Raw genomic sequence first — 72,089 nt, forward strand, 5'->3', positions numbered from 1 at the left:
ATAAAATATATAATTTTTATAAGATGAGTCGGAAGACCCTTATAAATAATTTAGGACTCTAAGTTAGCAATTTAACCCATTGAAATAAGTTAAGAAAGAGAGGTAAGATTTAGATAAAGTGTGAGGGATATTGTAATCCTACGCTTGTTTGATTTGATATTTTCTTTAGTTATTATTATTTTTTATTTTTCTTGTTGGTTTAAATTTTAGTTAATTAGTTTAGTTGATCAATTAATTTTGAGTGTTTAGATAAGATTAAATTGTTCTAATTTTAGTCCTTAGTAAAATTTTAAATCAATTATCTGTGGAATCGATACTCTGTTTGCTAATATACTATCTATTCGATACGTATACTTGCGTAGTAGATTTTTAACTGACAGTTGCTTCAGGAGAAAGAAGTTTTTCAAAACTAAAATTAATAAAGTCTTATTTATAATCAACAATGTCTCAAGAAAGATTAAATAGATTGGCTATATCATCAATTGAAAAAGAAATATTAGAAGAACTTAATTATAAAAGTTTAATTAAAAATTTTGCATCTCAAAAAGTTAGAAGATTAAAATTTAAATAATTTTTTTTAATTTTAATTAAAAAAAAGCTTCATTTGAATATTTCGTTTTATGTCTTTGAACGTATTGGGCCACCTCTGACAAAGACCATGTGTATTGGTATGAATTAAGGACATGCTCAAGAGCAATAAAAACCACATCCAAAAATATCATCACAGCTCAAGAGTAATAGCAACTAGATATCTAATTAAAGTTATCATCACACTTGTGAAAAGGGAAAGAAAAATAGCATTTGCATAGCAGACCTAGCAAATCGTTTGCCCCAAATATAATGGATAAGACATTAAGCAAAACGAAAAGGAAACTAAAAGAAGTAATCACATCGGATTCAAAATCATGGTAATAGGAACAGTTATACAGGCTTCAAGAGCTTATATACCGGGTAGCATGAAGCTAGGCTCTATTAATTATTAGTTTGTGACAAGTGCTCCATCACGTTAGAACTTTAATTAGGTCAATAATACAGAAAAGATGCTTCACAATGATTTAAAAGCAAAGTGAAACAGAAATAAAAGAACTAAAACAAAAATTCTACTGAAAACTAACTTAATGACTATAAATATGGCGTCACTGATCTGGCAATCGCTGCATCAATTAGTCGCAGAGCATATTTGTTGACCTTGAACTCATAAATTAATTAGGCTTGGATTAATTGAGCTAACAAGTAGGTCAATTAAATGGCCAAAACTTAAAAGTTAACTAGTATATATTATTAGAGTTGACTACCACACAGGAGAGGTTGGTGGAGACGGCAGAAGTAATCATGAATTTTTAGATTCCTGACCCTTTCTCTGCTAAAAACCGCGTTTGTTTGTTTCATGTTTGATACTGATGACGCCAGTGAGAGAAACTGGCTACAGAAAGCCTAGTAGTTGCTGCCACATCCCCCTCTTACCACTCATATTCGTGTAGATAAACAATGAACCTTACATCCGCGCCTGCCTGGCATCTCTGACTGTCTTATGTATAAATGCTACCTCAATCAATTCAACCCCCGATGGTAACAGCCAAAATCATTTTCTGCAGCCAAGCACATACCACGAGAACATACATCAAGAAAATGGCTGCATTTCATTCTCCTTCAAGTGCATCCGCTAGGGTGGTTTTATTGTTGCTGATCAATTTCTTGGTGGCTGCCTTTGCTGATAACTTCTACCAAAATTGTGACACCGTATGGGGAGATGGCCGAGCTCAGATTCACGATGGTGGCAATCTGCTCACCCTATCTCTGGACAAAACCTCTGGCTCTGGGTTCCAGTCCAAGAATGAATATCTATTCGGAAAGATCGATATGCAGCTCAAGCTTGTCCCTGGCAATTCTGCTGGCACAGTAACTGCCTATTACGTAAGTCTTTTATTTTATGTATATAGAAGCTGTCACAATTTCATTTTTATTGGCATAACCTCTCAATTAATTTCTCCGTATGTGCTGCAGTTATCCTCAAAAGGTGAAACTTGGGATGAGATAGATTTTGAATTCTTGGGGAATGTAAGTGGACAGCCTTACATTCTCCATACTAATGTATTCTGCCAAGGCAAGGGCAACAGAGAGCAGCAATTCTACCTATGGTTTGACCCCACTGCAGATTTTCACAACTACTCCATCCTTTGGAATCCCCAGCGCATTTTGTAAGCATGCATGCATAGGAATTCTACTGTAAACCTGGAATCTGCAACATTTTTCCTACAAATATTCATTCTATTACATGTTTAATGTATCTCAGATTCTACGTTGATGGCATCCCCATTAGAGAGTTCAAGAACCTGGAGTTTCTTGGGGTTCCATTTCCGAACAAACAGAAAATGAGGTTATACTCTACACTTTGGAATGCTGATGACTGGGCAACTAGAGGTGGACTCGTCAAGGCAGATTGGAGTCAAGCCCCTTTCAAAGCTTCCTATAGGAACTTCAATGCCGATGCTTGCGTCTGGTCATCCGGATCATCTTATTGCAGGCCAAACAAAAATGCATGGTTTTGGGAAGAGCTTGATTTTGCAAAGAAAGGGCAGATGAGATGGGTGCAGGATAATTACATGGTGTACAATTACTGCACAGATACAAAGCGATTCCCCGAAGGCCTTCCAACAGAATGTGCCTTTGCCAACATACTCTAAAAACACAGCCTACCATCCTTTTCTTCACTTCCTCCACCAATATGGCTTCTATTATTCCCTTTTTCAACCCACTTTCACTGAAAACATGAGGATTGCTTTCCCCCGATTGTAAAAGAGTTGGCTCTTTGATGTATTTGTTTTTTATTTTTTCTGTCTAGTGTACAATTTTGAAATAAGGACTTTGTAACTGCCTATTTTGTACTCAGAAATTAAATCTCATTGTTCTTGAAAATTTGGAAGTGATGAATACAATGCAAAATGAGCAATGGATTGAATCATCAACATGGTGTGATAAGATTGAGGAATGGTCCCCAAAAGTGGAGGTTGGCAAACATAGGAGTTTAATTTCACCAAGTGGCATACCGATTCATGGGTGGAATTTTTCCACATTCCAAAATATTGCTAAGATGTTTGTGGAATTTGATAGTTTGGCAGAAGATACAATGAATCTGTTGTCTGTCGAGACAGCTGCTATGCTCATACACACAGACCGGACACAAAAGAATTGAAGAGGAAATAGTGTTGGGAATCAAGGAGGACAAATATCATGTGTTTGTGTGTGAAGTTTACCTAGATTGTGTTGTTCATTCTAATGGCATCATCTGGTACCGACGAATGGGTAAGCATTTCCAAATCGTCTGATGAATCAATCTGAAATGCCGGGACAGAAGAGTTGGAGGCCATCGGAGATAAAAGGAATTACCAGATAGATAGAGGAGACACATTACGGCGAGGAAAAATGGTGAATAGTCTAAAGAGGCTGAACACCCAAGCCTCCTTGAACATAGGACATCGAGGGTGGGTGTCACTCAAGAGGATGAAGGTAGAGCGCGACGCCTAGATGCTTTGGTGGACAGGGCTGATGTATGGGGCGATTTTTTACTAGCCTCAACTATGTAGCCCACAACTATGGTGGGCTCTCTTCAAGGATGCAACAGAAAGCCCAACTGATGTCAATGTCAGGGATTAGGGATGTCAACGGGTTGGATATTTTATAATTTCGAGATATCTGAATCCTAATCTTATTAAAAATTAACTATTCTAATACTATTAACTACCCAAATAATTTAAAAATTATTACCTTAACCCTAACCCTAACCCTAATACATTCTTACTACCCTATAATTATCCTAACCCGTTTAAATACCCAATTAAATTAAAAAATTATTAAAATCTTCTTCATGGTACCCAATTACCCAATTAACTTTTCTAATCTCATAACTTTTCTTTAGATTTATATGTTATAAGTTTATATAAATAAAAGTATATATACTGTAATTAATAATTTTATGAGTTATAATTTTTGCAATGTTAATACAAAATAAAAAGTAAATATATTTATATTTAAAGTACATATATATATATATACACACAAGCATACATAAAAAATATTTTAATATATAAAATAGTAATTATATTTCTTATAAATTAACACAATATATAAACTATATATATTAAAAGACATTATAAGTTAATTAATAATAATATTTCATGAATGAATTTAATTAATTATAAGGATTTGTTCTTAATTTCATGAAACTAAAAAAAAACATTTAGGTTCTAAAACTATTCTAATCTCAAAAGCTTTCTTTAAGTATATATATTATAAGATTATATAAATAATGGTATATATATTATAATTAATAATTTTATAAGTCATAATTTTTGTAATGTTAACACAAAATAAAAAGTAAATATATGTATATTAAAAGTATATATATAATAGTAATTATATTCTTTTATAATATGATATAATATTCAAATTATTTAAACATAATTAACAATCTAATAATTTTTTAATTTAAATATATTAATGTCATCATATTAATAATTAGAGTAACCATACTTTTCATATTTTTGTTAGTTTTTAACAAAAAATAATTGCTTGTAAAGTTGATAGAAATTGTAAATTTTTAATTTAATTATTAAAATAATAATAAAATATTTATAAATATTAATCGGGTTCGGGTAACGGGTACCTAACGGGTGGTACGCGAACCCTATTTGGGTAGTGAAATCACTACCCGAACCCTACCCGAACCCTTTTATGGAGTACCCTATAATAGGGTACCCGTTGACATCCCTATCAAGGACCTCGAGAAGGCATACCTGACTCAAACCAGCATGCTAAAAAATGTTCTCGGGTCGAGGGGGATAACCTAGGGATCATCGTAATCTTTGGAAGAAGGTCAGCAATAGGGGCGGAGGGTAAGCCAACAATGTGGGGAGGGTGTGCCCTTCCACCCCAAAATTTATAAAAATATTTTTTATATATATATTTTGTCAATGGCTTCTCCAAAATTTTTTAAAATATTTATTTATTATATATTTTTAATGACTCACATAAAATAATTTTTTATTTAATAATTAATATAAATAAAAAATAATAAAACAATTTCACAAACTTACTTAACATTACTCTAATTAAGTTTCTCCTCACCTCTTTCTCTTTTTCTTTTTCTCTTTTCTTTTGTGTCTTTTTATTTTTATTACTCTTTTCTGGTAACTCACCATTGATGCATACTTCATTCTTCAAGAAAGATTTATAAACCTGTGAATTTGGATAAAGAAAGACAAAAACCACTCACCACTATTGTGTAAAATTAAGAGGAGGTAAAGTTTTCTTTTACCTTCTACTTTTTATTTATATTATTTAACTATTGTGTAAAATCTTGTATTTCGTATTTAAGTATTTATATTTTATACATTGTAGTTTTATATTTGATATTTTAAGTTTAAATATAAATAAATAAAAATATTAGATGTTGGCTGCATTTTTTTTTTTCAGATTTAATTAAACTATGGGTAAGTTAAAAACAATTGACAAATTTTTTAAAAGAAGAGAGATAAATCGTTCAAATGATTCTCCTGTTGTAACGTGCGAGTCCGAGAATCTGATCACTAGACATGAAAAAATGTGTTAGGAGTCACCACAAATTTTTTTTGTCTAGATGCGATTGGTCACTTGTTAAATTGGTTTTATTCGACAAAATCCTAAATTGATTTTAGGTCCGTCTAAAGAACAATAAACTAGTCTGTGAATTTTTAGAGTTGGGTTCAGGAGTACGATTTCGCATAAGGAAGGATTAGCACTCTCGTGACGCCCGTTCCACGAATGATACTATTTAATCATATGTTATCCTATTATAACATAAACCATTGATTTTATTGTTATGTTTCCCTAATCCCTGTTTATTTATTTTATTCTTTATTAAATTAGCAAATTAAAGCATTTTATTCAGTTTTACTGATGCACATGATGTAGTTATGAAATGATGTCATGATTTACCAATCTTAAATAATGAGTAGCAAAAACCTCGTATTGAAAAATCATTCATAGACCATTCTAACGCTTAGGTTGTCAAGCCCTACTCCATTATATACCATCATAACATCCATATACTTGATGACACATCTGCATGTTAGAATGCCTTAGAAATAGTTAAATAATCGGTATCGTAACTAATTATGCAACTAAGTTAATTTAAAGCCTCAAACTAGTTCAAATAAGAATTTTAAGATGAAATTGAGAATTTTAAAACCCCAAAATGACTTAATATGGTGATTTGGAGTTCGAGGATTAAATTGGAGTCAATTAGAAATTTTCATACCATAGGGGCAAAATGGTAATTTTGCCATCCAAGGGCAAATTTGGAAAGTTGGATAAAAATTTTGATCAAGTTTGACCAATTGGAGTATAAGTTGAGATTGAGAAGTGAAAATTTTCAATTTCGAGCATAAGGGCAAAAATGTCATTTTTCGGGTCCATAAGGGTAAAATTGGAATTTTACGATTTTACACCACCATGACATTTGTCAAGCTCCAGAATTTTACCTATTAATATTTTATGCTATGGATAAGTATTAGAGCATTTGTGGTGGTGAGAAAAGGCTTAAAAATTAAGTTAAAACAAGTGGACCAATAAAAAAGTGACATGTGTCAAAAATTAAATATTTTTATATTACCATTTAAAAACCAGCCCATACTCTTCCACTCAAAATTTGAAGGCCGACCAGCACCTGCAGAAAAGAGAAGAAAAGAAAAGAAAAACCCTAGGGAGGAAAAACTAAGGAAACTTTGTTGAATTTTCAAGAAATTGGTGATTAAAGGTAAGATTTTTAATCTTAAGCTTGAAATTCATCTTGCCCATGTATTCTTTTCCATTTTCCATGAATTAAATTCAAATTTTCATGAGGGGCAATATGCTGGCCAAATTTAGAGAGAGAAAGTTGGTAATGAATTTAGTTGAATTTCAAGGTAACTTAGTGTTTTTAGGTGTTTAGTAACATTTAGTATGAAAATTAAGCAAGAAATCCACATGCCCATTATAAAACCTATCTTGGCCAAATTTTATGGGTGAGGTTTGATGATGAATTTGGTAGTTTTTCATGCCCTTTAGATTGTATTTGGTGCTTAGGAATACCGAAAATCGAAAACGAGTACCGAAAAATTTTACTCCCGTTAGTTAGCAATTTGCACAATAATGAGGGATATTTTGGTAATTGCACTTAGAATAGATTTTTATTGAAGTGTGTGGAATTTTGGGGAGTACTAGAAGTGCAATAAATTAATTGGAACCGAATTGGATGTTTAGACCGATTAAATAGTGTATAATGCGCGATAGGCCGAACACCTCCCATTTCATTGCATGCATTCATATAGAACATAGAATAGTTTTGTGACAATTTAGCATAAGTATATTAAATTTCCTATTGCACATTATGTATAGGTGGTGAGCCCTCGGATAAGGGCAAATGTATTGCACCCGAGGATCAAGACTAGGAATGTTGTAAATTCTCGTCAAAGAGAGTAACTACTGTTCATCTTATCTATCTAGAGTATTTTTACAATTGTTTTTATGATTTTAAGAATATTGAACATAATGAATTTTATGTTTTATGACTAATAATCGATTTAAGGAATAAGGTTTATGACTTATTTTACAAATCAATAATGTTTTTTTTGAAAATGTGAGTATGTGGAGACCAACCTTTGATGTTGCCTATATATTTAAGTTTACGTACCTATGTTTGGAATTGATGATTTATGAACTGATACGTGATGACATATGTGGCTGAGTTTTGGGTTGTGAAATATATAAATTGTTTGTTTTCCTTTGACAGGCTGGGTAGTATTATGTTAGCCACGTTATGTTGTCAAAATTTTATTAATTGGTGGGTTATTTAATTAGCTACTACAGTACGTGGGTTTCCGTGGACTAGCCCATTAGAGGGGCATGGTAAACCCTGTTATATTTACCTTAGTATGAGAGGCGCGAAGGATATCTCCTAAGTTACGATAAAGTTCACTTCACGCCGAACCACCACTTGAGGATGAACTCTGCCAACGCCAAGGGATGGCTAAACTATGTTTTTATGAGTATTTGTTAACTTAATAACTTTGGCGGACTCAATTGAATGCCTCGGCCAAGGTATCACCGAGTATGATTTTTGGTACGAGCCAAATTTTTAAGAAAATCATAAGTCGTGATGCGTATTATAATGAAATGTGTTGTTTTATATGATTTGAAACAAGTACAAAATGTTGTGGATTATGGTATGATGAAAAGTTAACTGTCTCCATTTACTCGGCTTTAGAAGTTAATGACGGACTTTGTTTACTCACTGAGTTTATGAAAACTCACCCTTTCTTTTTAATCATTTCAGGTTCAGGATAGTCTGTAGGCAGTCGATTTCATCAAGGATCTCTTTGGGACTTACTTCCTTGGAAATCGTAAGTCTACATTCTTGCACACTTTTGGTTATCTCGGGGTCCATATGCCACTGTAGGATAATTTTGAATACCTGGTTTACTGTATCACTATGTGTATGAATTTATTTTGTTATTACGCTACAAAAATTATTTATGCATAGTTCTATAAAAATTGTTTTATAAGAAAATAGAATATATTATCGAATATTTTTATTTAGTCTAATTAGCCAACTTTTCACTCCAAATGGATGATTTAGATTACAAAAATTTATTTTTGATTAGAAATGGATATCTTTCTACTATATGTTGTCCAAGTTTCGAAATTTTTGGGTAAAAATGATCAAATTATCCCTATGTGGCAAAAATTTTATTTTGATTGTTTTTTTATCTAAAATAGTTTATATTCTCTTAAAACTCGATATTTAGTAACTATTGCTCACAGGGGAAGTGAAAAACTGATGCAAGAGCCTTGCAAGGTTTCGGTTGACATTCCGGATAATGAATGTCTATCGAGACTTTGCAGTGGTTGTCACGGGCTCGAAGGGAGTGCCGGGTCGTGACATAGGTGAAGTCTCGAAGTCTTCCACATCTAGGGATATCCCTAGAAGGACTTGTCTCTACAAGTCTTTCGAGAAATTCTCATCATCAGGGTTCTCGTCCTATTGACAAATAAACAACGTCATATGCTATGCCAAAATAAAATTATGAAAGATGTCACATGAGCGCGTTTATAATTTTGTTCAACAATATATTAAATACTTTAATGTAATTTAACACCTCATTTATTATTATATCTTTTATATCCTTTTTTAGAAACATTCTATGTAAATCGATAACTTTTAATTAATATTATGAGTTAATATATTTTATTGCACTATACATTTTTTATTGAATAAACAATTAATTTTTTTATTTGTAACAAATGTTCAAATTAATAAATAACTATATCAATCTTCATTTAGATAGAACATTATATGTATTTTTTTCTTTTATGAATTTTAAGGTGGTTTCTTGAGTTAATTAGAATATCATAATACAAACTTAGGATTTATCCTGACACTTCAAAAAAAACCCTAATTGAATCCCATTCCTAGAAAAGTCATCTCGAAAATAGCAACTTTTTGCCTTTTCGGATGAAATTCCATCATTGGATTTAATCTAATCAACCACTCTATTTTTAATATTTACAATTTTATACTATGTTATATTATTTTATATTCTACATACACCTATATATAAAAATTTGTATAGTTAAACATTTTATTTCTATTACATACCTAACTTATTTTTATTAGATATATTTCCATCTATTTACTTAATTCATTTTTATGTGATTATCTATTTTATTATTATAGTTTTTTAGTTTATTTCCTAGTCTATTTTTCCTATGACTAACTATCTTATATGTTTTTACATACTCATATATTTTCCTTTAGGTAAATTAGTTTTTCCTAACTAGATATTATATTACTTACTTAGTTCTATATTTTTACCTTGGCTAAATCTATCACCATGAACATATTTTATATTTTGACATTTACTTTCTATTTATATATGTATACATTCTAGTTTCCTAAACCTAGTTTTAATACTAACTTTTAATCCAAGTCTATGTTCTTTTTATAGCTAAACATACTTAAAACATTTTTTTTTATATTTTTCGTTTGTTTTAATCTCCTAACATTAAACTATCATCTAAAATTTTTTTATGACATTTCCCAAAAATGATTTTAATTAAACCTACATCACCAAAATACATTTATTACTAAGTAAAATGGGCTAGATCTAAAATAAAACAAACCAACTGATCCAAAAAGAAATGGGAAAAAGGGTTTTTACCTTACTAGGCTAGGAGTGGCCCAAGTTATCAGCTTGTGGAAGGGTCCGATTTTGCTGCAACCCATCAAGTCTTCTCCCTAAAACACATTATCTGGTGCCTACAATAGTAGCTCCCTTTCCTCTCTCAAAACTACGCCATTTTGGGTTAAGATTACTTCCCCTCCACTCTTCCAAAACGACATTGTTTCAACCCATAACATTAGGTATAAATCCATTCTTTTCCTCATCTCTCTTCATTTCCTCCTTTTATTTTCTCTTTTTACCCGACAACACTTTCACCCCTTTCTCTAAATAAAATCCTAAGCCTCCATTCACCCAAATCCTACTCTGGTTTATGCTGTTTCTCTCTTCATTAGATGAAAAAATGAAAGCCCTTGATACCTCGCTCCCCTAACTCCAAAAATGCAAAAAAAAAAAACCCCATTCCCTTATTTTAGTGTTTAGCTTGTCCTAAGGCTTTTTGTGTTTTTCTTTTTTGTTTGTTTTTCTTTGCTATTTTATGTGATTTTGATTGTGGTTGTATACGGCTGGTAGTGAAAGCTAGGGTTTTTCTTAGTTTTGGGTTTTAGCTCTAGAGATTTTTCTTGCAAAGGTTTCTAGGGATTTTTGTTCAAAGAGCTGCTAGGGTAAAAGTTAGGATTTTTAGGTTTCTTTTCAAGGGATTTTTAGGGTTTTTGCTTTCTAAAATTGGTTGTTGCTAAGGTTCTTTTTTTGAAATTAAGCTCCTAAGGTTTCTTAAAAAATTGACCTCTTTTTTTTTTTTTTAAAGAAAAGGGCAATTCTATAGCTACCCTTCGATGCAACCACCTGTGGCATCCCAACATCATGAGGCCATTGCCAGATGTGAAAAATTCACATCTAGCATGGTAAGGCTGTCCTTGGCAAGGTGCAAACACACCTTGCTGAGCTGTTTCTTTTTTCTTTTTGGTTCTTTTGTTTCTTTTATTTTATTTATTTTTATTCTTTTTGCGTCCAGAATGCTCTTCATTTTAGTTCATTCCTAATTTTGATTTGTTAATATTAATCTTGTTTGATCTATTTTATGAAATACCCCATACTTTGATATGGTGATAAATAAAGTTGATCGAATGCAAATTGAGGTCAATTAAAATATTTAGAAGTGATAAAAGACGAAAGGAGTAGTTTAAGATAAAATATTCCGCAAGTGAGAAAATAACAATAAAATAATAATAATTTTATCGGAGGAGAATTTGTGAGATAAAAGGCGATTTGGAAGTCAAGTGAGGCATAATAAGGTATTTTGGGTACCAAGGAGACAAGATAAAATTTTTAGAATAAAATAATATTTTATTAATGAAATAATTTTAAAATATTAATATTTAGCCGGATGTCGAAATCAGTCATCAAGAAGGATCATATGGTTGATCCAAGTGGGGGAGAAGATGACAAGCCCGACTTTATAAAAAAATATTTATCATGACATACATGTGATGGAAAGCATGTTTGCATGCTAGGAGAGTCCCGAAAACTTTACAAAAGTCGGTATTGTACCCAGAGGTACAATAAAGTTGATTTAAGCCTCGAACTAGATTAAATAGAGAATTTACGATGAAATTAAGAATTTTAAAGTCCCAGAATGGTTTAATCTGGTGATTCGGAGTTCGAGGATCAATTTGGAGTCAAATCGGAATTTTTGCTATCTAGGGGCAAAATGGTCATTTGCCACTTGGGGACAAAATGAGAATTTTAGAAAAGATTTTTTTGGCCCCATTTGACTTATTGGAGTATAATTTGACTTATTGGAGTAGGATTTGAGGTTTAGAAGTGAAAAATTTTAATTTCAGTATAATTTGGAGTAAAAGGGTAAAATGGTAATTTTGTCACCCCAGGGGCAAAATTGTAATTTTCCACCACCAGGACATTTTTCCAGCACATGATCTTCCTTTATCCTCATTTTGACCATTGACTAATTGTGTGGTGGAGATAAAAAGGATTAAAATTTTTAAAATTTTAAAAACGGGCCAATGACATGATGCCATGTGTCATACCTTTATTATTTTATTATTTCTTTATAAAAAGGCATAAAATCAGCCCATCTTCCACCCCATGGCCGGCCAAACCAGCAAGAAGAGAGAGAAAACAAAAACAAAACCCTAGAGAGAGAAAATCAAAGAAAAAGTGTGAATTTTCAAGGAAATTAAGTGAAAAAGGTGAGATTGTTCTATTAAGCTTGAGTTTTCTTATTCCTAAGCATTTCTCTTTATTTTCCATGATTAAATTACATGTTTTCATGATGAATTTAATTCTGAAAAAATGGGTTAGGAGAGAGAAAGTTGTTAGATTAATTTGATTTTAAGTTATGTTAGTGTTTTAAGTTAGTTTAGCATATTTAGGAACAAAACAACAAGAAAAGAATTTATTTTCCTCCATTACCATTATTGGCCAAATTTTCTAGGAAAATATTGGCTGATGATCTTGATGTTTATTTGAGGAATTATGATGAATAATGATGAATTATGAGCCTAGAAAAATAATGGAAATTTTTGGAGCAAAAATACAATTTTTACCCACTAGGGGTATTTTCATAATTTGCTATCGAGACTGATAAATTGAATCTCATTCACAGTCATGGAGGTAATTTAGTTATAATTGGAGTGTAGAAAGTGAGAAGAATTGATTTAGAGTTAAATTGGAGATAATAGGCCGAATTAGGTCAACACTGCATTTAAGCGGTTGTCGGATAAGTTGTATATCATATCATGCGTATATACCGAGCCTGAATTGATTTTATAATGGTCAAGTATTGATGTGGTAAATTATGTATTATACATTGTGGATAGGTGGTGAACAAAGTACACTGGTAAAAGTACAGAGATTGTGCTTGGAGACTGAGATTAGGAGTACATCGACTCCTAGAACTGTGAGTGAACTTATTATCGTCTTAATTATCTAGAGTAGTTTTATACAACTGTGTGATTTTATGAAAAATGAGTTTAAATGGTAAATTGCTATGTTTTAAGAGAAATTGTGATTTTATAAAATGATTTTATAAATTTTCTGGAAAATCGAATATTGGTTTTGAAAATAGAGTAATTGGAGACTGCTAGTTTGTGTTGCAAATTTATGGTTTTGAATTGAATGGCTTATGATAATAAATGAGCATGAATGGCTAAACTGATTTCGATGTTAGAATTATTTATACTGTGTATTCAGCCTTGAGAGGCTAGGTTGCAATAAATTGTCATGTCATGCTAGAATGAATTTTATTGATTGGTGGATTATATATTAATTATTTACTGCAGAGGGGGTTCCGTGGACCAGCCTATTAGAGGAGCACGGTAAACTCCATTATATTATTACCTCGAACGGAGAGGCGTGTAGGGTATCTCCTAGGGTATAGCTTAGGGTTCACTTCACGCCAAACCACCACGTGAAGGGGAACTCAGCCAACGCTAAGGAACGGCTGTATTTTTCTCAAACTAAAATATATTTTAAGTGTATACAAGATTTTAACAGCCTTGGCGGACTCGGTTAGATGCCCTGCGTAAGGTATCACCGAGTATGAGTTTTGGCACGAGCCAAAGTTTTAAGAAATTCATAAGCCAAGTTGATTTCTCGATTTTTATGGATTGATTTTATTTGGTTGAAATGAGTTGAAAGGTAATGAAATTACAGTATGATGATTTATTTTAATTGTCTCCATTTACTCGACTTTAGATAGTTTAGATGGTATATGTTTACTCACTGGGATTTTATAATCTCACCACCCTCATTTCCTCACATTTCAGGCTCAGGGAATTCCATAGTTAGCTGACTTTGACAAGGACTTTCATTTGGACTCGAATCGGTAAAAGCTGTAGGTTTCCAACTTCCGATGCATTTTGGTTAGATGTGGGCCCACGTGTCACTGTAAAAGAAATTTTATGCTTTGGTTATTTGCTTTATAGTATATATAAATATAATTAACTTTTACGTTATAAGAATTATGTACCGATAGTTTTATGAAAATTATTTTATAAGAAAATAGTTTATTTTATTGAATATTTTTATTATATTCAAATGGTCAAATTTTCACTTCAAATGAATGTTTTAGATATTTAATTTGTTTTTAAATCATTAAATATATATTTTCGGCTTACTTACTACATTTTTAGCAAGTTTCGAGGTTTTCGACAAAAATGACGAAAATGCCCCTATGAGCCAGAAAACAAAATGTTATGTTATGATTTGAAAATGATTTATAATCCTTCGTATTTTGATATTTGATAACTATTGCTCACCAGAGAAGTGCAAAAGCTGATACGAGAGCCTTGCGAGGTTTCGATCGACATTCGGGGTGAAGAATATTTGTCGAGGCTTCGCGATGGTTGTCACGGGCTCGATGGGGAGTTCCGGGTCGTGACATTTTACCTCCACGTTAATTGTTAGAACCTATTTCCATTAAAGAGCCTAAACATTGGGCATGTCCATTAAATCCCATTCCCCTTTTAATAATGACCCAGACAAAGTTTGGACTTCATAAGTCATACTGGATTCTTGTCACGACCCAAATTCTAGGCCATGACCGACACATGGACTCAATGAACATAGCCCACTAAGCCCAAGCAAGCCTATCTATATGACTCCATTCATCGATTTCATCATTCGTTCTTACAGCCGTATTTCGTAATTCTTATTAACGAGAATTTTAATACTTTTCTATCGAAACCATATATTCACATTTATATGATTCAAAATAATGTCATCCGTGCCATCTCGTAGTGGCAACATTAATCAACATAAACATCTATTACTTAAGATATATATGTCTTAACAATTTACATCAGGGTACTATGTTCAACAAAAAGGACTCGAGACTTCCAGCGGAGTGACCATAGTGAAGGGGCAACTACTTAATGCCATTGATACCTGCCAAAAGATGGACGTACGTGGACACCTCAATCTACGTCTCAATTACCTCCTAATTTGAAAACATTAATTTGAAAAAGGTGAGTATAAACTCAGTGTGTGAACATAAGAAGGGAACAAACAATCGATAAGGAGAACTTGGAAATCATGATGCATTTGTTTAAAAAACAATGCAATTGATTTAATTTCTTACTAAAAATGTCACGATCCGGAACTCCCCATCGAGCCCGTGACAACCGCCGCGAAGCCTCGACAAACATTCTTCACCCCAAATGTCGATCGAAACCTCGCAAGGCTCTCGTATCAGCTTTCGCACTTCCCCGGTGAGCAATAGTTATCAAATAATCAAAATACGAAGGATTACAAATCATTTCCAAATCATAACATAACATATTTTTTTTTTTGCTCACAGGGGCATTTTCGTCATTTTTATCGAAAACCTCGAAACTTGCTAAAAATGTAGTAGGTAAGCCAAAAATATATATTTAATGATTAAAAAAAATTAAGTATCTAAAACGTTCATTTGAAGTGAAAATTTGACAATTTGAATATGATAAAAATATTCAATAAAATAAACTATTTTCTTGTAAAATAATTTTCATAAAACTATCGGTACATAATTCTTATAGCGTAAAAGATAATTATATTCATATATACTATAAAGCAAATAACCAAAGTATAAAATTTCTTTTACAGTGACACGTGAGCCCATATCTATCCAAAATGCATCGGAAGCTGGAAACCTACAGCTTTTACCGATTCGAGTCCAAATGAAGGTCCTTGTTCAAGTCAGCTAACTACGAAATTCCCTGAGCCTGAAATGTGAGGAAATGAGGGTGGTGAGATTATAAAATCCCAGTGAGTAAACAGATACTATCTAAACTATCTAAAGTCGAGTAAATGGAGACAATTAAAAAAAATCATCATACTGTAATTTCATTACCATTCAACTCATTTCAGCCAAATAAAATCAATCCATAAAAATCGAGTAATCAACTTGGCTTATGAATTTCTTAAAACTTTGGCTCGTGCCAAAACTCATACTCGGTGATACCTTGAGCAGGGCATCTAACCGAGTCCGCCAAGGCTGTTAAAATTTTGTGTACACTTAAAATATATTTTTGTTTGAAAAAAATACAGCCGTTCCTTGGCGTTGGCTGAGTTCCCCTTCACGTGGTGGTTTGGCGTGAAGTGAACCCTAAGCTATACCCCAGGAGATACCCTACGCGCCTCTCCGTTCGAGGTAATAATATAATGGAGTTTACCGTGCCCCTCTAATAGGCTGGTCCACGGAACCCCCTCTGCAGTAAATAATTAATATATAATCCACCAATCAATAAAATTCATTCTAGCATGTCATGGCAATTTATCGCAACCTAGCTTCTAAAGGCTGAATACACAGTATAAATAATTATAACACCAAAATCAGTTTAGCCATTCATGCTCATTTATTGTCATAAGCCATTCAATTCATAACCATAAATTTGCAACACAAACTAGCAGTCTCCAATTACTCTATTTTCAAAACCAATATTCGATTTTTCAGAAAATTTATAAAATCATTTTATAAAATCACAATTTCCCTTAAAACATAACAATTTACCATTTAAACCCATTTTTCATAAAATCACATAGTTGTATAAAACTACTCTAGATAATTAAGACGATAATAAGTTTACTCACAATGTCTAGAATGCAGACTTTCGAAGCACTCTGTCTACTGGTCCTCGGATGCAATTTCCTTGCCTTTATTAGAGGACTCACCACCTTGACACAATGCAAAATTGAGAATTTCACTAAGTTGGTACTAAATCAAAATTAAACTAATTTGGACTACCAATGCATGATATGGAATGCAAAAATGCACTGGTAACTATCTAAATCCGGTATTAGCCTAATTCGTCTTATCACCTGATTAAATTCCTAACGGGTTCGTTTAAACTCCAATTTAATTCTTTTCAGTTTCTATACCTCAATTGCACCCAAATTAACTTAATGTCCCTCAGTGTGATGCAAATTATCAGTCCCAACAGCAAATTACGAAAATACCCCTAGTGGGTAAAAATTCGTATTTTTGCTCCGAAAATTCCCATTATTTTTCTAGGCTCAAAATTCATTATTCCTTAACCAATTCTCCTAGAATAAAATCAAACTAATCCTCACTCACTACATGGTAAATTCAGCCATTAATGGTTGGGGGAGAAAATAAATTCTTTTCTTGTTGTTTTGTTTCTAAATATGCTAAACTAACTAAAAACACTAACATAAATTAAAATCAAATAAATCCAACAACTTTCTCTCTCCTAACCCATTTTTTCAGAATTGAATTCATCATGAAAACATGTAATTTAATCATGAAAAATAAAGAGAAATGCTTGGGAATAAAAAAACTCAAGCTTAATAGAAAAAATCTCACCTTTTTCACTTAATTTCCTTGAAAATTCACACTTTTTCTTTGATTTTCTCTCTCTAGGGTTTTGTTTTTGTTTTCTCTCTCTTCTTGCTGGTTTGGCCGGCCATGGGGTGGAAGATGGGCTGATTTTATGCCTTTTAAAAAGGAAAATAATAAATTAATAAAGGTATGACACATGGCATCATGTCATTGGCCCGTTTTTAAAATTTTAAAATTTTAATCCTTTTTATCTCCACCACACAATTAGTCAATGGTCAAAATGAGGATAAATGAAGACCATGTGCTGGAAAATGTCCTGGTGGTGGAAAATTACAATTTTGCCCCTGGGGTGGCAAAATTACCATTTTACCCTTTTACTCCAAATTATACCGAAATTAAAATTTTTCACTTCTAAACCTCAAATCTTACTCCAATGAGTCAAATTATACTCCAATAAGTCAAATGGGGCCAAAAAAATCTTTTCTAAAATTCCCATTTTGTCCCAAAGTGGCAAATGACCATTTTACCCCTAGATAGCGAAAATTCCGGTTTGACTCCAAATTGATCCTCGAACTCCGAATCACCATATTAAACCATTCTAAGACTTTAAAATTCTTAATTTCATCGTAAATTCTCTATTTGATCTAGTCGAGGCTTAAATCAACTTTATTGTACCTCTAGGTACAATACCGACTTTTGTAAATTTTTCGGAACTCTCCAAGCATGCAAACATGCTATCCATCACATGTATGTCATGATAAATATTTTTATAGAGTTGAGCTTGTCATCTTCTCCCCCACTTGGATCAACCATATGATCTTTCTTCTTGATTGACTTCGACATTCGGCTAAATATTAATATTTTAATAATATTTTATTAATAAAATATTATTTTATTCTAAAAATTTATCTTGTCTCCTTGGTACCCAAAATACCTTATTATGCCTCACTTGACTTCCAAATCGCCTTTTATCTCACAAATTCTCCTCTGATAAAATTATTATTATTTTATTATTATTTTCTCACTTGCGAAACATTTTATCCTAAACTACTCATTTCGTCTTTTATCACTTCTAAACATTTTAATTGACCTCAATATGCATTCGATCAATTTTATTTATCACCATATCAAAGTATGGGGTATTTCAAAAAACCCCTCATTTCAAACTTTGATTAATAGCCTCATAGTGTTGCAAAAACCCCTGATCAATCCATGAAGTTAAATGGGTGGAAAATATGTCAAATCAAGCAAGGTAGCAAGCATGACAGCAAGTTTCTCGCTGCAGTGAGAAATAGTCTTAGTTTGCATATGTTTTGGTTTTTCAAGCATATCTCCCACTACAGAAGTCCAATTGACATGATTTTTAAACCGTTAGAAAGCTAGGAGACAGGGATACAACTTTAATGTTTACCACTTTTCCTAGTTCTGAACGAAAGGTGGTTAAAAGCTTTGTCAAAGTGGAAATACTGCACTAGAATTTTGGGACCACCCGAGAGTTTCTTGCTGCAGCGAGAATTCATTTTCGCTGCAGTGAGAAGCTCCAGAAAATTTCTCATTGCAACAAGAATACATTCTCACTGCAGTGATAATCAAGCCAGTGCAACCCCCCTTGAACCCGAGAGTTTCTTGCTGTAGCGAAAATGAATCTCACAATAGTGAAAAATAGAGCAACTTAGTTAAAAAGGGTCTTGTTACATCAAAAGCCATTTTCTTGCTGAAATGAAAAGCTATTTGAGAGCAATTAACAATGCCAACATGCAACACAATTACAAATATTTTCATAACTTTCTATAACACACACACACACACACACACACACTGTGAGACTCTAACCTCTATAGGCTTGTAACTAAGCATAGATGTAATAACACAAGCTAGGGGTAGTTTCGTCATTTCTTCTAATAAGCTCCTAGAAGTTGGTTTTATGATATTTTAAGGTCTAAATAGGCATAAGACCGCATAAATGATGTGTAATGATGAAAACACGAAGAAAACTAGAAATGATAATAATTTTCACAACAAGGGCAAAATGGTCATTTTTCACCTCGGGTCAAAATTTTTAAGTTTTCATGAACCTGAACATTTCTAGACCATTATGGACCTTGTCCCAGTGTCAAAAGAGTAAAAAGATTTCATATAGGTGTGGAGAAGAACAAGCTAACTTACTAAGGGCATTTTCGTAATTTTTAAGGGAGTGGATAAGCTTGGGCTATAAATACCTTCTCCTTCCAGCAGCTTTTTGAATTTCCAACAGCTTCTTCTCTTTCTCCTCTTCCCATCTCACATTGCTTCCATCCTCCATGGAAGCTTGATATGGATCTTGCATAATTTTCTCTCTCTAGCTATAGTTTTCATATCTTTGTGCCCTTTTAACTAGAACCCTAGTATTCTTTCACTCTCGCACTTTAAAACCCTTGAAAAATTCTACTTTCATACTTTCTCTTACTAGCTAAGTGTTTAGAGAGAGAAAGAGAAAGAAGCCCTATAATAAGCTTGGGAATTGTTGGAAAGAATTTCAAAGTTTTAAAGCTATCAAAGTGAGTAGTAAATTAGAATTTAGTTTTAAGTGTTGATAATGTTTAGTGATTGATTTGTGAGTTTATTGTTGAGCTTATGTATTGACTCTAATGTGATTAGGTAGTGAACATAGATAGCCATTTAAAATGGTAATTGAAAGCTAGTTAAGAGATAGCTTTTAGGGTTTATGGTGTGTGAATTAACATAATACTGATGCTAATGTGATTCTAGGTTCTAACGAAGCCCCATTACCCCAATTGGATCATTAGGGGAATTAAAGTCAGCTAAAGGCTCAACAATATATCGGTGAGTGGACTTGCATTTCAAAAATTGTTTTGGGAATGTAAACTATTTGCACTATATACTTGAATGATTTTATTCAACTTTCTTTAAAAACGAGTGCTTTGGGAACAAGCCTTTGGTAAATTGATTTTATGATGTGATATGTGGCTGTTATAAATGGTTGAACTATTACACTATGTTGATATATATATACGAATAATGTTATGTAATGACATTGACCCGGCTATGTGCGAGTAAGAGTGCACATAAGCCGTTACTAACTCGGCTATGTGCAAGTAGGAGTGCACATAAGTCATTACTGACCCGGCTATGTGCGAGTGGGAGTGTGCATAAGCCGTTGCATATGAGATGATGATGATGGGAGGGTGTACATGATGATTGATATATATATATATATATATACATATATGGTATATGGTTGTAATGTAAAAATGTGGGCATTTGAATTGTTGAAATTTGGGAATTTGTATGTGTTACATGTTGCTTTTGTTATTTTAGCAGGATGGCTTTGATTTAAGGGAAAAGGAAACTTTTTTTTCTTGATGTTCTGATTCTAGCTGCAGTGAGAATGTCACGACCCAGAACCTCCCTCAGGCCCATGACAATCGCCGCGACGTCCCGATTGACACTCATTATCCAAAATGCCAACTGGAACCCCGCAAGGCTTACATATCAGTTTTTTTTCCTTTCCTGTGAGCAATCGTTGTTAAATATCAAGGTTTTAGAGAATATACACTATTTTAGATCAAAAATAATCAAAATAAAATTTTCGCCACATAGGGGTATTTTGGTCATTTTTTTTCTTAAAAATTTCAAAACTGGCTAAAACGTAATATACAAGTACAAAATACATAATTCATATTCAAATTTGTCACGAACCGGAACCTCCCTCAGGCCCACCAATAATTATCACGACCCGGAACCTCCCTCAGGCCCATGACAATCGCCGCGACGTCCCGATTGACACTCATTATACGGAATGCTAACTTGAACCCCGTAAGCCTTAAATATCAGTTTTTTTTTCCTTTCCTGTGCGCAATCGTTGTTAAATATCAAGTTTTTAGAGAATATATACTATTTTAGATAAAAAACAATCAAAATAAAATTTTCGCCACACAAGGGTATTTTGGTCATTTTTTTTCTTAAAAATTTTAAAACTGGCTAAAACGTAATATACAAGTACAAAATATATAATTCATATTCAAAATGAGTTTAAAAGTCTAAAATCTTCATTTAAAATGAAATTACGGTTATTTGAATATAATAAGGAAATAAAAGAAATGTTAAGGGAAATATTCTATTTTCTTCTAAAACAATATTTATAGAGTTATACGTGAATAATATTTATAGCGTAAAAGCTAAATAAATTTATACATACTAAAATACAGTAAGCCAAAATATTTAATTTAATTTACAATAACAAGAGGGCCCCCGAATAAACAAAAGTAAAGAGGACTGTGAACTTACGGTTTGGAAAATGCAGATCCAATGGTAGTCCTCGATGAGATCAGCTATCTACAGTTTATACTGAACCTGAAATGGGTGAAAAGGAGGGTGGTGAGATTATAAAATCCCAATGAGTAAACAGACATTATCATAAATATCTAAAGGCGAGTAAAACGGAGGCAAGTTTAAACAACAAATTTCAACCCATTTCATAATGTTTCCAATTTATTCCTTAAACCATAAAATATTTGTAATTTACCAAAACAGTTGTTAAGGCTTATGTCTTTTATTAAAACAATGCTCAAGCCAAAACTAATCCTTGGGGATACCTTGGCCAAGGCATCTAACCGAGGTCGCCAAGGGTGTTAAAATATTCACACGTGAAACACATTTTTATTTTTAAAACCAGCCGTTCCTTGGCGTTGGCCGAGTTACACATTCACGTGGGGGTTCGACGTGAAGTGAGCTTTAATACTACCCTGGGAGTTACCCTCATCGCCTCTACAACCGGAATAACTATATAACTGGGTTTACCGTGCCCCTCTAATAGGCAGTCCACGGAAACCCGTCACTGCAGTGACTAACCCACCAATTTTAATAAAATTTTGACAGTATAACGTGACTTTTATTTATTTATCCAGCCTGCATAGTAAAAACAACTTACATAAATTTCCCAATGCACTCACAAAATATAGCCACATATACTCATTTCTCATAAGCCATTCCTAGGAAAATATATATTTTTCAAGTCAATTTGCAGCTTCCAATTACTCAATTTCATAATCAATACAATATATTTTTATTTCTCACATTTATTCCTAAAACATCAAAAAATCTCGTTTTAATCTCGTTTTCATTTCATAAAATACATAAAGGGCATTTAAAAATAAACTCTAGATAATTTACAATAATAATAAGTTTACTCACCGTTTGTACAAACTCAAAGCTTTCTAAGCGCCCCGATCACTACTCGTCAGGTACGACTTCTTTGCCTTTTTCGGAAGGCTCTCCTCATAGACACATTACAAAAATTTACACAATTCATCACATTGATGCTAAATCACTATATAATTAACTTAAATCCTATACTAATGCATGGTATGAAATGCAATAGCCTAAAACGGCTTAAACGCGGTATTAACCTATTTTTGGCACTTTGCCCGATAAATTGCTAACGCGCTCCATTTTAGCTCTAAATCATCCCATTCTCTCTCCAACATTTCTAACCATTAAATATCAGCCAATAACCTTCTAAAAACAACAAAATCAGCTCACTCCCTTCCTTGGAAAATTCGGCCAAAAATGACACATTAACTCGGTTAATTTTCTACTTTGTTTTTCTATCACGTTTAATCGTTTTTCATCATTTTCTCTTCATTTCCCTTAGAATAAAATCAATTCATCATCATTTTACAGCATTGAGCATCCAGCCAAGAGTGGGTATTGTGAAAATTTAATGATTTCTTGCCCAATTTAATTTCTAAACACATTTAACTAACTAAAACTATCAATTTAACTAAAAATCAAAACCTAAAAATTTCAATTTCTCTCCCCTAGAATTTCGTCCAGCCCTTGATATCACTTTTTGATCTCTCTCCTCAAGCATGCTAAATGGAAATAAAGGCATAGGAAAGGTAGAAATCAAGCTAAAATCGAAAAATCTTACCGTTAGACGCGTAAACGGTCGAAAACCGTGAATTCCCCTTTGAATTTTCTTGTTTCTCTTTGGTTTTTCTTTTTTTCTTCCTTTCCTCTCTATTTCCTCTCTTGTTCTTCCTTATGGCCGGCCAGCACTTAAAATGGGATTTAAATGGGCTGACTTTTCATTAAAATAATATTATTTTATTAAAAAATGCCACATGTCACTTTCCCATTGGCCCATTTTTAAAATTTCATCCATTTGTTTCCAAATTTTCACCATACACTTGTCCCACATATCCATAGCTTAGATAAAATTCTCAAACTTATCCAAAGTCTCGGTGGAGTAATTTTTGAAATTTACACTTTTACCCCCGTAAAAGTGAAAAATTACATTTTTGCCCAAAAAACTGAAAAATTGCCCATAGACATATTTTTCATCCCTTATACTCATACCATTCTCCAATTTGTCAAATTTGATCTAAATTCTCTCAAAATCTCAAATTTTGTTCGCAGATGGTAAAATTACGATTTTGCCCCTACACTCCAGAAATCACCAGAATTAAACTTTTCACTTCCTATCATTAAATTATACTCCAAATAGTTAATCTTGATCAAAAATTTCACTCCATGATCAAATTATTATCTTAGGTGGTAAAATGACGATTTTGCCCCTAAACATCTAAATTTCCAATTTTACCTCAAATGAACCCTCGAACTCCGAACAATCATTTTTTTAGTCATTTCTTGACTATAAAATATTAAATTTCATCATACAATTCCTATTTGAACTAGTTCGAGGTTAAATCAACTTAAGTGTACCATTAGGTACAATACCGAGTTTCATCTATTCTTAGGTGCTTTTCCTAGCATAATAACATACTACTCAGTGCATGTATGTCATGACATGTGTTTATAGGGTCAGGTTTTACAGAGAAACCCTCAGGTTTTTGGAGGGTGGCTGGCCGAAAACTCGCTGCAGCGAGAAAATACTGTAGCATTCTCGCTGCAGTGAGAAAGTGTCTATCTTGAGGCAGAAATTTTGCTGCAGTGAAAAACTTGTTGTTTTGTCTCACATTTTGATCAATTGTTGCCCTATTTTCCACTTCTTTGCTACCACATTTCAGCATGGACTTCCAACATTAAGGAATAAATGAATTAAGTTTAAAATGAAGAGGTTTGGTGAGAAACCCTCGACCAGTTAAGAAACCCTCGGCTAGATGATAATTTAAGTCAAGTGTCGCTGTAGCAAAAATTCATTCTCACTGCAGCGAGGACCCATCGTTTATTTGACTTGATTCGCATGAATTGTCAAGTCCAGCTCTACAATATGTTTACTATGCTATTCCTACATAAAAATGCATGTTTGCTTACTTGGGTACCTCGAAAATCGTTAAAAGACTGCAATGTACCAAATGGTACAATTAAGTTGAATTAAGCCTCGAACTAGTTCAAATAGAGATTGTAAGATGAAATTGAGAATTTAAAAACCCCAGAATGACTTAAAATGGTGATTCGGAGTTCGATGACCGATTTGAAGTCAAATTGGAATTTTCATGACCTATGGGCAAAATGGTCATTTTGCCACTCGAGGTTAAGATGTGAGTGTTGGATGGAAATTTTTACTAAGATTGATCATTTGGAGTATAATTTGAGTTTGAGAAGTGAAGAATTGTAATTTTGACATTTTTCCGAGCATAGGGGTAAAATAGTCATTTTACCACCCCAAGGGCAAAATTGTAATTTTACACCACCCAACACCTATCCAGGACATGGATTTTACCCAATATTATCATGGATAATTGAGAAAATTTATATGGTAGAGAGAGATTACTTAATGGGTAAGTATGACACATGGACTAATGGAATGGTGACACATGGCAAATTTTTGTCCATTTAATATTTTCCTTTATAAAGCAAATTTGAACTCTTCCACATTCATTCTTATGGCCGGCCAAAGCAAGAACAAAGGAAGAAAAGGAAGAACAAAACCCTTGGTGGAAAAATTCAAGGGAAAAGTGTGAAAATTCAAGGAAACAAGTGAAAAAAAGGTAAGATTTTTCAATTAAGCTTGTGATCTATCTTTCTTAAGGATTTTTTCTTATTTTTCATGGTTGAATCACAAGATATCATGAAGTATAGTGTGCAGATCAAACCCTAGGAGAGAGAATTTGATGATGATTTAGATAGATTTTTAAGATATATGCATGTTTTTAGTTGTTTATGGTGTTAAGTGTAAGAATTAAGCTTGAAATTCACATATTCCTCATGAGTTCATCATTGGCCGAATCTTCCTTGTAGAGTGTTGATGGTGGATTTGATTTTATTTCAAGTGAATTGGTTAGGAAATGATGAATTATGGTGAGAAAATCAAGTAGGAAAAATCATAGTGTTGATGCACTCACCATGGTTGAAATTTTCAAGAAGAAATGTGAGGATGATTTTGCTAAATTTTATGCTATTTGACTTGTGTTTGATGGTTTGGAGAATTGAAAGAAAAATGGAATTAATTGGAGTTAAATTGGACGTATTGGCCAATTAATCGGGTGATAGATCGAATTAGGCCAATACCATTTTATTTAGGTACATAATTGAATTTATATTGAACACCGTTTTTAGATAGTTACTCGAGTATTTCACATCCCATTTCATGCATTAGTATAAAGCCTGAATTGGTTTTACAACGGTTTAGCACAAATGTAGTAAATGGCTTATTGTGCATTATGTCTAAGTGGTGAGCTTTCTAGCAAAAGTAAAGAGATAGTACTCGAGGATCAAGAATCGGAGTACTCGGAATTCGACTCTCGAAATAGTAAGTAACCTTACTATCGTCTTAATTATCTAAAGTGGTTTTTATCCGATTTTATGATTTTATGGAAAATGAGTTTAAATGGTAAATCTTTATGTTTTATAAGCAAAATGTGATTAAATGAAATGATTTTATAAAATTGTTTTGAAATTGAATGATGGTTTTGAAAATGGAGTAATTGGAGACTAATTGCTGTATTATAAATCATGGTTTGAATTGAATGGCTTATGATAATATTGGCATGAATGGTTGAATTGGTAAATGTGCTAAAAATGTATGAACTGTTAATTTTCCTTGAGAGGCTGTAAAACAAAATAATTGCCATGTCATGCTGTTGAATTTTATTAAATTGATGGGTTATAAATTGATCGCTGCAGTGGATGGGTTCCGTGGACCAACCTATTAGAGGGGCACGGTAACCCTAGTATATTCATACCTCAGTATGAGAGGCGTGGTTGGATAACTCCTGAGGTTAAAACTTTAGAGTTCACTTCACGCCAAACCACCATGTGAGGGTGAACTCAGCCAACGCCAAGAAACGACTATGTTTTCAAAATAAAAACATGATTTATGCGTACATAACTTTTTAACAACCTTGGTGGACTCGGTTGGGATAGCTTTCGGCCAAGGTATCCTTGATAACTGAGTATGAGAATGATTTTGGCACGAGCCAAACTTTTCAGGAAATCATAAGCCTCGTTGTTTATTTTGGTGAAATGAATCTATTTTATCTTATTAAAATGAGTTCGAAATGCTGAGAATCATTTTTATGCTAATCTATTTTATCTGTCTCAATTTACTCAGTTTTACATATTTTAGATGATATTTGTTTACTAACTGGGATTATATAATCTCACTACCCTCCTTTCTACCCATTTTAGGCTCAGGATAGTCAGTAGATAGCTTACTTTGTTAAGGGCTATAGTTGGACTTGCATCCTCAAAAACTGTATGTTTACTGCTTTTGATACTTTTGGTCGTTCGTGAGCCTACGTGTCACTGTAAATTAAATTTTATACTTTGGTTATCTGTATTACAGTATGTATGAATTTATTTAGCTTTTACGCTATAAAAATTATTTACCGGTAACTCTATAAATATTGTTTTATTAAAAAATAGAATATTTTATTGAATATTTTTATTATATTGAAATAGTCAAAATTTCATTTTAAATGAAGGTTTTAGACGTTTAAACTTATTTTTGGTTATGAATTATGTGTTTTATACTCGCATACTACATTTTTAGCTGGTTTTGAAATTTTTAGGGAAAAATGACCAAAATGCCCCTGTTAGGAAAAAAATATTTTTCTATTGTTTTGATTTGGAAATAGTTTATAATCTCTCAAAACATGATACTTAACAACGCTTACTCACAGGGGATATGAGAAACTGATATTAAAGCCTTACGGGATTCCGGTTGACATTCTAGGTAATGAGTGTAGATCGGGACACCGCTGTGGTTGTCAAGGGCTCGAGGGGAGTACTGGATCGTGACATGAATGCTATTAAAGTTTTCACTCTCCAAACCTTTGTTGAGCATGGACTCTTTTCAATAAGTGATTTTTCTCATGTGGGGTTACATGAAGGGTTTAATAAGAACTCAAATAAATTGCATTGTTTTGAAAAATGAATGCATGAGGATTTCGTTAAACATTCCTTATGGTATGCTTGTTCCCTTCTTGTTCACTCACTGGGTTTATACTCACCGTTTTCAACTTCATGTTTTCAGATCAAGAGGTAGTCAGTAACTAGGACGAGGTGTCCTCGTAGACTTGTATCCATCTTTTGGTAGGTGTCTCTATATTCAGTAGCTGTACATTCATCCGAGTCTCTCCGCTGAAAGTCGAGTATTCTTTTGTTGTGTATAGACAAACCTAATGTAAATTATTAAGATACATGTTGTAGACAATGTATATACACTTGTTTGGTATGCCAGTATGAGGTGGCAATGTTTAATATTATTTTGATCCTAACTTATGAAATGTGACTTACCAGTTTATGATGGAATGGTGAAAAAGTTATATTAATAGGCTTGCTTGGGCTTAGTGGACTACGTCCATTGGGCCCATGCGCAAGTCATGGCCCGAGATTTGGGTCGTGACACACACACACACACACACACACACACATATATATATATATATATATATAAATCATCATGCATACCATCCCGCCACACTCAACTCAATGCAATATCATCATCATGTGTGCACTCCCTACTCTCACACTTCAACATCATCATGTGTGTACTCCCTACTCTCACACTTCAACATCATCATGTGTGCACTCCCTCCTCGCATACTTCAACATCATCACACAACATTATTCATCAATGCACAACATATATTCATATATATACATACCAACATAATATAGGAGCACATGGATTCATCCTTTTTCACATTTCACATTTTCACAAACATCAAAACATTTTATCAAGGGCTTGTTCCCTGGCACACATTTTTAAAGAAAGGTTGGATAAAATCATTCAAATGTTTCATCTAAATACATTTACATTTTCCAAAGAAATTTTGAAATGCAAGTTCACTCACCAGTCTTTATTGATGTTTTGGTGGGCTCTAACTTTGACTAAGGTTCCGAATGGAGGTGTGGGGTTTCATTGGAACTTATCACACACAACAACATCACCATCTACCTAACTTGGCATTAATACTATTCCAAAGCTACTTTTTAAATTGGGTTCTACTAGCCATTCCTAACTAGCTTCCAACTACCATTAAATGGCTATTATTTGCACTACTCTAGTTACACTAAAAATGAATAAACAATCTCAACAATAAAACACTCACAAATCTAATTACTAGACATTATCAACAACTAAAGAGATTAACCGTAACTCATACTCACCTTAGTGGTCTTTGTAGTTGAATTCTCTTTCCAAACACTTCAAGCTAACAAAGCAAATCATTCTCTCTCTCCTTACACATCCAGCTAGTGAGTGAATGTACTTAAGAAAGACTTTTGAAGGCTGTTGAGGTGTAAAGGTGGAAGAGCATGAAAGACCCTATGAAAGGGTGTAGAAAAACATGAGAAATAAAGCTAATTTGGGGAAGTTTTTAAAGGTTTCAAAGGGTACTTCCATGGAGGATGAAAGAAACTTGAGATGGGAGAAAGAAGAATATTTTACTGGAAAATGAGAAGAAGCTGCTGGAAAATGATATTTATAGCTAAAGCTTATACAAACTCCACTAAAATTACGAAAATGCCCTTAACAAGTTAGCTTTGTCTTCCTCCAATCTTTTGTGCAATCTTTTTACTCTTTTGATGCTGAGACAAAGTCCATAATAGTCTAGAAATACTCAGGTTCACGAAAACTTAAAAAATTCGATCCGAGATGGAAAATGACCATTTTACCCCTACCTTGGAAATCATCATTATTTATATTTTCTTCATCATTTTATCCTTATTTTCATCATTAATTTATGCCTTATGCCTTAATAATGCTTGAAAGCATACTTTTAGGGGCTCACTAAGGAAATGACGAAATTACCCTTAGTCCTTGATATCGCGTCTACTTCTAGCTACGAGTCTATAAAGATCAAGGTCTCACAATTCTAATTGGATATGATTGAGAAAATAGGATAAAATAATAAAATAAAATAAAATAAAGTAAAGATAAATGTAAAATCAGGAGAAAAACACACATAAAAATATTATTTATCCATAAGTAAAAATTAGTGTCTACATCTCCTACACTTGAGCCACCAAGCCTTAATACTTTAACTCATGAATAAGAGTAGTATGAATCAAAATGCTTGATTGATAGATTAATTCGTCTTATTTTGACTTTTCTAGTTTCTACAATAACTACAAAGAGAGCCTTTTCAGCAATGAAATTGTGAAAACATGAATGGTGAGTTTCTTGTAGATAATCTAGTTGTTTATATTAAGAAAGACATTGTTAGTCTTTTTAGTACAAAATCAATAATTAATGAATTTGAATTCAGGAAACATCATCGGTCACAATTTTCTTAAATGACTATTATAAGTCTTTTTTTCTTGGTTTTTTTATTTACATGTTATATAAAATTATTATCTATTATAAATGTTTTAATCGTTGGTTAAGTTCAACGTATTAGTTTTAAAAATATTTAGCTTTTATTTTTTTTTATCTTTGACTTTCTCAACAAAAATTGACGAGCTTCACCTCTGGTGAGGAGATTATGGTTGTAAAGGGTACAAAATCCAACACAATAATCTTATTCTTTTATGATAAAAGGTGTTTGATAAACTATTTAATTTATTACGAGGTTACATATTTTGCAAAGAAATTAAATTCAAAATCAAATAACTTTTAATACATATCAAACAGTATATTCAATGGACAGGATTAATAAATGAATCAAATAAAACCAATATAAAAGTGAACTAATCCGTACATAATGCGATTATGTTACTTTTTTTCATTAAGGTAAAGTATCAGACACAATTGATTGAAATTTAAAGGTTTCTTCCAATTTCTGAAATTTAAAGATTTCTTTCAATTCCTGAAATTTAAAGATTTAAAGATTTGCTTTTTTTCATTAAGGTAAAGCATCAGACACAGTTGATTGAATAAGGCTTGCATATTGAATACTTGTACAGAGGATAACAGGTTGGGGTTTGAAGAAGAGAAGGCATAGTCAAATAGATGATGTGCACCGTCTAAATAAATGCCTTTCCCAATTATAGTAAAGTGCACCGTTTTGTTAATAATGTTTTTAAAAGTCAGTTGAAGTTTAATTGTTAGTTAGATTAACATTTGTTTTTCATTCTTTTCTTTGACTGTCAGAGACCCTATGTATAAATACAATTGTAAATATTCTTTCTAGTAATGAGAATTGATTGACATTCTCTCACTCTCATGCGCCTCCTCTTTCCTTTCTCATGTTTAGTATCTGCCATAAAGCTTCATTGATATTTTGAAAAATTTTAAATTATTGAAAATTAAAATATGATTTAATTCTTTTTTAATTTGATAATTTGTTTTAATTAAAAACTGAAAGACTTTTAATGACAAAAATGTTGAAATCTTAACTGATTAATATATTAAATCAAATTGACTCTCCCATCTATGATTTTTTGGCAGGGTGAGCCCAAACACTACTTGCCCGATTTTATATTAAAAAGATACTTTTCTACTGTGTTCGGTTGTGCGCATGGTAATTCTTTTACGGGTTCTCTGATACATCAAGTTTGGTATTTAACCAAAATTCTATATTTTCTGTCCTTTTACTGTTTTCTTCGGGCTTGTGTGGCATACAGCGGATCTTGTTAGCCTCTTTGCCATTGAATATCATCTAGTGTTGTTTATTTTCCTTTCCCTGCTCTTTAACCTTTGGATCTCTTTTATGCATGTATCCATCCATTGTTTTATTAGTGAATAATCAATAAAATCATCCTGATTGGTTGAATAAAAAACATTCCTCTCTCTTTACTCATCTCAGAAGATTTTCATTCTACTTAATTAACATATTTGTTATATGAGACTGAATTTCAATAGAAAATTGTTTAAATTAAGATGAGATGAGTGGTTTTTCTTTTTTGATTAGGTACAAATTAAAATGGAAAGGTGCAGGTGAGCCAATTCGGTTTCCTTGTCGTGCAGCTTGATGATCAAGCTACACACTACAGCAAACAATATAATAAATTTAATTGTTATGTATATAAATTAAGGAGGGCAAACTTTGAAAATTCACGCATACCGACTTTGCATGAGGCAACCTTCATTGGAAAGTAAATCATCCACTTTCCATAAATGAGAAATTTTTAGGCAATATGGTATTGCATCTCCTCAATTAAAGGCATCTCCAAAACTTTCTTTAATTGGCTTCTCTTAGGGCGGTGTAATCTCCAATTATTCTTGGCCCTTGGTTATTTAAAGTCTTTGTTAACTTGAGATATCTCGGTATAATTACATCATGGAAGAGAGTTTTCTTAATAAAAGCTCTGAGAATTCAGTAGTTGAAGTTGATGATAATACTGTCCACGAGTTACAAGTTCTTGCTATTGACGCTCAGATATTCAGCCTTCAGTATCTTTGTGCTGTGCTCCATAAGTGCAACTACAAAGGTATACCCAATATGCTGTTTCTCTCTATGTTTTTTTGTTTATTCATGTATTCAGATTCGGACTTTTAAAGCATTAGTCTCGCTGGGGTGTTACTTGCTTAAGTTTAGTTAAAATTATAGTTTTTACAAATCTGGAATTTAATTTGGGTTTGGGGATGTTGTTGATGAGATCCAATGTAGTTTAATTTGATTACAATCAATTCGCCATAATTTCGAAAGCTTTTTTAGTGCTTTCTATAAGTAATTGATTTGGTCAAGTTAAAGAATGACAGCAGTTTTGTCACAATTAATGAATTTTTTTACTGCTTGATTAACCCTGTACAATTGCTTAGGAATTGATGGATTGGAAAATCATGTCCTGAAATATTGTTTGAATGTTCTGCTTTTGTCTCTGCTTTTATGTGGGATTTTTGCACTGTATTGCTCGATCTTTGTTTCTTGGCACAATGCTTTCAGATGTAATGTCTTCTATGGGCAGCCTCCAAGCTTTACCCTTCACTGTACTTTTCACTGATAAATATTCTTAAAGATTCCACTTTTAGCTGAGGAAAAAAAAACAAAACATACTGTCTGAATTATTGAGAAGTCAAGAAAAAACTCAATATCATGTGATTGGAATTTTATAAAATATTTGAACCAAAATCATGTTTTCATATTTGTCAAATGGCATATATATATGCTGTTGCTGTTGTGGGAGAAAAAAGGGAACAATGGCCTGAGGCCATTAATTTGCACAGGTGGAGATTGTCTTGGAAGGAAATGACAATCTTCACAAGATGTAAGCATTTTAAGGTACTGATGGCTCATTGGAATGTTAATGTCAATGCAAAGGAAGATTGATAATTGATATTTATTATCTTTTTTGTAAGAAGAAGATCAAAATTTAATTAATGTAACATGTTGTCATAGTTTGGAACAGCTGCATTTTTTGCTGTTTTTTGAACACCTCCCGTTTTGATATGCAGTTAAAACAACAACATCGGCAGCTGAAGCTCTAGAGATATTGAGAGCAAAAAAATATGAATTTAATATTGTGCTTGTTGATGTTGATAGTGCTAACATTAACGGTTTTAAGCTTCTGGAGATTATAGGACTTGAGATGTATTTACCGGTGATAAGTAAGTAAAATTTCCTTCAAAGCTTATATATATCAAGCAGATTCCCTATTTATTTGTTATGCTCTTTTATTTTACCAATTAAGTTAGCCAAATTTTAAGGTTTTGATCATGCTTCGGAAATTGCAGTGGTGACCGGAGATGGCAGTCTTGAAAACATAATGAAGGGTCTAATTTATGGGGCTGTAGATTACATCATAAAACCCGTTGGCGTGCAGGAAATCAAGAATACTATTTGGCACAGCGTTACTCTGAATAAAATGTGGGATTCTGAACAATCTACCGACAACGAAGAAACGTCGGACCACCAAAATCTAAAGCCTTTGGATCATTCCAATGCTACTATTACAGTTGAAGATGATACAGACAACATTCGATTAGATGATGCCTCTTCTAGTTGTCAGAAGAAAAAGAGGTTGGCATGGACTCCGGAGCTTGACGCCAAGTTTGTAAAAGCCGTTCAGACACTGTCAAAGAGTAAGTAGAATTAGTTGCTGTGTAAGGGTGGTGAAGGGTCTGTATGTATTGGCTATTCTAAATATGCTAGCCATTGAGATTATTTCTTTGTGATTATAAGGTTCAATGGTGCATCCAAAAAGGATACTTAAAATTATGAATGAACCAGAACTCACCCGGGAAAATATCGCTAGTCATCTGCAGGTAAGATTAGTCTTATACCCATATTAATTTGTATGCAGCTAAAGATAATAGTAAAATTTTGTTGAGTAATACTACGATAAAGCAGGTTGTCCATGCTCCTTATGATCCTCATCTTTTTTGTGTCACAGAAATATAGAATATCCTTGAAGAAGCGCAAAGCTGAAATGAACCAACAAGGTTTTAAGATAAAAAGTGTTACCCGGTGTTCATCCACTAGGAGAAGTAACTGCAGAAATGGGGAAGCTGGCGATGTTAATGCTGATCGTGTGGCTGTTCCAAGCTTTAATCCATTTCACTCCTTTGAGGACATGAACTCTATCTTTCTCGATCCAAGTAGAGGAGGGAATACGGTAATGTCGCAGCATAGAATACCGTATGTCGGCTTGCTGGATCCAGAGAAACCATATCAATCCGTTCCTTATAGTTGTTTGGATGATCCAAACTTTCAAACGCCAGATTTCAGATCTTTTAGTTATTATAATTACTGCTTAGGAATGAATATTCAGCCTCATAATCTTGGATCTGAGCCTCTTTCAGGGACTACTTCTCGATCACCATACTTTCATGATATGGGCTCCGAGCCTAGTACTCCTAGCAGTACGCCATTTTTTCCATTCTCAAATGAATTTTTTGCACCTGAAACAGATGTAGCTTTCCAGTCCCCTTTTGCTGTTGCTTCGGTCCCAAATCTTTTTCCGGGTACTTAGTTATATTCAGTACTTTCGTTAGCTTTGATAATTTGTAGTTTGGAACGACGCCCTTTTCATCATCACTTGCTCAATTATTTCTTAACTAATTAACGATCAGGTAAGTGGCATTCCAAATTATGGAGGATTTATTGTGGACTGTACAAATAATGTGCAATGTACAGGTTCCACAGGCCTAACACGTAATTTTGGTGAGACAGAATTGGCGTCCAATGGCACAACGAAATCACGTGAGGATACCGTTTCGGAGATGGATGACAACCAGGTGATGAATGCTTTGTTAATCCTCACGTTCAGATTTCAAGCCATCTGCTGATTTTGTCTGCTTAACTTCTACCTCCTCTGTTTGCAGTTAAGCGATCATGGACTACCTGGCAGTCTACGAATCTTGGCAACTTACTCCTCCCAGCAGCCAGAAGTCTCTTGTATGGCAGAGAGTGATTTAGCCCATCATGCGTGTTAATTAAGTAGGTTCTTCAGAACTGGTATACATAACTTCATCTTAATTTTAGATTGCTCATAAATATTGTAAATAATACGTAATATATATATATATATGAAAAACTATCTACAGTGATCACTGTGCGCATTAATCTGTTTATTAATTTGCTTAATATGGTAGTTCACTAGCTTTATCTAGAGGAAGTTTGCTTATTAGTTTGTTTTAGTTTATATTAATTTAACAGAAGAACTTTCAGAACAAACCGTTTGGGGACTTTTTGAAACTTTGTTTAGTTGCAGGAGCGTTATTTCCATGCGCCAAACCTATACTGTTAATTAATTAAAAGAATGTCTTCCTCTCCCTAACAGCTCTCTCCTCCTACCACTTTTGCATCTCTTTGGTTCTCAAACTGAGTTCTGCTGATCCAAAGTAATTAAGAATCGAACCATGTTGCTGGATTGCTAATATATATATATATATATATATATATATATATATATATAATACTTACTTAAGGTTCTGGTTATTCAAACGATAGCCGGTGATAAAAGCAATCATTAATTTGAGAGTTATGAAAATAAAAATTGATAAAATACTAATAACCCTTGCAACAAACTAGTAACAAAGGAAATACAAAAATAACATAATTGAAACAAGAAATTAAAACAAAGAACAGGGCAAGCTCGAAACAAGAAAGGACAACACATTGCTTACTTGCGATAGACACCCTAATTATGATATGGGCTTGTAGAAATAGAAAGACCTAACCATCCATTTAATAAGAAGGAGAGCTTAATTTGGAGAAACGGGCTTCCTCACGAGAACGACCGAGTTGATCAATTCATTTGTGGGATGAAAAATTGAAAGTAGTTCAAAACCCGGTAAGTCATGCTGCTCCAAGGAAGGGTACAAGAATGCTCTAGCTCCTTTGGCACTCCTCACAAGCAAATACCCTCCTGCCGTCATGTATTTCCCTATGTGCCCAACAATCGTTAATTTCTCTTCTTTGCGCATCCCAACCAAAGCTGCCAAAAATATACAATCATAATCCCCAAGCTTCTCTCTTACCTTCATTATATCGTTGGTCACAAACTTCACCCTCTTCTCAAACTCAACATCGGATGCAATTAGCTGGCGAGCCACATCATTCGCTGCTTCATCAATATCAAAGTTATCGAAATGAGTAGATTTCATGTGATGAGTAGCCATTACAATAGAGGTGAGAGGCATTGGACCTGAGCCAACAAAGGCTACCTTCTTTGGTTGCACCACACCATTCTCACTAAGAATTCTATACTCCAAACTGGCTAGTTTGACATAGTTGTCATAATAAGGGAAGAGATTGAGATTGTTCAATGGTTTGGGAATTTTGGATAGAAATGTCGCGAATTCAAGCTCTAACAAGCCTTCAGCGCGACCAGATAGAATTATGAGGTTCTCACGCATGTCTTGCACCTTTTGGGGTAAGGCCTCGATGTCTATATCCGAAGGAAGGGTACATAATTTCACAAGGCGAGTTAAGAGGCTATTAACTTGTTTTGATGGCGTAAGGGACTCAAGCTTGGAAATGCTACCATGAATTTGAGCAACGCGAGCTACAAGGATTTCCGCTGGAATCTGGGTTTCGAAGTTGGAGTTTTGGAGGGAAGCCATGGATGAGAAGCTATTATATTTGAGATTAAAGGATAAAGTTTAGAAATGTGTGATGTAATTGTATATCTTGTGGGATAGGGGGCTTGCAATTCCAACGTACTTATAGTGGAAGAGAGAGGGTCAATATGCAAATTTCATAGGGTGATACTTTGTATTTTAAATAACGTCGACAATGATAGGATTGAAATGTCTGTTTGGTCAACACCGGCCTCATGTCTCATGCCTTCGTATCTGAACCAGCAACCGCAGCACTAAAAAAATAGCAGGAAATTTTTTAATTATGCTTTGCTTGAGTTGTTCTTTCCACTTCTGGTGTTTTCTTTCCCCTGATCATGCTTAGGCAGAAATTGGAGAAAGTTTACGAGCCATGCAGGCATAAATATTATGGCATAGCGACAACTAAAACATGCTTTTTTTTAAAAAAAAAAAAAGAAAATAAAAAAGCAAGAGCTTCTAAATCTTAGAAACACTGTTGTTCGACTAAATACATGAAACATAATTTAGTGCACAAAATGAATTAGTTAAGAAATGAAAAGCATTATCAATTTAAGCTAAATGGGCCCCCATTTCTATTTTCTTATAGTTTTCTGAGGATAAAATGTTGAACCTCGAACAGTACTCTCTTTAAAGAAAACGCAAGTCACTGTGAGTATTGATTATATTAAGCCATATATCCACCTATAAATGAATTTTGAGTCTTTAAATCGGTAGAATACATTGTGTCAGGAGACCATTTCTGTGGCTGCATATAATAATGGTCCGATCAATTCAGTGCTTTTACTTTTTTGTATTAGCCTAGTATGTGTCTGTCATATTGAATTTGAGCATTTTGTTCAATGATATTAGTAAAATTTTCAAACAAAAACATATTCAATACTAAAATCAACACAAAAGGTAAATCACACACAAATATTTATAATTCTTATATATATATATATATATATATATATATATATCTAATTCTCCACATAGAGATTGGGTTTCAGCTTCCTTTGTGCGCCAAACTTGGTAATGCATAGCATAGGAGCATTGTCAAATTGAGAGCTCTTATTCCTTTCACACTATGTGTCTATTATTCTTTTTTTGAATAATTACACGTGAGGGAAGCAGATCCCAAATTGGGTCCATTTTCACACTGACACTAAGAATAAGATTTGGGTCAAGATATTTCTAAGGCATGGGAAATGCCGGGTTGTTTCTTAGGGTCAAACGGCCAAAAGTTATATAGAAAAACGATTGAAATTCTACCGAAGGAGTAATAATTTGTCATAAAATATATAGAGTAAATTATCCAAATATATATATATATATATATATATATATAAACTAATTAATTTTAAACCTGCTTATATCAATATTGGTTTGATTCAATATCAAGACACCTTTCGACTTGATTTAATTTTTTTTAGATATATTATTTTTATTTTTTAAGTTTTAATCATAATTCACCTTCAGTCTTTTAATATAAAAAATGAACATTTTGTCTCAAAATAATATATATGGCTAGATACATAAATCAGACCATTACCTCACAGTTTGAGTTTCCATTTACGTGATAATGTGGCATATATTTAATACCTATTTTACCCTTCTGGTTTTTTCCTTCCCATGTTATCCTTTCCCTTTCTCTCTCTTCTCGTTTTAGTTTCTCTCTGCGATTCTCTCTCAAAAATCAACCACCTTTTCTAGAATCTGGCTTCTGGCCACCGCTAGCGTCGCCGCCTCTAATCATTGAACAGCTGATGGCTGTCGCTTGTCGGCGTCCAAAAAATCCTCATGAGCCTTTTTTTTAAACCTTTGGTAATTGGGTGGTATAAGAAAAAGGACTCAACATTGTAGATCCAAAACCGACTGAAGCACAGCCACCCAACATAAACAACCAAAACCCCAGGCACTTTAATGTTACATAGATAATGTTGAGAAATTTTGATAAAAGTTTAGTAAAGCCAGAACTAGAGATGGAGCAAAAGATGCTCAACAACAATAACAATAATTTCAAAGGAAAGGAAGACATAGGTGTTGCAGTCCTCAGCCTAAAATGAGATTAGTTTTTATTTTTTTAATTGAGAGAAGAAAGATTCGAATTTTACTTTTAGATAGAAGGTTATGTATTAATCAATGAGACAAATATTCAGATGTGTTGAGTTTTAGGTTGACTAGAATTCTAGATCTTATTTGATTAGGATTTTTGTTTGTATACAATATTAAGTAGTTGTATGGTTTTAAACTTCTTATTCCACATCGAATCCTAATCACATTCTACTTTGGACTTTTATACTATAAAAGTGGATTTCTAAGCTTTAGAATTGCAAGTAATGCTTTGAGAGCTCTAGAGAGAGAACATCTTGTAACTCTATTTTTTGCTCTAGGTGGAGTTAGAGTGGTTTGAGTGAATGTTCTTGGGAGGTTATTGAGGAAGAGTGTGCAAGGGATCTTGGGTTGTTTTGGGGAACCATATAGGTCAATTTATTGTACTTTAAATTCTCAATAATAGAAGAACAGTTTCACTTCATGGACGTAGGCAAGAGGCCGAACCACGTAAATTCTTGTGTTTTTCTGTTTGCTTATTTTCTCTGAATTTTATCTTTGTTGATTCTTGGGCAATTTCCACAACAAACTGGTATCAGAGCTTCAGGTTCGGTAAATTCAAGATTCAACAAGGATGTCGAAAGTTACTAGTTCTACGAATTTTTCAATTGAGAAGTTTGATGGGAAGACTAGTTTCACGCAGTGGCAGAGAAGGATGAAAGATCTCCTTGTGCAGCAAGGTTTAATGCGCCCCTTGCTAGGAAAGGAGGAAGGACAACCAGATAACATGAAGGATGTTGAATGGGCAGAGTTGGAGCAAAGGTGTGTGAGCACTATTCGGCTTTGCATTGGAGATAATGTGTTTAATCATGTTATTGATGAGGATTCTGCTCTAAGATTATGGGCAAAGTTAGAGAAAATTTACTTGGCGAAAAGTCTTTCTAACAAGTTGCAGCTTAGGCGAAAGTTGTATCGCTTAAAGATGGAGGAGAATGGAGACCTCATGAAGCATATGAATGAATTCGATGGAATCATTGATCAGTTGAAAAAGGTTGATGTCAAGGTGGAGGAAGAGGAAAAGACACTATTGTTCTTGGCTTCGCTTCCAGACTCCTATGAGGTATTTGTGGAATCTCTTATATGTGGGATGGATACAATGACGTTAGAACAAGCACAAGCAACGTTAATGTCTCGTGAAGCCCGAAAGAAAAGTAAAGAAGGGGATAGAGATCCAAATGGCTTGGCATTAGTAATTGAGGCTAATAGGAGGAAGTCAACTGGTAAGGGATCTAAGGGTGGCAAGTCTAGATCCAACAATGTTCAATGCTTTAAATGCAAAGGGTATGGGCATATTAAAAGGGATTGTCCTACAAAAGGGGATGAAAGTAACGAGAACAAAGGTGAGTGTGCTTTCGTTGCTGAAGGTGATGATTGTGATGTTCTTACAATTTCAGAAAATATGGATGCAAATTCTAATTGGTATTTAGATTCTGCTTCTGCTACTCACATATGTTATCAAAATGATTATTTTGATTTACTTCAAGAAGGGGTGGTTGGGAATTTGACTTTGGGTAATAAGTCAATAGTGAAGGTCATGGGTATTGGAGTGGTGAAAATCAAAATGTTTGATGGGGTTGTGCGCTCTTTGGGTGGTGTGGCCTATGTCCCAAAAATGCGTAAGAATCTAATATCATTGAGCCTGTTAGACTCCAAAGGGTATGGATATTCTGCTTGTGATGGAGTAGTAAAAGTCACACAAGGCGACATGGTCCTGATGAGGGAGAATTTGCATAATGGCTTGTATCGTCTAGAATGTGAGGCCTCGAAAGAATGGGAACAGTGCACAGGGGATGGTAGCTACCAAAGTGAGATTTCATTTGTCGAGGAGGTGATGAAAGGTTCCCATGGTGTAGACGATGGTGAAAGGATGAAAAATCTTGCCAATAGTGAAGTGGAAGGGTTGTCGAGGTCCCTTTCCGAAGTCAATTAGTGCCATTGACTTGACCGCTACACAGGTGCATTGGCCGTTTTGTGGAATCAAGTGTTGGACCATGCTTGATTCGGTATGTGTAGTCGTGGTAATTATAAAGGCCAATGATTTAGAAAGTCTTGTGCTTGGAGAGTTGTTCAAGGTGTTGGAAAGTAAGTGGAGTTAGGAAGTTGCAATTAGGTGCGACTAGTAGAAGAGGTTTAAGGAGTTTGAATTCAAGTCAAAGGTGGAGATTTGTTGAGTTTTAGGTTGACTAGAATTCTAGATCTTATTTGATTAGGATTTTTGTTTGTATACAATATTAAGTAGTTGTATGGTTTTAAACTTCTTATTCCACATCGAATCCTAATCACATTCTACTTTGGACTTTTATACTATAAAAGTGGATTTCTAAGCTTTAGAATTGCAAGTAATGCTTTGAGAGCTCTAGAGAGAGAACATCTTGTAACTCTATTTTTTGCTCTAGGTGGAGTTAGAGTGGTTTGAGTGAATGTTCTTGGGAGGTTATTGAGGAAGAGTGTGCAAGGGATCTTGGGTTGTTTTGGGGAACCATAAAGGTCAATTTATTGTACTTTAAATTCTCAATAATAGAAGAACAGTTTCACTTCGTGGACGTAGGCAAGAGGCCGAACCACGTAAATTCTTGTGTTTTTCTGTTTGCTTATTTTCTCTGGATTTTATCTTTGTTGATTCTTGGGCAATTTCCACAACAAGATGCATTGATCAACTTGATAAAAATCTTTTGGAAAAATAATGCTTACTCAGACAACGTAGGGAAGATTTTATCCCTAGTTTTTAGACAAAAAAAAAAACATCTTTTTTAGTAACAAAGTAAATTGATGATTTACCCGTTTTTGAGGTTGATGATTTCACTGAAATATCCTCATAGCTATTACAACCCTTGATGATTTTTTAATCAAGCATTTACGATGGTGGAAGATGAAACAATCCCAAAGAATAGGCTTTCTTCGCTTGAGAAAATTGCAGACCTTCCAAAATTTGTGGCAGATCTCTCAATTTTGCCTGATTCTAAATCTTGACGGCCAAAATGCTTTTCACATTCTTTTGAGTAAACATCAAATGGGTAAAAAGAGGAAAAATTGCAGATTTAATGTTTTTGACAGTGCTTTATATAGAAAAATAGGCAAAGCTTGTCATTTATGTAAATGAGTGTTCGGTTCTTTTCTTGATTTTCTTAAAATTTCTTTTCTTAATTCTTTTAAATTTTTTGAGAGTTTTGGACATTTCTCTTGCCTTGTGAAGGAATCTAAAAATGGCAGCGCACTTTTGTTCATTGGAGAAGAAGAGAGTTTGAAAGTCCACATTTTGTGTTTTCTTTTATCATCAGTATTTTAGTCATTTCTTATAATCTATTAACGCTATTTAAAGTTTGAGACGAGGTGTTCATTTTCAATAATAATAAACCCAAAGAATTATGGTCAAAATTTTAAAAAACAAGAGTAACTTACCCTTTTTTTTTTGGGGTAAATGCTATTTTCATTTGTTTAAAAAGTTATTTTTTTTTGGGACATGCAGAGTTAAAATTTAGTAACATATAAGATAACTTTCAATAAATACCAAAAAAATTGTAATTAGAAATTTGAATTCAAATTTCAAATTTATTATAAAAGTGGGTGATAGAACTTGTCCTAGATTGAGTTGCTTGCCAAGCTCGCAAGCTTGGCCTGGCTCAAGTCGAGCTTTGAATAGGATATTTGATGCTTAGGTTCAACTTAAGATATCGTTAAATAAATGAATATTTTATTTTTATTTAATTTAATTTTCAAATGTTAATATATTGATTTAAAAATTATTTTTAAAATTTTAATATTAAATATAATATAAGTAGATGGACCAATCCATCTCTAAGTTATAAAGGTGTCAATTGGGTCTGACTAAACCTGGATACCTCTAGATCTCACAAAGACTTCTTGATCATTTTAATTAGGTTCATGTGTAAACTTAGCAAAAACTTTTTGTGGTATGACATTTTCTCACGTAACATCCTAAGATTCTTTTTTTCTCATATAAAACTGTCATCATCCATTTTCGAGTCATGACCGATGCAATGGGCCCAATAGACATAGCTTACTAAGCCCATGCAAACCTCACACTCATACACGTGTGAAACTTCCTTCATTGTCATGTATTTTACATTCATAATCATGTAACCATATATGTATATTCTATACATATATGAAACTCACATCATATTTCCAAAGTATCATGTAATATATATATATATATATATGTACATAATATCCACCAACTCAAAATACTATCAACTTGTGGCTACATTAATGTCTATACAAGACTCTTATCACATGCATGGACCTATGACTGTATAGCAAAATGACCTTTGGGTGTGGTATAGCTACTATTGAATGCCATGATAATACCTACCAGCTGAGGGATATGGGTAAGACTCCTCAATCTATGATTTAACTACCTTTGGATTTGAAATCCAAAACATGCAATTTGAAAATGGTGAGCATAAAAGCAATGAGGGATATAAAAAGGGAACAAGCAATTGTAAAAGGAAACTTTTAATAAACTATGCAATTTCCTTTGAAACCATGCAATTTTGGTTTAAAACGAAATCCATGAATGCACGTACAATTCCCCAAGTCATTTCTATGCACATTATGTTTCAATTTGAGGTAGTAAGGCTTTTATAGGTAAAATAGTTGAAAGTCAACATATTTGAGAAAAAAGGTTGTAAGTATCGATACTTTAACCATCGATATCGATAATTGTAAAATAAAATGATCCCTGTACGTATTCCGTCTTGAAAGTATCGATACCTTTGCCAAAGGTATTGATACTTTTGTTCTAGAAGAATTTTTCAAAACAATTATGAGAAACAAGTATTGATAGGTTATTCAAAGGTATCAATACTTTCTTCAATATCTACAAGTTTGAAGTACTTTTTCCATGACTCTCAACTACAACCATATGCATTTAACCATGACCAGCACGAAGACCTGTTGGAGGTAATCCACCAAGCCCATGTACGCCTCATTAACTTTCATTGTCGTATCTTAGTCCATCATTGGAACTTTTAACACTGATTCATAATTCATACTTGATATACATAACATTTTAAACATATGCATAAAGCATTACATTGTGCAAAAACATCTGTCGTTACTTATAACAAGCATGTCATTAACTCATCTTTCATTTGCCAATGCATGGCCACGTCAACGTATACTGGACAATTTATTAATGTCAAGCCATACTCAATTATATACTTATCATGTCATTCATGTGCTTGATAGAATGTTTGCATAAGTGAATGTATCGAAAAATCGTTAAAAAATTGATATTGTACGTAGTAGTACAATTAAGTTAATTAAAGTCTCGAACTAGGCCAAATAAAGATTTTACGATGCATTTGAGAGTTATTGAATCTTAGAATGTCTTATTATGATTATTCGAAATTCGAGGATTGATTTGGAGTTAATTCAGGAATTTTCATAACGTAGGGGCAAAATGGTCATTTTGCCACCCAAGGGAAAAATTGGAATGTTGGATGATATTTTGACTAAATTTGATTAATTAGAGCATTATTTGAATTTGAGAAGTGAAAAATTTCTATTTCGACATTTTTCCAAATATAGGGGCAAAACGGTCATTTTAAGTGTTCATGACGCTTGTCAAACCTATGAATTTCACCCATTATTTTTTTAAGTGAGAGATTATATGTGGTGGGAATGAAATGCTTAATACTTAAGTTTTTAAACATGGACCAATTAAAAGGTGACAAATGTCAAGCTTTAATATTATCTTAATTGCCTATATAAACTCACTTAAAACCCTCACATTCACACTCTTATGGCCGGCCAAGCAAGGGAACAAAGAGAAAAAGAGAAGAACAAACCCTAGGAAGAAAAAATTCAAGAGAAATTGTTGGATTTCAAGGAATCAATCAAGTAAAGGTAAGATTTTTTAATTTTAGCTTGTGATCTACCTTTCCCATGCATTCTTTTTCATTCTCCATGGCTGAAATTCAAGTTTTCAAGAGGGAACTTTTGCTGGCCAAATCTAGAGAGAGAAGTTTTGGTGATGAATTTTGCTAGATTTCATAATATCCTAGTGTTTTTAGTCATTTTGTGATGTTTGGAAGGAAAAACAAGCAAGAAAATCGCATGTTCTTCAACCACCCTCATTTGGCCGAATTTTCTATAGAGCATGTTGATGATGGATTTGGTTGTAAATCATGTTATTTAGCTAGGAATTGATGATTTATGGTATCGGATATTGAAATCAGAATGAATTTCGATTACGGTGAATTAAGTCACAATTAAGCTCATTGAGGTACTTTGGTGTATTTGGAATATTGGAAGTGTAATGAAGATATTTGGAGTTGAATTGGATGTTTTGGCTAATTAAACAAGGCATAGTGTGAGTTAGGTCGAATGCTAATTCAGTCCGATCATAATTGAATCCATGTAGAACACCGTCTTTAAGTGATTATTCAAACAATTCTCATTCGATGTCATGCATTCATATAGAGCCTGAAATAGTTTTGTAATAGTTTGGCACAAATATATTGAATTACGTGTCATGTATAGGTGGTGAGCCCTCTGATAAGGGTAAAGATATTGTGTTCGAGGACCAAGAATAGAAGTACTATAAACTCCTGCTATTGTGAGTAATCAGATGTTCATCTTAATTATCTAAAGTGGTTTATACTTGTTTTAAGATTTTAAAGAATAAGGCACTTAATTTGCAAATTATTATGTTTTACATTTTAAATGTTCGTTAAATGAATGAGATTTATAAATTATTATGAAACTAAATGTTGATTTTCGAAATAGAGTAAGTGGAGGCTATACATTCGTATTATATATTTACATGATTTAAATTGATGGCTTATGAAATTGTGGTAGCATGAATGGCTGAAATTGTGGTTTTGTGAATTATATAAATTATTTTGTCTTACATTGACAGGTTGGATAGAACTATATTAGCCATGTTATGCTGCCAAAATTGTATTAATTTGGTGAGTTATGTATTTAGCTTACTGCAGTGGGCGGGTTTTCGTGGACCAGTCTATTAGAGTGGCACGGTAAATCTCGTTATATTTTACCTTAGTATGAGAGGCGTGGAGGGTATCTCCTAAGGTAAGTTTAGAGATCACTTCACGCCGAACCACCACGTGAGGATGAAACTCAGCTAATGCCAAGGAATGACTATATTTTAAAAGTAAAAACATGTTTTATGGGTATATGTCATTTTAACATCCTTGGCGGACTCGGTTGGATGCTTGGGCCAAGGTGTCACCGAGTATGAGTTTTGGCACAAGCCAATTTTTTAAGAGAATCATAAGCCTTGTTGATTATTTTGATGAAATGTAATTGTTTTTTAGGAATTGAAATGAGTTTTGAATGTTATGAACTATATTATGATGGGATGATTTAACTGTCTCTATTTACTCGGCTTTAGATGTTATAGATGAATTTTGCTTACTCACTGGGTTTATAAAAACTCACCCCTTCGTTTTACCCATTTCAAGCTCAGGACAGTCTGTAGACAGCCGATTTTGTCGAGGGTTGCTTTTGGATTTGCATCATTATAAATCGAAGGTCTACAGTCTTATATATTTGTGGTTATTTTGGGGCCCACATGTAATTATAGAATATTTTGTATACCTGGTTGCGTGTGCCACTGTATGTATAAATTTATTTAGCTTTTACGCTATAAAAATTATTTACGCAGAGTTCTATAAATATTGTTTTATAAGAAAATGGAATATTTTATTTAGTTTGATTAGCCAAAATTTTAATTTAAATGGATGATTTAGATTACAAAAATTATTTTTAGATAAGAAATGTACATTTTTCAATCTTATGTTGTATTTTTACCAAGTTTCAAAATTTTCGAGTAAAAATGACCAAAATACCCTTGTGTGGCAAAAATTACTTTTGTTTGTTTTTGATTTAAAAATAGTTTATATTCTCTTAAAACATGATATTTAGTAACTGTTGCTCACAGGGGAGACGTAAAATTGATGTAAGAGCCTTGCGAGGTTTCGGTTGACATTTCGGGAAATGAATGTCTATCGAGACATCACGGTGGTTGTCACGAGCTCGAAGGGAGTACCGGGTCATGACAATTAATGTCCCATAACCCACATACGTTTGTACCTACAAGGCTACATGTCCAATCACATAACATAACTAAAAACTGACTACTAGTGGAGTGAACCTTAGATGCGGAAGGTATTTATGAATGCCTTGGTCATTGAGTTTACCATAATATATACGTGGATCCCTTGCACGTCTATGTCTTGAGTAGCATCGGATCTACAAAACATGAGAGTTAAAAACGTGAGTACAATTACTCAGTGAAGAATATAGAGGGGAACAAGCAACAACTCTAGAAACTTTATAAATCGTGATTATTTTTTTGAAAACATGGATGTTTTCTTATGCAAATCCATGATGCATTTGGGTTCCATCCATAAAATATGCATACTTAACTTGAACTCACCTATCGGTGTCAATCATAGGCTCCAGTATCTTATCGAGCTCGTAACTTACATACAAATTCAAATTGTGAACTATGAGGTACTAAGAAAATAAATGGGTAGACTTTCTAGAAGGCTTTTAAATCTTATCTAGCTTATCTTAATATGTTAATCTATTGTGCGGGATCTTTTGCACATGTATCCATTTAAGGGCTTCCAAGCCTTTTTTATATCAATCTTCTGCACATTAGCCTTAGTTGCCTTTTACCTTTCTTGGTTCTTCACTTCAGCACATAAAACTTAGAGCAATTGTGTCTTACCCATCATAACATACAAAATCATTAAGTAATTGTGTCTTACCCATCATAACATACATTGAACATTTCATTTCATCATCAATATCAACACATAACAATGCACACATAAGCTTTTCTTACTCTAGTGGTACTTCTTCGCCCCATCAAGGCAATACACATATGGGTACTCTGACCTTTTGTATCTTCAGTGGTATTCCTCTGCCCCACCAAGGCAATACATTTAGGGTACTCCGACCCCTTTCTATGGTGGTTTTACTCTGCCCTACCTAGGCAACATATTTCAAGGTAACTTTGACCCTTTTCTCTAATGGTATTACTCTGCCCCATAAAGGCCATGCTATGCATCGCAAAACATAATGGCAACATCACATTACATTCTCATTATAACAGCATAACGTAATGCCTACATAACATAACATCTAGTCATAAATCATTATATATCTATATATCCACATGACATTTGGCTAAGTTACCATGCCCCTCACTGTACATCAAGTCATCAAACCATTCATAACTTAACATATACTCATGTGCATAAGCATTGCATATAATCATAATCTGTTCATGGATCAATACATATACTTATGTGCATAGACATTTCATCTAGTCATAATCTATAGCTTAACACATATACTTATGTGTATAAACATGTCATCCAATCAGAATCCATTCATGTTTCAACATATTAGTCATATATGCATAACATTCCACCCTAACCTAAGGCACATACAACATCATAATAATCAGCTTGTTCCCATGCATTTTTTGTAAAACCATTTACAGCGCATACACTTAAAATCTCATTTCATGCTTTTCCATATCATTTGGATGCAATATGCACTCACCTTTTGCTAGCTTAAATCATAGCTTGGCAGCACAGCTGATCAAACCTCTAGCTGTAGGACTTGGTGCTTTAAATGAAATCTAGCATTAAACAATGTATAATAATCATTAACATGCTTAATTCTTCATCATTTTTCTAACTACATTTTGCCTAGCATTTTCAGATCATTTCTACCATATTTTCATTTGCATGTCTCTTTCACATCATTCACAACTTAATTTCCAACTTATTTAGCTTAAGTATACCTTTACATATATCATTTATCATAACTTTACCTCTTTTCAACTTATCTTTCTTTTGCTTGATGGTTTCCCTTCAATAATGCAGCTTGGCAAATCTGGAAATTCGAATACTCGAATTTTACTTATTTGTTCTTGCATATTTCGAACAAAAATAAGAAATCAAGCTAAAATCAAAGTGGGCTTACCTTATTGATCTCATTTGCAGCTTTATAGCCCTTAGAAAGCTTACTTAGCTTGAATTCAGACTAAATCCTTGATTGAGAATCCTTAAGAACTGTAAATATAATTCTTCAAGCTTTTTAGCATTCACAAACATTCATTCATAAATTTCCAGCACATTAGCTAAGCATTTAGTACTTTTCCTATGTTTTAGCCAATAACTTTTATACTTCAAATCAAAATTCATAATCTCAAATACTTAGACATTGAAAGTCTTACTTGGTGACTTAAATTCAGCTCAACAAGACTTCTAGAATTTCTCCAACCAAGGAAAACAACTTGTTGCAACAAAACCAAAGCAGAATTTTCAATCGATCAAACTAGAGCTCATGCACTAAGAGATCTTGTCCTCACCTCATTTATCCATTTTCTAGCTTTAATTTGCTGGTTTTAAGAGCTCAAACATGAGGGAAAGAGCTTGGAGAACATTTGGGCAAGAGGAAATAAGTTGGCTTTCAATAACGTAACGGGCATGAATAACAAAGTGGAATAAAAGAATGAAAGCCTTGTAACAGCCTTTTTTTATACTTAGGCGTGAATAACAAAGTGGGTAGCCTTGGTTTGTCCATCTAATTTGGGCTAATAGCCCATTAGGCCTTGCTTTTTGCTCTATTTACATAATTAACCTTTTACTATATATTTTTTTCAATTTAGTCCCTCAAATATTTATTTCAATTTACAATTTAGTCATCTAACTTTTGTTTATTTTCAATTTTGGTCCTTCAACTTTTCTTTATTTTCAATTTGTTCCTTCAACTTTTCTTTATTTTCAATTTAATCCCTCAACATTTTCATGCATTTCAATTTAGTCCCTTTTCCAAAGTTTGTCCAAGATATGCACCACAGCTCAAGGATATTACTTGTTATCCTTGGTAACTTAGAATCATAAACCCAACATATTAAGTCTTAACCTTGGAAGTTACAGCTCAGGGATATTGAATATTATCCTTGGTAACCAAAAACCATAGCACAAGGGTATTGTGCACCAAGGATTTTGCCTATTATCCTTGGTAACTTAAAATCACAGCACAAGGATATTGGGTATTAACCTTGGAACCATTGTAGAGGATTCTGACTATTATCCTTGGTAACTTAGAATCACAGTTCCAAGGATTTTGCTCATTATCCTTAGAAACTTAACGTTATAAACTCAAGCATTTCAAATGCCAAGGACATTCCCACTTTACCTTACATAATTTAATCATCAAACATACCTTTAAACTCATCAAAATACATCTTAAAGAATAATCAATTCCTTGTTAATCCTTTAGACATTTAATTTCAATCAAGCTAAGTCCCACTATGGCCTGTTTCTCTTTGTAATGCATGCAAACTCTCATTATACGTATATTCATTCGTTCAATTTTGATTCATGTTCAATATGCACAAGTCATACTTAATATTAACAACCTCAAGTGTACATATATTTGCATTTCACATCTCATGTTTTAAGGATCAGTAACATATTTTACCTAATTTTATCATGCATATGCATTCATATTTACATATTCACATATGGTCATTTAATTTTAGCTCCTTTGACATTAAACATACTTGTGCCTTATAAGTTCATATCATATAGCTACTTATGTCCCAATTCATGTGCACATATGGCATCATAGCATATACTCAATAAATTCAGCATACTTGAATCACAATTTGCAATAACAGTTCATGGTATATATGTATAGATGAAATCACTCATCAACCATATGTACTTCTATTTACCTAATTCACTAAGCAAATGTAGCTTTCTTGCTTAAATTCTTTTACATAGGTTGGGGTATTACACTTTTCCCTTTGAAAACATGCTTTAAAAATTGAATTTGTCATTTAAATCAAAATCATTACAACCTTATTACATAACTCATCAAATGTAGCTAGGTGGAGCATACTAGTTAAGCACTATGTATAAACTTGGTCATGTGGACCTTAAGCCAACGGATAATGTATTCAATTCCTTACTATCAAGGGTGATGTCTAGGTAACTAAACCTCATGATACGATCCAATGCATATGGCCAATGACCTCATATAACGCTTGTGCCATCCTCTGGCCACAAGGTTAGTGTCACGACTTGACACTCCCCTCTAGCCTGTGACAACCGCCGCGATGTCTCGATTGAAATTCCTTACACGGAATGTCAACCGAAACCTCACAAGGCTCTCGCATTAATTTTACATCTCCTTTGTGAGTAATAGTTACTAAATATCATGTTTTAAGGGAATATAAACTATTTTTAAATCAAAACAAACAAACAAATAATTTCTGCCGCACAAGGGTATTTTGGTCATTTTACCTAAAATTTTCGAACCCTAGCAAAAATATGATATACGAGTAATAAGCATCCATTTCATGTCTAAAAATAAGTTTCGTTGTCTAATTCATCAATTTAAAGTGAAATTATAGCTATTCAAACTAAATAGAAATATTAAATAAAATATTCTATTGTCTTATAAAACAATATTTATAGAACTTTGCGTAAATAATTTTTGTAGCGTAAAAGCAAAATAAATTTATACATACAGTGGCACACGTAGCCAGGTGTACAAAATATTCTACAATGACATGTGGGCCTCCAAAATAAACATATATGTACAAGACTATAGACCTGCGATTTCTAAGGGTGCAAATCCAACAGCAAACCCTCAACAAAATCGGCAGTCTACAGATTTCCTTGAGCCTGAAATGTGTGAAAGGAGGGTGGTGAGTTTTTATAAACTCAGTGAGTAAGCAAAGTCCATCTAAAACATCTAAAGCCGAGTAAATGGAGACAATTTAAAATATCTCATCATAATAGGATTCATAGCATCAAATCTCATTTCATTTCATATAAATCAATTTGGCTTATGATTCTCGTAAAAACTTGGCTCGTGCCAAGATTTGCACTCGGTGACACCTTGCGTCAGGGCATCTAACCGAGTCCGCCAAGGCTGTTAAAATAACATATGAGTGTAAAACTCATTCTTTTACATTTAAAAGCACAGCCATTCCTTGGCGTTGGCTGAGTTTCACCTTCACATGGTGGTTCGGCGTGAAGTGAACTCTAACGTTACCTTAGGAGATACCCTCCGCGCCTCTCGTACTAAGGTAAAATATAACGGGGTTTACCGTGCCCCTCTCATAGGCTGGTTCACGGAAACCCACCCACTGCAGTAAGCTAATCAAATAACCCACCAATTCAATAAAATTTCGACAACATAACATGGCTAATATAATATTACCAGCCTATCAAGGTAAAGCAAAACAGTTCATATATTCCACCCAAACACAAATCCAGCCATGCTTGCCATCACATTGTCATAAGCCATCAATTCAAACCATATGTCAAAACATATATATAACACAAGTATACAGTCTCCACTTACTCAATTTTCAAAACCAGTATTCGATTTCAAAACAAATTATAAATCTCATTTCGTTTAACCAACACTTCAATTTTTAAAACATAATAATTTGCAATTTAAATTCATTTTTCTTTAAAACATAAAAACGAGTATAAACAACTTTAGATAGTTAAGATGATCGTCTAATTACTCACCTTAACGGGAATATGGAGTACTCCTATTCTTGGTCCTCGGGTACGATATTCGTACTCTTACCAAAGGGCTCACCACCTATACATAATACACGACACATAATTCAATATATTTATGCGAAACTGTTATAAAACTATTTCAGGCTCTACATGAATGCATGAAATGGAATGAGAAGTGTCCAAATAATCACTTAACGATGGTGTTCTACGTAGGTTCAATTATTATCAGAATGAATTTGTATTCGACCTAATTCGAACTATAAACCATTGATTTAACCAAAACATCTTATTCAACTCCAAATATATTCATTACACTTCCAATACTCCAATTACACCCAAAGTACCTCAATGAACTCAATTTTCTCATTGTTGTTCAAATCGTTTACTAAAGGAACCACACATTTCCATAACCGTTTTCAATATCCGACACCACAATTCATCAAATACTAGTTAAATAACATGAGATATAACAAGATTCATCATCAATATGTCCTTTAGTAAATTCAGCCAAGGAGGGTTTGATGAAGAACATGTGGTTTTCATGCTTGTTTTCCACACTGAATATCACAAAATAACTAAAAACGCGTATATAGCGTGAAATCTAACAAAACCCGTGATCAAAACCTCTCCCCCTAGGTTTGGCCAGCAAACTTTCCTTCATGAAATCTTGAGTTTCAACCATAGAAAATGAAAAAGAAATCATGGGAAAGGTAGATCTTAAGCTAAAATTAAAAAATCTTACCTTTACTTGCTTGATTCCTTGAAATCCAACAATTTCTCTTGAATTTTTCCTTCCTAGGGTTTGTTCTTCTCTTTTTCTCTTTGTTCCCTTGCTTGGCCGGCCATATGAGTGAATTGGGAAAGGTTTATGTTGGTTTATAAAGAAAATTATAAAAGTATTAAAGCTTGAAACTTGTCACCACTTGATTGGTCCATGGGTAAACTTAACCATTAAGCATTCTCTTTTCCACCACATATAATCCCATAATTATCCAAAGTATAAAATGATAATTCGTGAAATTCATTGGCTTGACAAGTGTCATGGTGGTGTAAAATTTCAATTTTGTCCTCATGGACACGTAAAATGACCATTTTGCCCTTATACTTGGAAAATGTCGAAATTGAAATTTTTCACTACATAATTTCAAATTATGCTCCAAATAGTCAAACTTGGTAAAAAATTTCATCCAACATTCCAATTTTGCCCTTGGATGGCAAAATGACCATTTTACCCATACGTTATGAAAATTCCCAATTAAACTCTAAATAAATTCTTAAACTCTGAATCACCATTTTAAAACATTTTAAGGTTCGATAACTCTCAAATACATCCTAAAATTTCTATTTAGACTAGTTCGAGGCTTAATCGACTTAATTGTACCACTAGGTACGATACTGACATTTTAAAAATTTTTCGGGGTATCCAAGTTTGCAAATATGCTATCAAGCATATGAATGAGATGGCAAGTATATAATAGAGATGGGCTTGACAGTTAACACTATTTCCACTCCCTTTTGCTAGCTAGGGTGATCCCATTGTGCATAATGTCGAGCAATGTTATTACTGTGATAGGTCCTTCACATAAGCTACTCTACGAAAAACAATCTTTTCATGTAAGCCATTATAAAGTCCTTTACATAGTTCTCATAATCCAAAATCATAAGGCATGTAGCTTTACTACCATGCCACTCAATACATACATATTATTTCAATCCCTCCATCAAGAAGTCCATAATTCACAAAGTTACATTGCCATCACCATGAAACATTTTACAATTTCTTAAAATGTTCAACATTACATAACTTTATAAAACATCAAGAAGTTTGCCTTTGAAAACACAACCATACACAAGATTGTATATCATTGATTTATTACACAATTTGAAAAGCTTGTTCTCGTTCAAGTTCATTGTATGAAAACATACATACACATGTGCCTATCTTCAATAGTCAAACCATAACAAAAACATTTTCCTAGGCATATTCATTTCAAACACATATTTTTCATGCTTTTCATAGTAAAACATTTTTCAACGCAAGTCCACTTGCCTTATATGCCACCAACTCAATGCAAGGCCATCTAGCTAACCTCCTCTGACTATAAACCCTTGGAGCTTCAATAGAACCTAAGACAAACAAACCATATCATCAAATTCTAAAATTCCTTTTCACATTGAAAACTCACAATAGCTTCGTAACAGTACTTCATTAACCTTTTTCTAGAACTAGGTGTACATTTTCCAACTTTCATACAACCCTTACCCATTTCACATACTTGGTTTCGTTCATCTCTACCTCTAAATCCAAATTCTCAACTTAATCTTAGTTCTAGCTTATACTTACCTTAGTGAGCTTTCCTCAAAAGGCTCAATTAGAGAACTTTAACACCTAAGAAAAAAACAAAAAATTCTCTTAGTGAGAGAAGTTAAGTTTGAAAATCAATCAGGTAAGATGTTTGAAATGCTAAAACCTTACCTTAATCAGTTTAAAACTTGAATTTAGGTTAGCTATGGACTAGTTTTGAAAAAGATTTGGGTGAGGGGAGGAAGAAATGGCTTAGATGAGAAAAAAAGTAAAAATGGTGTTCAACCCGAGGCATTTTATTTTTTACCTTTCTCCTCAAGTTTCCATACTTTACATGGTATGCTTTTTCCAAGTCATTTTAACCATAAGTATCGGTATTTCCTCTTTAAGTGTCAATACCTTTCACACAGAATGCTCCTTAAGGCACTTTATCCTCTAAGTATCGATATTTCCTCTTTAAGTACCAATACTTTTCACACAAAATGCTCCCCAAGGCATTTTGTCCTCTAAGTATTGATGCTTTCTTAAGGTATCGATACTTTTACAACAAAAGACAATTTTCTAACCAAAACTTATCCTTTTTGACACTATCTTCCCTCCTTTGTCCCATTTACCTTAAAACCTTTATAAAACATGGGTTTTCCATGAAAATCTAGCTACACATTTTCAAATTCGTAGATTCTCCTAAGCTCATCAAGTAAATTTACAATTTTACCCTTACATGGAAATCGAGGGTCTCATAAAAACCTTAAGTTTTACTTTTGTTCCCACAAGGGGTAATGGTGTTAAAATTTTTATCAAAAGACAATAAGACTCTAATATTTAAATATCTTCTTTCTTGTATTTGAATCTTGAATTTCCAATTTTTCTAAGTTGAACATATCCTAATGAATTTTAGTAAAATAATATTACTTGGTACTACATCTTTAAAGCAAAGGAGTACAAGGAAATGCAAATAGTAGTTTTAAATTAAAGTTAATTATTAGCATCTGTTTTTTGAATGGAAAAAACACTAAAGTAAAATATGATTACCACGTGACTAAATGGCATTCCAATTATGTGGGCAAGAATGACCAATTCTTTTTACTTTTTATTTTTATTTTTCACTGTAAAAATTGGGAAGAACAAACAAAAAAGCTTTAGTTTAGCACTATTATTATTATTTTTGGAAATAAAATTTTCTTTAAGCTTTTGTAGTATTAAAGAAGATTTTAATTATGTTTAATCAAAATTTATATTAATATATAACCAACCCTTTGTACTCTATTATATTGCAACTTTTGATACTTCTATTTATTGTTTAATTTTTCTTAAGATTTAAGATAAAGAAATAAATAATTAAAAATTTTGCAAGTAAATTTGTATGCTTACCAGTGCACATTTAATTATAAATAACGAAGTCAAAATTGGATTATTAAATTAATATATTTAGTAAAATGAATGCATAGTAAACATATAAATTCCAAATGGATGATGCAGGGCATATTTGGTACATAGTTTAGTAAACATATAAACATATTTGGTAAATAATTTGGATTTTAGTGATATAGATAAATGGATGAAAAAAGTTACAGAATTTCATCTATAGTAAAAATAAGGTTTTATGATCTTCTTAGGTTCATGGAATTTTATGTTTGAGTCATTTTGAATTTAAATAATTTTCAAGTTTGAATTAGACTAATTCAAATTATTAACTTGTTGTAATTAGTTCGAATTGGATTTGAATTCAAATCTTATATTAAACATATAAGGCTTTTACTATAAGGATCTTATAGTAAGTACATAAGGCTTTTAAACATAAGGGTCTTTTTGCCTTCTGACAAAAAATTTAACTGAAAAATTAACATAGTTACTCTTTATGAGAACAAAATTAAAACACAAAGTTTTATATTAGAAAAAAGAACCTCATGATGTTATGTGAGAAAATATCATATCACAAGGAGTTTATGTAGAATTTACCTTTCATTAAATTATGAAAGAAGAAAATGCTTGGGAGAGTCTTTAGTTTCACAGAAGACTAAACCCAACATACATTCTTCATAATCTATAGAATTCCTCATCATAGACAGGGTATCTCCTATGGACAAAACATAGGTCACCTGATTTGTATATATTCTATCCCTAATTTGCAATTTACATTTCACCCATCACTCCCCCACATACAAAAATTAGAAATACAAAAAATAACAAGTCCTCAGATCACCAAAATCAATAGAAGCTAACCATTCAAAAACCCAATCCCCATTTGTAATAGACAACGAGGTCATCATCAGTTCTTATTGTAGCAAAAGATATGAAGTTTTTACATTTAATGTAAAAGAAGAAATAGAAAAAAAAATCTTTTTGTGGGGAATGTTATTTCCCCTGAAAGGGAACTATGCCCTATAGTTGCTTTTTTTTTAATAATATTGTTAAAATTCTTTTTAGTTTCATTTTTTTAAAAATATTTTTAATAGCATTTTTATTAATTTAGTTGCACCATACAATTGTTTGAGAACATTTTGAGTAAAATGAAATGATAGAGGTTGTAATACAATAACTATTATTACACTTAATTCATTACTTTTGTTAAGATAATTATATAAATTATTTTGTTAGAGTTATAATATAATACTATTACCTAGTTAGAGGTTTTTTTTGGTTAAAATACCTGGAAGTCCCTATACTAGGGTATTTTCTTCAATTTAGTCATTCTATTCAAAATCACAACATTTTAGTCTTTTGATTTTGAGAATTGCTTTAATTTAGTCTCTCTAACATTTTTTTGTTTAAATTGACGTCAATGCTAATGTTGCATTGACGTAGCACCAAATGTTGACGTGACAGTGCAATGTCACTATGACACATTGATGTGGCATTGGCACACTATATTTTGAGTTCGAGATGCCATGTGGCACACAAAGAGGCTACCACGTGCCAAATCAAGATGTTGACATGTGGTGTATTAGAAGGCTAACATGTGGTACTTTTATTCTTCAAAAATCAAAATGAGCACTTGTTGAGTATGCCAAAGCCTTTACCACCACACCAAAGCCCTTACTGATAATTATAATTTACTTGTGTTTTATTTATTCTTTTCTTTTCTGTTTTTTTATTATTTATTTATTTCTTTCCTTAAAATTACATTGTTTTGGAGCCTTCTTCTTTTGGAGAAGAAGATAGAGAAGTTATCCAAAGTGATTTTGAGCTTAGAAGACCAAAAACCTTCTCTTTCAACTTGTATTTCACTCTTATCCTTTGAAAAAGTGTTTGAGCTTAGCTTTGTACATCTTAGATCAACTAAGTGATCAATTTTACTTCATCTTTTCTTCATCTTGTATACTTAGAGTGTAAAGCTCGACCTTATAAAATACTTGTCATGACATACATGTGATGGATAGCATATTTGCATGCTAGGAGAATCTCGAAAAGAATATACAAAAGTCGGTATTGTACCTAGAGGTACAACAAAGTTGATTTAAGCCTCGAACTAGATCAAATAGAGATTTTGAGGTGAAATTGAAAATTTTACAGTCCAAGAATGATTTAAAATGGTGATTTGGGGTTCGAGGATCAATTTGGAGTCAAATCGAAAATTTCACTATCTAGGGGTAAAATGATAATTTTGCCACTCGAGGATAAAATGAGAATTTTTTTGAAAGATTTTGATCACATTTGACTTATTTGAGTATGATTTGAGGTTGAGAAGTGAAAAATTGTAATCCCGGTATTTTTCGGAGCATAGGGATAAAATGGTAATTTTGCCACCCTAGTGGCAAAATTGTAATTTTACACCACCAACACTTATCATGCTCATAGAATTCATCCATTGACTTTTTATGTTATGGATAAGTGAGAAAATATATGTGGTGGAGATAAAAAGTTTAAATTTTTAAAGTTTTAAAAATGGACCGATGGAAACATGTCATGTGTCAAGCTTAGAATATTTTATTATTTCCTTTAAAAATCTGCCTATAAACCTCTCACTTCTCTCCAAATATTCGGCCAAGCAAGGAAAAAAGGAAAACAAAGAAAGAACAAACCCTAGGTGGAGAATTTCAACAGAAAAAGTGTGGAAAATGGAGGAAAACAAGTGAAAAAGGTAGGATTTCTCAATTTAAACTTGAAATCTATTTTCCTTAAGCATTTCTCCTTATTTTTCATGGTTAAATTTCATGTTTTCATGGTGAATTCATGGCTAGCCAAATGGGTATGGAGAGAGAATGATGTTGGATTGATTTAATTTCAAGTTAGGTTAGTGTTTTTAGTTAGTTTACAATGTCTAGAAGTAAAACAACAAGAAAACAATTCATTTTCCCCATCACCCATCAATGGCCGAACCTACCTTGTATTGAGTGAGGATGAATTTGATTTTTATTTTAAGAGAATTGGTTAGAAAATGATGAATTATGGTGTGGAAAAGTAGTAGGAAAAATCACGGTGTTAATGCACCATTATTGATTGAAAATTTTAAGAAAAAAAAGTGAAGATGGTTTTGCCAAATTTTAGGTTATTTGACTTATGTTTGGTGAATTAAGGTATTGGAAAAGAAATGGAGCAATTTGGAACTAAATTGGACGCGTTGGCCAATTAATCGGGTGAAAAGACGAATTAAGCCAATATCAAGTTTAGATGGTTACCCGTGCATTTTGCATTCCATATTATGCATTAGTAGTCTAAATTAGTTTAATTTCGATTTAGTACCAATGTAGTAAGTTTCTCGATTTTGTACTATGTCAAGGTGGTGAGTCCTCCGATAAAGGCAAGAAAATTACATCCGAGGACCAGTAGTCAGAGTACTTAAAAAATCCGCACTCTAGACATTGTGAGTAAACTTACTGTCATTTTAATTATCTAGGGTGGCTTTTAGATGATTTCATGAATTCTATGGAAAAATGGATTTAAAAAGGTAAATTTTCATGTTTTTATGAATAAATGTGTTTTAATGAAATTAATTTATAAATTGTTTTGAAATTAATAATGATTTTGAAAAATAGAGTACACGGAAACTGCTATTTGTTGCAATTTGATTGTTTAAATTGATTGGCTTATGATAAATTAGGCATAATTGGCTGGTTGGCAATTGTATTGAAATACAGATTGTTTGTTGGCCTTAAAAGGCTGTGAATTACAATAATTGCCATATCATGTTATTGAATTTTATTGATTGGTGGGATAATTATTAGCTTACTGCAGTTGGCGGGTTTCGTGGACCAGCCTATGAGATGGGCACGGTAACCTCGTTTATATGTGCTCACCTCGGTTGTAAAGGCACGTAGGGTAGCTCCTGAGGTGATATTTGAATTTACTTCACGCCGAACCACCACGTGATGGTGAACTCAGCCAACGCCAAGGAACGGCTGTGATGTCCAACGAAAAATTTGTTTTATGCGAAATGTGAATTTTTAACAGCCTTGGCTGTCTCAGTAGGATGCCTAAGCCAAGGTGTCCCCGAGGATGGATTTATGGCACAAGCCTAGGTTTTATGAGATTCATAAGCCTCATTATGTATTTTGAATGAAATGTGTTCTAATGCTGTGACCCAGTTTACGATGATTTATTTTTTTGTCTCCATGTATTCAACTCTAGATGTTTATGATGATGTTTGTTTACTCACTAGGATTTTATAATCTCACCACCCTCATTTTCACCCATTTTAGGCTCAGTATAAGCTGTAGATAGCTGATATCGTAAAAGCCTACAGTTGGCTTTACTTCCTCAAAAACTGTAGGTTTGCAGCCTTCGTTCATTTTTGTCATTTGGGGGTCCACATGTCACTGTAAATTAAATTTCATACTCTAGTTATCTGTACTACTATATGTAGAAATTTATTTTTCTTTTACGCTATAAAAATTATTTACGCAGTGTTCTAAAAATATTATTTTATAAGAAAATAAAATATTTTGTTTAATATTTTTATTTTATTTTAACAGTCATAATTTCACTTTAAACGAATGTTTTAGATATCTAAATTTATTTTTGATTTTGAAATATGTGTTCTGCACTTATATACTACATTATTAGCTAGTATCAAAATTTTCGGGGAAAAATGATCGAAATACCCCTATGAGACGAAAATTATTTTTTTTATTGTTTTAAGTTGGAAATAGTTTAAAACCTTTTAGAACATGATATTTGGCAACGGTTACTCATAGGGAAAATGAGAAACTGATATTAAAGCCTTGCGGGATTCCGGTTGGCATTTCGAGTAATGAGTGCCTATCGGGACACCGTGACGGTTGTCACTGGCTCAAGGGGAGTACTGGGTCGTGACATAGAGTGTGCGAGACACTTTAAGGGAATTTTATTCAAGCTTGGATTGCTTGATTGAGTGTATAGGTTCTAACTTAGCCTAGAAAAGTTAGTTATTGGGTTTTCGTTGATCCCGATAAAAACCATTGTGAAAGGTTTTGGCTGAGCCTGGTAAAAGCCATTGTAAAGCTTAGTGAAAGCTTGTGAATTTCACCTTTTATAGTGGATTGATTTGGAAAATCCTTTGTTGAATAGTCAAGGTAATGGATGTAGGTCTTGGATCGAACCACTCTAAGTTCTACTGCGTTGTCTACTTTGTTTTTGTTCTTATTTTCATTCCTTCTTTTCACTTGCATTTGCTCCCACTTAGAGCCAATTTTTGAAAAAGCCAAATTGTGCCATTCACCCCCCCTCTAGCACATTTACTTAGGGCCAATAGTATCATGACCAGGGCATAGAAGTATCGAGACACAACTTCGTCAAGGATTTGTCGAGGAAGAACAAGTATCGAGACACTAGTTGATTTAGGAAGTAAAAAGTATCGAGACTCAAATCACAAGTATGAAGACTTCATATTAGATGAGCCACGAAAAGACAAACGTAACGCCCAAATTTTTTAATTGAAAGGGTCAAATGGATAGAACAAGGTTCTCACGTATAAAAGGAAGGTTGTAACTCATTTTTCATGTGAGAATACACCAAAAGAAAATACTCCAAGCAAGAATGAAGCTTCCAAGAGAAAATCCTTTCTTCATCACTCTTCAATCAAGTGTTCATCATCCTTAGTTGCTTGAGCTTAAGCATAAAAGCCTACTTTTTGTTGAGCCTTCATCATCCTCTCTTTATATTCATTGATTGTGTTCAGTCTACTTAGAGGCATTCTTGAGATTAAACTTTATAATCCTTGTAATCCTTGCAAAGGTTATACCTTACTCTTGAAAAGGTAAAGTGCTTAAAGTGGTTATACCTTAACCCTTGGAAAAGATAGTGTTGATAGGTTGTACCTTAGCTTGTGAAAAGGTAGAGAGGTTGTGTTTGCTTATTGAAAAGGCATTATAAGGGTTGTGTTTGCTCCCATGAAAATGCATTGTATGGGTTGTGCTTGAGCTCAGAAAAAGACATTGTTGTAAAGGTTATACTTAAGCCTTAAAAAGTATTTTTGATAGTGGATTACAAACTCCTTAGTGAGATAGGAATAGGACATAGGCATCTATAGACACCTGTTTTTATTTTTAATTCCTTTTTACCTTATTTTATTTTCTTATCTTATTTTATTTTAAGTTAAAATTCAATTAAGATGACTAATGGACTATAAGAGGCCCAATCTTTGTCTAGATCCAATGCCTGGGTTTACTGATAAGAACAAGCCCAATGTGGTTAAACTAAGCTAAAATATATCAAACAAGATTAAACGAATGAAATAGGATTAAGATCAAATGAACTGAAAAACAATCTAGAACAACTAAAAATAATTTGGAAATTGGCCAGCTAGCCTAAAATTGAAAAGAGCCAAGAACGGATTTGTACTAGGCCTCTTCCAAGAGTGCCTTGACACCCTAGTAGAGGCCACTTGGTTGCTCCATTAGTCATGGAGTGCATCCAACCGTTGGCAAAGCAAAAAATTGGGGGATCTACAAATCTCTTTCCTATATAAAATGTAAAAAAAACCCTAAAAAATTCCCTTGGGGGGTCGATTTTCAAAACCATAGCAACCAAAAAATTTTTTTGCAAAAACCTAGCAACCAAATTTCAAAATCCCAAAAACCTTAGAAATTCCTATAAGGCAAAAAACCTAGAACTAACACAAAGATTGGAGTTTTTCTTTCCTACCATTCAGCAAAATACCCAATCACCCAAAAAAAAAAAGAAACCATAAATCCCAATGAAAAAAAAAGCTAAATGGGTTGAGTGATTTAGGGTTTGGGGAAGAGAGTTTCAAAATATCATTGAGGGTAGGCTAAAACAAGGGTTTTAGTGCCGCTGGCTATGAGGGAGAGGGAAGAGGTTGAAGGTTTTGGGGTCAGGTTTCTTTTAAGGAAAAAGAGAGAATTTTCGAGTAGAGAGAAAGAAGAGGGAATAATCGTTAAAGAGAGAAAATAAAAAGGGAAAATGAAGGAAGGAAGAAAAGAATAAGTTTTTATACATAAGGTTAAGGGTTAAACAACATCGTTTTAGAGAAGTAAAAGGGGAGTAGGTTTTAGCCCAAAACGGCGTAGTTTTGAGAACGGAGAAGTTGCTATACAAGCAGTGAAATGGTGCGTTTTGGAGACTTGATGGGCTACAGCAGCTTGGATCCCTTTCACAAGCCAATAACTTGGGCTGCTCCTAGCCCGAGAAGGTAAAAGCCTTTTCCCTTTTCTTTATGGATTTGTTGTGGTTTGGGTTGTTTGGGTTTACCCCATTTCATTTGGTTATAAATGTATTGTTTGATGATAAAGGATCAATTTAAATTATTTTAGTATAATGTTATAAAAATTCTAGAGGATATTTTAGGGTTAGAAAGTTAAAACAAACAGAAGAATATAATAATAATAATAATAATAATAGTAGAAAATAATAAAAATGCTTAAATATGTTTAGCTACAAAAAGAACTTAAACATGAATATTTATTTATAAAAAAATATAGATTTAGGTAAGTGAAATATATATATAAATAGGAAGTAAATGTCTAGGTAAAAAATAATTATGGTGATAGATTTAGTTAAGGTAAAAATATAAAAAAATAAAAGGGACTTAAATAGAAGATATAGAGCAGATCTAGTCATAAAAAATAGAATAGACTTTTATAAATGAAAAGGAAATAGAAGAGAAAGAAAATACATATATTTAATTATAAATAAGGTAAGTTAGGTATGTAGTAGAAATAAAATACTTAGTTATACAAATTTATATATATATATATAGGTAAATCTATAGAAAATAAAAGAATAACATAGTATAAAATTATAAATATAAAAATATAATGATTGTTTTAGGGTCAATACCAATGATGGAATGTTTATTGGGAATGCGAGAAGTCGCAATTTCGAATGAACTTTTTCTAGGCTAGGGTTCTCGATTAAGACCCTACCCGTACGATGGGCGGGTTTTAATTTTGAATCCTGATGTTTATTGATTCTAAGCAAACAAAAAACCTATTAACCTAATCAAACAAAAACATAGAAACAACAAGAAACAATGAAATAATGAAAATAATGAATAAAATAATAATATAGTAATAATAATAAATACAAGAGGAAATAAATGAAATGTATAGTCTTAAAATATATATGGGACTATTAAAAAATGATGATATCATAATGATAAATAAATAGTAAAAATAAAATTTTCAAAGATAGTAAACTTATAATAATAATGAATGTAACTAAAATATAAAAAGCAAATGTATATAATCATAAAAATTAGATTTACGAGAAAAGATAAAAAAAATAGTTAGTCAAAATGAAAATAGGTTAGGTAATTTAAAAAAATAAAAAAATTGAATTATAAGAAATATATGCATAAATAATAATAATTCTAAAATAAAATATTTGATTAAAGTAATAGCATTTAAGTATAAGGAAAATATACATAGCAAAAAAGATAAATACTTAAATTTATAAAAATATGCAATAAAATAAAATTAAATAAAAATAAAATAATTATTCATGATATATATATATATATATATATATATATATATAAAGATAAATAATTTTTAAAGAAATAACAAAATAGTTATGGGGAAGTTGAAAACGAATATTGAAATTATTTAGTCACATTACACATTATCACCACATCGTTAAATGTCATGGGATATAGACATATTCTGTACACAAATATAAGCCCTGATGATAGGACTTTCCAAGGGAGCTTGCGGAGGCAAATTCTTAAAAAAAATTCCTTAGGTGAAAAGATACCTTTGAGTCCCACCAGTACGATGGGAGGGCTGGAAAAATATCCTTAATAAAAGGCTTCTGCTCGTATTAGGTTCTACATTCATGAAAATATTATTTTAAAATGTAAATGACTGCCTCGATTATGAGATTTACTCGTTAAACTTGAGAAAGTGAGTTTCCCTAGTAATTCCCTAAGAGAGAGAATATCCTCGGATCCCACCAGTATGATGGGCGAATTTAAAAAATATCCTCAATAAAAGGTTTTCATTTGGTATTATTCGATTTTTCTTTGCCATGCATTTCATGATTGCATCATATGCACACCACACTCGTAAAGCCAAATAAAATATTTTGGTTTCTTAATAAAATAAAAGATAAAATAAATAACAATTAGGAAAATATAAGAATAAAATCAATGGTTTAGGATAACATATGATTAAGTGGTACTGTTCGTGGAATGGGCGTCACGAGGGTGCTAATCCTTCCCCGTACGTAACTGTACTCCCAAACCCAACTCTGAAAATTTGTAGATCGAGTCTTGTTCTATAGGTGATCGTAAAATTAATTTAGGATTTTGTCAGATAGAACAAATTTAATAGGTGGCCAATCGCACCTAGATAAAAAAGATTAGTTGTGACTCCTAAGTTTTCTCCATGTCTAGCAGTCGGGTTCCCAGATTTGCAAGTTACCACAGATGGTGACTCTGCTAGGGACATAGAGATCATTAATTAATTATAGGTTATCCTAAGGCTTAAATAATTTAATGTTTCTTTCATTTACTTTGGATACTTTTGTTTGATGCATTTATTTTGTTATTGTCATTTTATTGCTTTTAAATAATTGTGGCAAACCTAGTATAGAGGGATGTGAGACTACAAATCAAAGGTTGGTATATTCCTTCACACACACAACACATCTCGCATTCATGCATAAGCCTTCTACTCGAGCTATATCCTTTGTTAGGAGGGGGTTTAGTAGCTATGTTCTCATGAGGTAATAACCTCTGCATGGGCTAGTGAAAACTCCCACTCAGATTGAACTTAGTTCGCTTGAAGCCTGTAATGGGCAAGGACTAAGGTGCCTTACTAGTCCAAATGGACGACAATGTGGAACAATTTGGGAACCTTTAGCTTTTTTCAAACCACGAACTTAGCATATAGAATACCGTGAGTAGCCTCCTCTTAGGTAGAGTATTACCCGTGAGAATATATCTTTTAATTAAGAACATGTGAAGGAACACTCTCCACTCTTTCTATTTTGATAAACAAAAAAGTCTTTTCTTTTATTTCTTTTGTCCTTTGAAAAATTATGAAAATAAAAAAAATAATAAAAAATTTTATTTCTTTCAATTTTTTTCTCATGGAAAAAAGAAAAGAAATAAAAAGGAGAGGAGAGTATTCCATTTAGATAGAAATGAAAAGAGGAATAAAATGGGTCTTTCGTTTCTTTTCATTCCTTTTAGACAAAAAGAAGGATTTTAGTTTTGAATAAATTTTCCACTTCTCACTTTACATGATTTTTAATAATATGGTTTTTATTGTACTCGCATTGCATATACAATATTTAAATTTTCTTACATTTTAAGGGCACTTTGTCATGATCCAAACTCCCATCGAGCCCGTGACAACCGCCGTGAAGTCTCATCAGACATTCTTTACCCCGAATGCTGAACGAAACTGGGCAAGGCTTTCATCTCAGTTTTCTTACCTCCCCTGTGATCGACAGTAACTAAAATCATGTTTTGAAACAATATGGACCATTTTCCCATCCAAAAACAATGAAAATTTATTTTTGTCTCACAGGGGTATTTTAGTCATTTTTATTCAAAAATACCGAAACCCGCCAAAACCATGGTGTAAAAGCTAAATATGTTCATACATACTTTAAATTAGATAACTAAAGTATAAAATTACTTTTACAGTGACACGTGTGCCCCCAACTGACCAAGAAGGTGTAGGGTTACGAACCCTTACTTTCTAGGATGCAACTCTGAGATTAATTCTCGTCTTAATCAACTATCAACAAACTATCCTGAGCTTGAAAAATGGATAGGAAGAGGGGTGAGATTTCATAATCCCAATGTGTAAACAATTACCATTAAAAGCATCTAAAGCCGAGCAAATGGAGACAATATAAAAACGTTACATCTCAATAATGTTCATAACGCAAAATTCGTTTCAATCTATACCAAACAATTTCTTTTCGTCAAAATTTCCCCGGCTTATGAATTTCTTAAACTTGGCCCTTGCCAGAATCATTCTCGCGGGTACCTTCGTCAAGGTATCCCACTGAGACCGCCAAGGCTATTAAATGTCCCATACCCATAAACACATTTTCGCATCTGACACACAACCGTTCCTTGGCGTTGGCTGAGTCTTACTCTCACGTGGTGGCCCAAACGTGAGGTGCACTCAAATCTTACCTCAGGAGATACTTCATCCAACATCTCCCCTCGGAGGTAGGTATATAATTAGGTTACTGTGCCCCTCTCATAGGCAGTCCACGGAAACCCCCACCACTGCAGTGACCGTTTAATATACCACAAGACCCATAAAATTTTCAGTAGTATAATATGGCAAATAAAATTTAATCCAGTCTACCGAGACCAATCCAAAACTGTTCATATATTTCATGCCAACCCCAAAAATTTAGCCATCATGCTACCATGTGTCATAAGCCACAATTTCAATAACATATAAAATCATAAATTCAATACAGTCTCTGTATACTCAATTTTCCCAAAACAATATTTGATTTCAAAACCAGTATAAATCTCATTTTTATTAAAAAAAACATTTTAATTGGAAAACATAATATTTTATAATTTAACTCACCATTCAATAAAAGCATCAAACAAATATAATTACTCTAGATATTTAAGATGATAAATTGTCCACTCATAGTATTAGGAGTAGAAATACTCCTATTTTCAATCTGCGAGTATAGTCCTTCACTTGTATCCAATGGCTCACCACTTAGCCATAATCCATGACACATATTCCAATTAAATTGTGTCTAACAGTCATAATCTATTTCAGGCTCGATATATATACGTGATATGAAATGAAAATGCACAGGTAGCCATCTAGACCCGGTATTGGCCTAAGTCGATTTTTCATCCAGTAAATTGGCCAATGCATCCAATTTCACTCCAACTTGCTCCATCTCTTTTCCAATTCCTCAATTCACCAAAAACTATTATTTCTTAATCAAATCACCTAGAATAACATCCCATTCTTCCTCATTCTTCACTTAGAGAATTCGACTCTTGATGGGTACCAAACCTTTGGTGGTTTTCTTCACTTGTTTTCATGCTACACATCATTAATCACTTAAAAACACTAACATACCTAAAAATCAAACCAATCCAAGATCATTCTCTCTCCATACCCATTTTGACCAGCCATGAATTCACCATGAAAGCATGCTTTTCAACCATGAAAATTAAGGAAAAATGCATGGGTAAGGTAAATCATTAGCAAAATCAAAGAAATTTTACCTTTGCTTGATTAAATCCTTGAATTCCAACACTCTCTTTGATTTTTCCCACCTAGGGTTTGTTCTTCCTTGGTTTCTCTTCTCTTCTGGTTTGGCCGACCACAACAGGAGAAATGGGCTGATTTTTATGCCTTTTTATAAAGAAATAATAAAATAATAAAAGCATGACACATGGCATTTCCTTATTGGTTCAAATTTTAAATATTTGACTTTTAATTTTTTAATTATCCTCCACACATTTCTCATGTTTATCCATTTCCATGATGAATAAAATCCTTTGGTCTTGACAAGTGTCGAGGGTAAAAATTTACTGTTTTGCCCCCGGGGTGGCAAAATTACCATTTCACCCTTATACTCCAAATTATACCGAAATTAAAATTTTTTACTTCTAAACCTCAAATCATACTCCAATAAGTCAAATGGGACCAAAAAATCTTTTCTAAAAATTCCCATTTTGTCAACAAGTGGTAAATGACCATTTTGCCCCTAGATAGTGAAAATTCCGGTTTGACTCCAAATTGATCCTCAAACTCCGAATTACCATTTTGAGTCATCCCTAGACTGTGAAACTCTTAATTTCACCTTAAAATTCCTATTTGAACTAGTTCGAGGCTTAATCGACTTAATGGTACCATTACGGGCAATATCGTCTTTTAACGATTTCTCGAACTTTCTAAATATGCAAACATTCTATTAAGCATGTAAATGACATCGTAATTATTTTATAGAATAGGGTTTGACACACTTCATTGCATATCACTTCATTTATCCATCAAGGCATCATTGCATTTCATGCATTCATGCACGTGACATATTAGCATCCATATGCGTATATTCATCTCTTGTTTATTTCTCACCATATTTATTCCCATAATAAAGAACTACACAATGTTATTAGGTTTGAAGAAAATAGAACAAATCCATTTTTATGGAAAGCATCTAGAAAATTTTTAGTGAAATTTCAAAATTACTTTTCTAATTTATTTGATTTGAGTCAAGGGGGTTGAAGGATATGGAACATCAATTGGAAACAAGGATAATTGCACCAGAGCACAACCAAGAAAAGTTTGGACATGATCTTCGAGAGATGAAATGACAGATGGCCAAATTGATGGAAATTGTTGAATGTCTCAATGAAGTCAATGGAATTCACCCTCAAGAATTCTCGTTGCTTTAAACTGAACCATGCCTCAAGCAATCATTGAATGAAATCCAATTTGTCCTTGATAGGTCCAACATCTTACATAGTGACCCAAGTAAAGATTAGTTTGGAAAAAGTTATGAAGGGAATGGATGAGTTGAATATGCAAATGATTGAATTGAAGAGCTCAATATGCAAGATGGGATCTTTGAGCCCTACACAACCTTCAAACAATGGTTTGCCACCGAGCACATACCTCTAACCTATCACTTTTTGACCAATTTTTCAACTTATGAACATTGGTTTGCATCCAAGTTTTCACCCTTGCCCAAGCACCTTTCGACCTCTTTTTCAACAAGCTCCTCAAGCCTAATTGTTCACACCATCATCAACCACCCCTGCTCATAGCCAAAGTGTCATCCAAAAATAATCCAAAATGAAAATACACAAACAGCTAGATCCTATTCCCATTTTTTATGGAGAACTTTTTCACCAATTGGTTCAGGATCATCTTGTTGATGCTATGCTAATGGAACCCTTGAAATCTCCATATCCAAAGTGGTACAAACCAAATGCAAGATGAGATTATCATGGTGGAGTTATGGGACATTCCATTAAAGATTGTACCACTTTCAAGCATAAGGTGCAAACATTGATAGATACAAAGTAGTTTGATCCAGCGAAGATGGTCGGGCATGGTGATAGGATGTCTAATTAAGTGTCTAGGTGACAAAAGAGTGGGCTTTATAGGACTTTTCCCTTTTGAGTAAAAGTTTTTAAGACTTTAGAATAATCAATGTTTTAGACATGGTAGTTTTTTGACTTCTTTTAAAGTTTGTGAAAACGGATTTATGTTTATGAACAATTATCAGAAAATGAATGTGTTCCTTGAATGATGCAAAGAATCGTCACGGATTGGATCAAATGCATCAATGATTGACTATCCAGATTTTGTTTAAGCTTATTTTAACTTTTGTTTCATAATAACAAGGAGGATTTCTTAAAACAAAGAAAAAAGAATGGAAAAAGAGCTGGTTTAAAAAAATAAATGTGTTACACAACTTTGATTTTATTGTAATCTCATCATGCATAAAAAGTGCCCAAATCATTCATCATCCATTGACTCATAAGTTATCTTGTCATGCATTTAAACATCCATTGATTTTGATACACATGCATTCTTCATTCATCCACCTTTTTGTAAATAGCATCATTAACTCCACAACATTCAATGAAAGGAGAGACAACAATGTTGTTGATTCCATAAGATAAAATATTGTTTTCCAAAGTTTTTATGAAGAAGGAATATATTTAGAAAGATCTTCAGTAAAGTAGAATTTATCATTCAATCTAATTGTTTCCATCTTGTGAAAAGATAAAAGCTTAAGGAAGTCCATTTACTGTTTGTGTGATACGTGGACTTAAGTTAGAATCATGGGAGAGGAGCAGTCAAAACGGATGGAAAGGATCGAGAAACATCAAGAAGAGATAAGAGAACAGTTGGAAAAGTTAATGGAGATCATGATTACTAGTCAAGGGGAAAAGTCTTTCAAAGGATTATTAAGTTCTCAAAGACAGAACCAATTACCGGTGCAAGAGCAAACTATGTCGATTCTGGGGCCAAATCTCTTTGACCCAATTCCTATTCTTGACTTAGATGACCCTAGAAAGCAAGGAAAATTGAAAGTAAACTTGTCTAAGCTAAGGAAAGAATTGAGAATGCAACAAAAGCATGACTATTTGGATGAACGTCTTAAAGCCATTGAAAGAATGGACATCTATGGTTCTATTGATGCAATAGACTTATGTTTGGTACCTAAGGTGATTATCCCACCTAAGTTCAAAGTACCAGATTTTGAGAAGTATGATGGAACCAAATGCCTAAAGGCCCATATCGCTATGTATTGTCAAAAGATGGCTGCAAATGCACTTGATGATAAACTTTTGAATCATTGTTTCCAAAATAGCCTAACCAAGTTCGCAGCCAAGTGGTATGTTCAATTTGATAGGAATCACATTAGTTCTTGGAAAGATCTTTTGAGAGCATTCCTAATCCAATACAAACATGTCATGGACATGGCCTTAAATAGGCTTTTCCTGGAAAACATGGAAAAGAGTGACATTGAGAGTTTTAAGGAATATGCCTAAAGATGGAGAGATGTTGTTACATAGGTTCAACCACCTTTCACTAAAAAAGAAGCAACAGTGTTGTTTATCAATCCTCTACAGCCACCATAATATGATAGGCTAATCGGTAATGCTTCCAAGAACTTTGTCGACATAGTGATTTCAAGAGAGATGATTGAAAATGCAGTTAAGAAAGGAAAAATTGGATAAAGCACTATCAATAGCGTGGAAAACTATAATGCATCAAAGAAAAGGAAAGGGGAGGCACAAGTTATTATGTGTGAGGGGCAACAACCATGGGGCATCAATCCATACCATATTTATCCCTTATACCAACCTTCTTATCCCACTTTGAATCATATTTCCCATAACTTATATCTGTATTAACCAATTCCACAA

At 33.1% G+C, this 72,089-nt stretch overlaps 3 protein-coding genes and 2 long non-coding RNA genes across 5 annotated transcripts; 3 read left to right on the forward strand and 2 right to left on the reverse strand.

Moving 5' to 3' along the window:
* The first annotated feature begins 1,555 nt into the window (after positions 1–1,555).
* On the forward strand, positions 1,556–2,966 carry LOC18589239 (putative xyloglucan endotransglucosylase/hydrolase protein 23). The gene is made up of 3 exons (XM_018126653.2): positions 1,556–1,914; positions 2,005–2,198; positions 2,294–2,966. The coding sequence occupies exons 1-3, from the start codon at positions 1,567–1,569 to the stop codon at positions 2,682–2,684; spliced, it is 933 nt and encodes a 310-aa protein (XP_017982142.2). The 5' UTR covers positions 1,556–1,566; the 3' UTR covers positions 2,685–2,966.
* Positions 2,967–12,309: 9,343 nt separating this feature from the next.
* LOC148760729 (uncharacterized) lies at positions 12,310–14,104 on the forward strand. Its single transcript, XR_016028225.1, has 3 exons — positions 12,310–12,406; positions 13,037–13,116; positions 13,985–14,104. It is a non-coding gene; the product is annotated as an uncharacterized LOC148760729 (long non-coding RNA).
* Positions 14,105–15,784: 1,680 nt separating this feature from the next.
* Positions 15,785–17,652, reverse strand: LOC148760730 (uncharacterized). Its single transcript, XR_016028578.1, has 3 exons — positions 17,521–17,652; positions 16,788–16,871; positions 15,785–15,919 (listed from the first exon to the last, which is right to left on the reverse strand). It is a non-coding gene; the product is annotated as an uncharacterized LOC148760730 (long non-coding RNA).
* A 14,477-nt stretch (positions 17,653–32,129) lies between these two features.
* LOC18589240 (two-component response regulator ORR22-like) lies at positions 32,130–35,224 on the forward strand. Its single transcript, XM_088809676.1, has 7 exons — positions 32,130–32,280; positions 33,245–33,397; positions 33,524–33,871; positions 33,972–34,054; positions 34,183–34,753; positions 34,926–35,026; positions 35,114–35,224. Exons 1-7 carry the CDS (start codon positions 32,130–32,132, stop codon positions 35,222–35,224), a joined length of 1,518 nt encoding a protein of 505 aa, XP_088665802.1.
* A 553-nt stretch (positions 35,225–35,777) lies between these two features.
* On the reverse strand, positions 35,778–36,911 carry LOC18589241 (nicotianamine synthase-like). Its single transcript, XM_007014124.3, has one exon. It carries the CDS (start codon positions 36,854–36,856, stop codon positions 35,996–35,998), a length of 861 nt encoding a protein of 286 aa, XP_007014186.3. The 5' UTR covers positions 36,857–36,911; the 3' UTR covers positions 35,778–35,995.
* Between the last annotated feature and the right edge of the window lie 35,178 nt (positions 36,912–72,089).

This window comes from Theobroma cacao, chromosome 9 (assembly GCF_053813885.1).
Source record: "Theobroma cacao isolate CCN51 chromosome 9, ASM5381388v1, whole genome shotgun sequence".
Classification (NCBI taxonomy): domain Eukaryota; kingdom Viridiplantae; phylum Streptophyta; class Magnoliopsida; order Malvales; family Malvaceae; genus Theobroma; species Theobroma cacao.

Coding starts and splice junctions, on each gene's coding strand:
- LOC18589241 (XM_007014124.3), bottom strand. CDS start 36,856: ATGGCTTCCCTCCAAAACTCCAACTTCGAAACCCAGATTCCAGCGGAA.
- LOC18589240 (XM_088809676.1), top strand. CDS start 32,130: ATGGAAGAGAGTTTTCTTAATAAAAGCTCTGAGAATTCAGTAGTTGAA. Junction 33,872..33,971: donor CGTTCAGACACTGTCAAAGA/GTAAGTAGAATT, acceptor TGTGATTATAAG/GTTCAATGGTGCATCCAAAA. Junction 34,055..34,182: donor ATATCGCTAGTCATCTGCAG/GTAAGATTAGTC, acceptor TTTGTGTCACAG/AAATATAGAATATCCTTGAA.
- LOC18589239 (XM_018126653.2), top strand. CDS start 1,567: ATGGTAACAGCCAAAATCATTTTCTGCAGCCAAGCACATACCACGAGA. Junction 1,915..2,004: donor GCACAGTAACTGCCTATTAC/GTAAGTCTTTTA, acceptor TATGTGCTGCAG/TTATCCTCAAAAGGTGAAAC. Junction 2,199..2,293: donor TGGAATCCCCAGCGCATTTT/GTAAGCATGCAT, acceptor AATGTATCTCAG/ATTCTACGTTGATGGCATCC.